General features: G+C 38.1%; 5 protein-coding genes and 1 pseudogene across 5 annotated transcripts; 3 read left to right on the top strand and 3 right to left on the bottom strand.

Annotated features, from left to right (window-relative positions):
* Positions 1–4372: 4372 nt before the first annotated feature.
* Positions 4373–5323, bottom strand: LOC106831598 (olfactory receptor 51F2-like). Its single transcript, XM_014841904.3, has one exon. The coding sequence runs from the start codon at positions 5321–5323 to the stop codon at positions 4373–4375; it is 951 nt and encodes a 316-aa protein (XP_014697390.3).
* Positions 5324–23160: 17837 nt separating this feature from the next.
* LOC106831599 (olfactory receptor 52R1-like) lies at positions 23161–24105 on the top strand. Its single transcript, XM_014841905.3, has one exon. It carries the CDS (start codon positions 23161–23163, stop codon positions 24103–24105), a length of 945 nt encoding a protein of 314 aa, XP_014697391.3.
* A 4772-nt stretch (positions 24106–28877) lies between these two features.
* Positions 28878–29828, bottom strand: LOC106831699 (olfactory receptor 51F2). The gene has a single exon (XM_014842109.3). The coding sequence runs from the start codon at positions 29826–29828 to the stop codon at positions 28878–28880; it is 951 nt and encodes a 316-aa protein (XP_014697595.2).
* Positions 29829–46800: 16972 nt separating this feature from the next.
* LOC106831600 (olfactory receptor 52R1-like) lies at positions 46801–47745 on the top strand. The gene has a single exon (XM_014841906.3). The coding sequence runs from the start codon at positions 46801–46803 to the stop codon at positions 47743–47745; it is 945 nt and encodes a 314-aa protein (XP_014697392.2).
* A 4582-nt stretch (positions 47746–52327) lies between these two features.
* Positions 52328–53244, bottom strand: LOC106831700 (olfactory receptor 51F2-like; annotated as a pseudogene).
* A 15030-nt stretch (positions 53245–68274) lies between these two features.
* On the top strand, positions 68275–69222 carry LOC106831601 (olfactory receptor 52R1-like). The gene has a single exon (XM_014841907.3). It carries the CDS (start codon positions 68275–68277, stop codon positions 69220–69222), a length of 948 nt encoding a protein of 315 aa, XP_014697393.1.
* Positions 69223–72089: the final 2867 nt, after the last annotated feature.

Here is a 72089-nt window from a genome sequence, read left to right as displayed (position 1 = left end):
ACAACTCATAGGGTCAATTTTGACCAATGGGAAATAGGATCCAATGAAGAAATGTTTATTTTTATTTTCCTGGATGGACCATCATGAGACATATTTAACGGATGGATTTCTCTTCCTGGTTTCTGCATGGTTCGCTGGCCAGATTCTCACAGAACATGCTGTTTCTCCATTGCTTGGCACTGTGTGATTTCTTCAGTGCTCGGTTCCAGAAGTGCACAGCTTCCTTCAGCAATCAGACACTGAGCTTATTTTCCAGCTCTCCACTGGGACAACAGTGACATAACCAGGGGCCCAGAACTCCAACTGACGCAGTTTCTCCTACATCTTCTCCTTATTGTCCATATGTATGTACATCGGGGCAACACGGGGCTAGCTGTCTAGCAAGCTGGCCACCCAACCTTCATCCCCAAAGGGCAGCCTAGAGCTACGCCAGCCTGAGCCTCACATGGAAATGTATTATAATTCTGCAAAGGGCCACCTTTCCATATTCCTGTTCCATCAGTGACCAGCAGTCATACGCTTCCCTTCCACCTAGAGTTCAGAGAGTTGGCTCTTTCCTGTGGAAGCCCTTCCTTGGGGCAAATTTCTGACAAGGCTTATCAGTAAGCACCTTAGTAACTTCATGGGCTTAGAGGAAGGAGAGGAGGGCTCTTCCTCGGGTACTCCATTTCTGATCTAGGAGTAGTGGGTATAGTAGAATATATAGGTCCTTTATAATTCTCTTATAACCCTAACTAGCCAATTTACCCACTAGTCTATCTCCCTGTTACTATAAGTCTTTATATTAAATTTTTCCATTTCAAATCATTGTGTTGTTTCTGTCTCCTATTTGGATCCTAAATAACACAGTATCCAAATCAATAAGAAATTTTGTATCATCTTACTGTCCTTCCATCTTCAACTTTAGCTATCCCTCAATCATGTTCCCTGGAATCACATTATCAATAATATGGTCAGTTGACAACTAAGACCCTATTGCAAGTGGTCAGTGGGCTGACCAGGATTCCTGAAATGCGATGGCATCACAGTTACTAAGACTCTTACTTGTCGTTGGTAGGATGAGATTCAGGTGAAAAGTGAGATGTTAGGTTACATGGTGACTGTGGTTCCTGAGTCTAGTCTCCCATTTATAACTAAAAACATTAGCTATCAAGATTATGGGTGGGCTAACTGTTGGTATCTGCGTTGGAAACTTCAAATAGAAAATGATAAGATTAGGGCAGCCAACTGACAACTCAGGGCATGCAGTGAAAGTCAGAGGGCTCCCACAGGAACATTTAAGGAAAGCTTTATTTCTTCAGCCAAAGATCATAGAGTTCTAATGATCCAGAAGATAATTTACTTGAACGAGTAACAGAGCTGCAAGACCAACCAAATCTTAGTTTTGACAAATTTTCGTTTATAAAGTCAGAACACTGAAAAATATTAGGAATTAAAAAAAAACAGGGATTTACCACAAAAATCACTCCTGGAATGTTGACATTTGAGTAAATGAGACTAAAAATCTTGAAACATTTGAATATCCCCTGCCAACCAAAGGAACTCTCTTCTCATTTTACAAAAGCTATTTATTTTATCTTGTCTGGAGACCTTACAAAATCCAAACCTGAGGACAAGGCCTTACAAGATGATGCTTTTCCTATGCAAGATCTGCCCCATCTCTTCTCATTGTATCCAAGCCAATGAGCAGTCAGATCTCAGCAAAGCCCAAGCAAGGAAATGTTATTAACACTTTGGGAGAAAATAGCTTCTCCACTGAAGTCATTGCAGAGTTTAATTGGACTAACTAGAATCAAATAAACACTTATATGAGTAGATCTTGGAAGTGTTAGATCTTGACAGCAGAGGAAGTGGCTGGTAGTAGAAACATAAACTGACATAGAGAAGAATTTACTGACATAAGGACACTCATCCATGATTGGTAGTTTGCCATCATATCAAGAATACCTGGAAACTATGATAATGCACTGCTGAGATGGTTGCTTGAAGCTTGAACATGATGATTACCTATAGCAAATTAGGAGGAGATGCTAGATTTGCTTGGCATAATATAAACTTTAGAAATCTCAAAGAGGTTGGCATGTTAGAGTAAATTTATCATGTAGGATCAGAGAATTTATCACAGGATTACTTTTTCTGGAAGTAAAGAGAAGACACTCCTTCACTGAGGCTATAAAGAATGCACTCGTAAGAGGATAGCTGATATCTATGAAATAAATAGTTCAGTAGTTGCTGTGTTCTGTAAGCTGGACTTGGCAAAGAAAGCTGCTTCTATGGAACTGGACTCCCTACTAACAGTGAGGATGAAGGGATCCTGAGACCACATGGCAGTACTTAACAATCAGAAGTAAGATAAATGTAATTTCTGTAGAAAGTAGTAAGGCTAGAATGGCAATCAGGGTGACAGGACTCAGAGTGATCTGATGCAATTGGCAACGGTGTTCTTGGGAAAAGTGAAGTGTACAGAGACTAGGGTGTTACTTGAAATACATTTTAAATAGAGAACTTCTGAGCATCAGACTGACATGAAACCCCTAAAGGGAATTTAGGGTCACTCAGTCTATTTAAAGATTTAAATCACTTCCCATATTCAGAGTCCACTAATTGAACATGTCTTGGTTCCCTTGATGGAATAACCTGCAATGCCACTGTAAGTATGCAATAAAAATTATCCAGATCTTTCCCAAAGTAGACCTGTCCATTTGCAAATGTACCTATTCATTGGGGAAAAGAGAAGACCCAGGCTCTTTGAGGACTATTGGATATAGCATACAATCTGTCACTGAAAATAGGCAAAGAAACACACCATTATGCTATTTTGGGGATGGTTAAAGTATGAGATTATTGAGACAAGATGATTAATGGAATTCTGGACAAAGTTTATTCCATAGCGAACCCAATAATTTTCAGATCTACCTGTAGCTATTCCCCAGACACCTAAGTATATGGTTGGTAATATCACACGTAGTAGCTAGAATAATTCTCATATTGTTATTACATCCATGAACTTTGAGCAATTATAGTAGTAAGGACAAAATTCAAGGTCAAAAGGAGCACAAATAACCTGTGTGAATAGTTGTCCCAGATTCCCATGACTCTTATCACTGTTATATAGATACCTCCCAATTAATTCATATCCGTGGTCTCACTGGAGGTTCCTGATAAGTTTCTGGAAGAGGAAGAAAATATTCAGGCTTTGTTCATGGATGGGCTGGTGAACAAGTCAGTGCTAATCAAAAATATAATTCAGTGGCACAACAACTCCATACATGTGGCCATGAGAAAGAGTGATGAAGGAAAATTCTCATAATGAGCAGTGCCCTTGGTTGTTAACTTTGTGCAGGAGAGGTTGTATGAGGCACATGGATATGCATGAACTTCTGTACTTTGCTGCAAGGCTTGCATAGTTGGTCAGGGGACAGAACAGACAAGCTTGGAAGAAGAGACATAAGGATGTCTGCGGAAAATGTATGTGAAATACATATTGAAGCAGACACAAAGGATGAAAATCTTTGCACCTCATGCTAAAACCTGCCAAATAGTATTCACCTCAGAGGAGGAACTCAACAACTAGGTAGAAAGAAGCTACATGTAAATGTCAGCCAGCCTTGACTCCACACTGCTGATCCAGTGCACCCATAGACAAAGTCATAACAGCAGAGACAAAGATTAAGTATGAGCCAAAAGTATGAGTTCCCTTTTACCAAAGCTAATCTTGGGGATAATATTGGGAAAACTGCGTGACCCTCTTTTCTAGATTGTTAGTAATGTTATTACCATCTTTTAATATTCAGCTAACAGCAACAGTAACTGCTCCTGAACACTTGATACGGCATTTTGTGTTTTCATTGGATATGACCTTACACATAATAAACAGGAAAATAACTCTATCTATATATGATCCAATAATGAATGACATTGATGTGTATTTTAGGATTCACTTTATGTTATGACTATTTTGGAAGTATGCAGAGAATTGAGACTTTAAGGGAAAAAAAATCAACTAATCACAGTACTTTTTGAATATCATTCAGAAAAGAACTGGCTTATTAACAAAATTTCTTACATTAAATTTGGACTTCTGGAATTGTATGAAGTGTCTGAATGAATATCTTGTTCAGGTCTTGCACTACTTGCAAATGTAAATAGCTGTTTGCATATATTATCTCACTTTATCTTGAAAACAACATCATAATTCAGGTGGTGTTAATAAGGACTTCCTGACAAGGAAACTAACTAAGCAAATATAAAACTTATGAGTTGCACAAGCTGGACTGTTGGAGACATATACAGGCACTTTGGGGACAATTACCACATTCTACCCAAGCGTTCATTAGAAAGTGGCTTTACTACTACTCTGAAATAAGAATGATTACATTTGGAGCCACTTCTGAATTAAGACTTTGACAATAGCCTTTCGAATTTGCTTAGTCTTCACACTGTAGATGATAGGGTTGAGTACAGGAGGGATGAGCAGGAAGACATTGGCCATGATGGTGTGGACAAATGGAGGTGCTGAATGGCCGTAGCAATGGACAAGAGACAAGCTGATGAGAGGGATGTAGAAGATGGCAACAGCACTGATGTGAGATATGCAAGTGTTGAAGGCCTTCTGCTGCCCCTCTGAAGAAGCAATGCTGAGCACAGAGCGGATGATCAGGACATAGGAGAGCAAGATGCAAGGGCAGTCAAACCCTGTCGTGGAGAAGAGTGCAATCAGACCAATGATGCTGTTGATTCTGTTGTCTGTGCATGAGAGTTGAATTAGGTCAACGTGGTAGCAGTAAGAAAGTGAAAGGACTGTAGAACTACAGAAAGATAGCCTCTTGACTAAGAGTACAACTGGTAACATGACAGCAAAATTCCTTATCAACATCCCCCCGCCAATCTGGGCAATCCTGGTATTGGTGAGGATAGTGGAGTATCTCAGTGGGTCACAGATAGCCACAAAACGATCGAAGGCCATGGCCAGAAGAACCCCAGACTCCATGAACATAAACCCATGGAGAAAGAACATTTGGGCAATGCAGGCATTTAAGGTGATCTCTCGGGCTTCAAACCAGAAGACCCCAAGGGTAGTGGAAAGTGTACACAGGGACAAAGTCAGGTCTGTGGTTGAAAGAATAGAAAGGAAATAATACATGGGCTCATGGAGGCTCTGCTCACGGAGAATCACAAACAGGATCATGCTGTTCCCAGAGAGGGCGATAATATACAGGAGACAAAAAGGGATAGAGATCCAGACTAAGGCTGCTCTCAGGCCTGGGATCCCCGTCAAGAAGAAGGTCAGGGGCTGAGCATTGGTGTTGTTGAGGACCAACATAATGAGGGACTGAGAAGAAAAGGATATTCGAATAATTACACATGTCAGATACTGAATATATATACAGCTTATCACTGAGAATATCTTTCTGGCACCCTGAGATTCACTGTATTACTATTGCTGAATCTCTAAGAACTTTAGTATTTTCTAAACTTTCTAGAGCTGCAAGCTTCTTTTCCCTGCCTCTGAATATTTCTCATTTGTTGAGAAGAGAGTATTCCCTGATTAATTCCACATCAAATTTGCTTACATCTCTACTATCTTTGGTGACAACAAACATCACAATTAAATCATCTTTGACTATAGGGTCTCCAGTATACTACCTAAACAATGTGATGAGAAATCTGATCTCCAGTAATTTTGGAAATAAATTATGGATCCAGAATAAACCCTTGAAAAATCAAGTCACGTTTGAAGTATAGATATCATTGGATTTTCCCAGGATATATCTAGTACGATACCAAAGACATCCTCAAGACACACGTGTCTTGTTTGTATAGGTGATGACAAGGTTGTCCAAAGAACAACCCTACAAAACCAAGTATAGCTCCCATTTGTTGAGAGTTGCCTGTGTTATTGGCATTTATATACATTATGTAATTGTTTCCATACACCAATGCTAGGAGGTACGTAGGTTTCTATGCATTTTGCATATGAGAAAACTAAGCCTCAGCAACTAAATGATAACCCAAACTTGTCTTTATAAAGGACTGTCTAATTGTTGAGAGAAACCATATATTATATAACAAAGATGGAGAAAAGAAATAAAGAGAGAAATTGAGAGAGAGAGAAGAGGGAGGGAGGGAGAGATGGAAGGAGGGAGTAAGGAAGGAAGGAAGGAAGGAGAGAAAGAAGGAAGGAAGGAAGAACAGAGAAAGGAAGGAAGGGAGAAAGGAGGGAAGGAAGAACAGAAGGAAGGATGGAAGGAAGGAAGGAGGGAAGGAGGGAAGGAAGGGAGAGAGAAGGCAGACAGAAAGGCAAATCTTGCCATTATTGTAACACAGAGCAGTAAGAATTACATTTTGATAAATAGTCACACAGGCTACTGGTAAAACACAAGGAACTATACCAGTCAACATTTCGTGAACGCATACCGTGTGCCAGGTGCAATGATCTTCATACTCATAATCTTATCCAATAACCATGACTCTCCAATCAAGTATAAAAAATTGTTATTCCTAATATATTCATGTGGAAACATGTTTAAAGTGATTAAGTAATTTACCCCAAATTATGCAATGAGGCAGTAAAAGAGCTAGAGTTGAAACCTGTGTATATGACCCCAATATCTTCATTCAATAAGGCTGAGGAATGCATAGAATGACTCTCTAAACAAGCCTGATGAACATCCTGGCAAACGTTTTTCAGATGTGTGCTTTCAGAGATGCATTATGGTCAATGTGGCATCTTCGGAGTAGAGTCCTAAGTTTCAGATATGAATTCCATATAAATTCTGCAGATATGAAGCTCTTTAGGCTTCTCAGAAAAGGAATCTATCTCATCATTAATAGTCTCTGTGTACAAAGGGTCCAGAATATCAGATGTCAAGGATACACCTACCATGGAAAACAACACCAAAATGGAACTGTCAAATTCAGTTCACTCGTTTAGTAACATCTTATTTGTACACCACTTACATATTATGCTGATGATACTTTCTTCCTTGAAATTTTCTCTCCCCATGTATTGGATGGCATTAGGCTCTAATATTTTCCTCCCACCACTGAGCAAATTTTTTTCCTGACTTTTTTTTGCACCAAGAACCTTAGCTATGGTATCCTTCACAGATCCACGCTTTGCCCATTCTCAAGTCATTAAAAAAATTATTGTGTCCATTTTTACAGCTTCATCTTTCACCTATTTAAACAGAAATTTCAAATGAATATCTGAAAGCCAGTTCTGGTTTCCACATTCCTGAAGATAGAACTTCCTGCTGGACGTTGCCATTTGGATTTCTAATCAGTATATCAAATTTTATATGTTCAAAACCAAGTTGATCATTTTTCCCTATAATTGTTCTTACACCTAAATATTCTGTATAAAGCTTATAATTTTCACAAAAAATTAACCAATTATCTAAATCAGAACTCTGGGAGTTATCCCGTACTCTTTTATCTTTCAAATAATCACCACTCCCAATTACCAAGTGTTTGCTCTTCAGCCTCTATTATCTCTCTTTTTTCTTCCACCTCTTCTTTATTTAAACAATATAATAATCTCTTTCAGATCTTCATAGTGCACATTCTGGACTATTAAATTAACCTACAGATAATAATACTTTACTATAGATATCAAATAACAATGGTCCAAAGCAATAGCCACATCCATTTATTAAGCATCTTCTCTGTCATAAAAATATAAATGAGAAAAAGAATCTTTTGAAGTGAATAAATTGAGAAACACACACACCAAAACCTGCGGGGCAAGACATTGGCGTGCAATGTACAGGCTGAAGAACATACATTTATTAGAAAACAAGGAGGTGGAATATTATTATGTTTTCAATATAAGATGCTACGAAAATATTTGAATAAATGTCAAAAAAAGCAATTAACACAGACAAAAAGCAGAAATGAATGAGTTAACAATAAACCCAAACCTAATTATTTAAAAAGAAAATATGTGAACTTTTTTCAAAAGTGGCCAAGAAAATTTTAGAAAAAGCATGATTAATTGCACGAGAAATAAGAAAGAAAACAAGAATATAGGTAAAGAAATAAAACTTTAGAATGGAATAGTATGTATAACACTATATTAGGCAACAGATATAAAATGGATAATTTTGTAGGATAATATCAGTCACCATACTAGCCCAAAAATCAAATCCAGCAGAGAAGAAATGGCAGTGACAGGAAAAACTCCACCAACGACCAAACTTAAAGTGAAAAAAAAGTAGAGTATTTTCACATGTTTCAAATTTTAGTCGAGCAGATGGGAGGGAATTTTGCCCCCCAGGGACATTTGGCAATGCCTGGAGGCAGTTGCAGTGTCACAGTTGGGGAGGGAGTGCTATTGGCATCTAGCGGGTGGGTGCCAAAAGGCATAAGTCCAAAAATGCAAAAGACAACAAAGAATTATCCAGCCCAAAATGTCAGGAGGGCTGAGGTTGAGCAGTCCTGTTCTAGAGCATATAAAAAGACGGAAGGTACACCTAAAACTTCTACAGTGATGGATGTCAATTAAACAAGTAAAACTGGAAAAAAATTTCAGAGAGTACATGTGTCTCTCAAACAAATGAGCATAGGTTTTGTAACCAGAGGAAAAACAAAAGATGAAAAGCTATTCATCTATTTATGATGAGATATACAAACATTATAAATAATTTTTAGAAAGCCAGATTCAATTGCTCTCTTAAAGAATATTGTATTTTGACACAGTAGACTGTGTCTTACAAATGAAAAAATTATTCAGCATAAGAAATCTATCAACAGTATGAATATACTAACAGTTTAAAGGAGGCAAAACATGATTTTTTCAAGCAATGAGGAAAAGAATCACAAAATTCAATGGCAATTCATCCTAAAATTCTTAAAATATGGAAAGAAAATAAATTTCCAAATGAAAGGTATCTTTCAGAAACCTGGAGCAAACATATTCACTGGTGACCTATTAAAAGCATTTCTACTGAAATTGTTGATGAAATAAGGACATCTGCTAACACAACTGCCATTCAACATTTCACAGAACAGTCTTAGAAAATGAAAAAAGACATGGAAATAAAAGCAGATACTGTTACCTATGAAAAGAAATAAAAAGGTCTTCATTTAGGATTTAGTTGATTTTTTAACTGAAAAATCCGAAAGAATGGACAGGAAACTCTATTAATAGAGTCTACCAAAGTGACCAAATAAAAGACCAATATTACAAATTAATGGCTTTTCCTGTTCACAAAAAATAACCACTGAAGAAATTTTATAAAAATAAGTGTTTTTTACAGTAGGCACAAAACTATACAATGTATTAATATTGTGTTTGGCAGGTTAGGGATGGTCTGTAAAAATTTACTGAAGAACATAGACAAAGTCCTTTAATCCTTTCCTGAAGACAGGAATGAATATCCAATAGTGAAAAGATGTGAATTCTCCCATTAATGCTCCTAAATTCAAAGCTTATCAATCAATAACACACACGAGTTTTTAATGGATAGTGACAGATGGACCCTAAAATGTATTAGGTGCTAAAACTGTGCAAATTTATTTCCTATAATATTGAAAATGACAAAGTGATTTGTCAAAGTCAAATGTCAAAATGTAATATAAAGCTACTGTAGTTAATAAAATATAATAGGTAAACGCTTAAAAAATACATCCCTAGAAAAGAATACTATTTCAAGAAAAAAAAAGTATAAATGAGGATAAAGAATATGATGGCAATGGCATCTTATATCGCTAGAAAAAGAACTGATATGTGATAAATGATGTTTGGTCAATTGACGATTTGTAAAAATATAAAGAGATCCCTATTTTACACATCTCTGTATTTGGATTAAGAATTTCAAGGCAAAGAAAGCTATACTAATATTAGAATAAATAAGTGAAATGCATTTGTGACTTTTTTAGGGAGTCCTTTCTTAAATAAGATGAAATTAAAGCCATTAAGTAAAATATTGATACAGAACACTGCATCAAACTTAACTACAACTGATTGCAAAAGACATGTGTAAACTACAAAGGGCAGCACTGTGTATATGCATTAGAAGGCCAAGACCAAAGAATGATGCTGCATCTGCCTTAAGCTAGATTACCTGCCTCTTGCTTGTTTGGTGATGGTCTGTAGTGTGATAGACGGTGAGGGAGTTGGGAAGAGGAGCAATAACACGAAATAGATTTCTCTGTCCGGAGGTTTTGGTCATGAAGGAAATGGTGGACATTGCAATGTATTCCTCTGGCCCAGGAGAAAAAAAAAAAAAGATGAAAGTAGAAGTCCCTGCTCCAGCATTGGCAGGAAGTGGGACCTTGATAAATCATTCCTATCTCAGATTCCTCATCTGTAAACCTTGGACTTTAAAACTATCCCTGGTCTGTCTCTTTCTGCAGTTTCTGTAATGGTCAAGTGCCAAGATGTGTTTGTTGAAGCACTTCTTTCTAAAGACAAATGATTTCTACTGAGAGCTATTGGAAAGCTCAGACTACCAAGGATCCTATAAAAAGGTTGATCTGATGCCAAGTGAAGGTACTCAAAGATATGAATTTCTAGCAAATAGGGATAGAGAAATCTGTCAAATTTAAAGGCTGAGTGAAGCAACAATAAAATATACAATCATTGTCAAATTTGAGCCACACAGAATTACAAAAATTCACTCCATTTCCTTGACATGGCTGATTTTACTATTTTCTTCTGGAAAGAAGTGTTTCTTTGCAAACTTCTTCATGCTGTCTCACAATTCCCACAACCTTCAACTTCAGCCTGTCACTCTGAACCCCTCTTCCCAATATCTCTACTCTTTCTCCTCTGATTTGCAGTCTTTTGCCTCTAAGTACCTGCCTCCCCATCCCTTATCCTTCCCAGGCTCTATCCTTTGCCCTCCAGGTTGGCTCTCAACAGTCCCTGTTCTTGGTCTGCTCTTTCTGGTCCTAGCCTCTTACCTGGCTCCCTACAGAGGGAGAGCTGCTCTTTCCACTCTCTGTCCAGCCAAGTGTATATGTAGGTGGCTCTCGGACCTTGCCTTCTATAAGGAGCCCAGCATGTAACCCAGCCCTGCTGCCAAGAGACCTCTAGGGCTTGGAGACAATATAATCAGATGAGCAGTGTGATCCAAGGTGGGAGGACTAGAAATTCCCAGCAGACTCACTACACTAGAATAAAGCAGGTCTAAGAGGTATTTTTACCATCTCCCTTTCAATTATTTTATTTCCTTTGTAATATTTTTCAATAAATATAAACATTCTTTTTTTCTCAGTTAATTTTACATGCTATTCACTGCTAAATAGGGTGCAGGCAAGAAATGACCTTATACTTCCCTTCTCTTCTTTCTCCATCCTCAACAATAGTCACCTAGAGCATAATATTTCCCTGAATAACATATATAAATGTACACATTACCTTGTAGCTATGATTAAATATTACATATTCATGTTTCCATTGTTTGAACTTTAAAGCAAATAAAGTTTGATGGAAATATGATTAAATAAAAATTACTCGACACAGAATCTTGAACACATGGTGTGACCAGAAAAAGGAATCACATATTCTATATCACTAAACACATATCTCTATAAAAGGAGGCATTCATTCCTTAAAATAACATTAATTGTTTCTATTTACACTGATTCAGTTGCCCATATTTATGTCAAATTTCTGTTTAATGTGTACTGGACCATGATTTTCTGGGACAACTTCCTATTTTCTCTGGAATTCAAATTTTCTTTCATTTTGCATGCTAGCAGGACAAAGACAAGCTTTCTTCGTCATCTCACTAATGATTTATTGCTATTTATTCATAATGGTAATTAAATGTTTGCAAAGTTTGAGTATACAAATATCCTCAAGGTCTTGTAAAAGTGAAAATTCTGATTCATTAGGTCTGAGCTGGGGCCTAAATTCTGAGTTTCTGACACCATTTCTGCTCTGAGGACAAATTTTGTGCAAGGCTTTGATACATTTTGCATTTTCGGGGCATGTTGAATGATTGTTTTCCTGAAATTACTTTACCTGGTGCCCCTGAGGAATGTCCATTCACACTTGGTTAGTAATTGTTGAACTTTATTGAATATTTGCGTCATTTTGCTCAAGCACATAATCCTGTTTTATTCAGAAAAAGAATAGATATGTGGCACAAATAAATATTCTGTGTTTCGACCTGTCTAAAATCTCTTTTATTTTCTTAAAATTTATTGATAGATATATAGAATTGTTAGGCTTTAAATCACCTTCTCTGAACAGTTTAGGGTTTAGTTCAATACAGTGAATAAGAGAACAAATTCTGGTTCTATATGTCTACACTGTAAAACCTTAACCTCTCTGTGCCTTTGGTTCTCCTACCCGTAAAATGAGGTGATTGATACCTGTTTCACTGGGTTTGTAGAGAATATGTAACTATATAGTTTTAAAACCTTCTGAGTAGAACTTGGCTTGTTGAAACTTTTAAACAAATCTCACCTAGTCATTACTAGACCTGTGTAGATGAAAACTAAACTAATTGGCTTTCCTTTGCAGGTCATCTTTTCCCTCTTTTAAAGCATCAGGCCCTACTCTTTATCCTAGGTCTTAAAGATCCGTAATATTTATGTATATACATATATATATATATACTTATACATATATACTTTGCAATTATTATATACATAATTTTTATATAAATACATATACACTCATATACTTTTTCCAGTTATTTATTCTTTTTCCTTCTTTGCTAAGACGTTTTTTATTGGATAAGTGTTGCAAAATTTGTTTAACTAATCTCTGTTTGACGTCTACTTGGGTTGTTTCCACATTTTACCTGTTTTGTCTATGGCTACTATAACCATCCCTTGACGTTTATGTTGTAAATATAAATCATTTCTTTGGAGTATGTATCTTATAGTGGACCTGCTTCGTCCAAAAGGTGCTTAACTTTATTAGAAAATTGCTAAAAAGATGCCTGATGTGGCTGTACTCTGTGCATGAGTGCTCTAATTGACCCACCCTTTGGCTGATAATTAGTATAATCAACGTTTTCGATTTTAGTTATTGTAATGAATTTGCCTTGGTATCATAATGTGGTTTGAATTTTCACTTCTCTAATGAATAATAATGTTAAGCACCTTCTCATATGTGTTTTAGCCATTCATTTACCTCCATTTGTGAAGCACCTCTTTAAATTATATGCTTTAAATTTTAATGACTTGTTTGTCTTCCTATTAATTAATGGACCTTGCTTTTCAGATATACGCACTGGGAATATTTTCTCCATCTGTGGCTTACCTTTTCACTTTTATAATGGTATCTTTTGTAATAGATTGTTATTTTGTTTTGATAAGTTTAGTTGTTGAATGTTTTTTCCTTTATGACTAATGCTTTTTGTGTCCTGTCTAAGAAATCTTTGCTTTCCTCAAGTTTAGGACGATATTATCGTATTTTTTCCTTTAGAATCTTTATAATTTTAACTTTCAAATTTAGGTTCATGCTACATCTCAAATAAAGATTTTTTATATTGAGGTAGGAGTTGAGGTTCATTTTGCTTTTCATACAGATATCCAATTCTTCTAGCACCATAAAGGCATTTTAGTATTACTGAAGTGCTTTGATTTCTCTGTTTAATCAATTAATTATGGTTGGCGCTTTTCTGCTTTCTTTATAATTTGCTCAACATGTACAAGGCCACCACTAGGGTATTTAGAACGTGAGGCAAATATGTTCTGCAGGGTCTCTGTCTAGAAAAATAATTTCACTATAACTATTTTTAAAAACTCACTAGCTCACATGAAGTGTAATTTTTTACAGAGGGACATTTAGAATAAAGACTAGAAATGTGCTTATCGTTGTATTAGTTTGCTAAGGCTGCCATAACGAAGTACCACAAAATGAGTGGCTTAAGCAACAGAAATTCATTGTGCCGTAGTTCGGGAGCTTAGAAGGCTGAGATTAAGTAATCATGGAGTTAGTTCCTTCTGTTGGCTGTGAAGAAGCTTCTGTTCCTTGCTTCTTTCCTAGCTTCTGGCAGTTTGCTGGAAACCTTGGGTTGTGGAAACATTACCGTGATATCTGCCTTCGTGTCCACATGGCATTCTCCTTGTGTGCATATCTGTGTGTCCAAATTTCCCCTTTAATATGGACACCAGTTAAATTAGACTAGGGACCCACTCTACTTCAGTACGACCTCATCTTAACTAATTATATCTGCCATGACTCTGTTTCCAAATGATGCCACATTCTGAAGTACTAGGGGCTTAGAACTTTAACATGTGAATTTTGGGGGAGTTGGAATGCTGTGATTTCTCACATATATTTGGTCTTTGTCCACAGCTCCTGGCTCATAGCTACTGTCAAATTGATAAACAGAACCCTCATTAAATTGGAGTTGGGCAGCCAAAAGGGGAGCTCTCATGCCCTCTGATGATTGCAGATCCCAACAGGAAAAAGAGAGACTTCCTCTTCTTGACAGGCAAGAAGCTCACCAATGACAGACTGTCACAACTGAGCTAATGAAACACTACAACACCTCGAACTCTTTGTTTACAATAGCCCTCCAACTTCCTCTTCCCCTCTATAAAAGTTTCTCCTCTCTTCCTAGTGGGGGACTAGCACGTGGCTGGCCATGGTTATAGACCTCGAATTGCAATGCTTTGTAGATCCTGAATAAGCCCATTATTTTTGGGGGGGGAAGATTGACCCTGGGCTTACATGTGTTGCCAATCTTCCTCTTTTTCTTTTTTCTCCCCAAAACCCCAGTGCGTAGTTGTAGTTGTACATCCTAGTTGTAAGTCCTTCTAATTATTCTATGTGAGCTGCTACCACATTAGGCAACTGACAGAGGTGTGCTGTGTTTCCGTGACTGAGACATGAACCCTGGGCCACCAAAGCAGTGAGAGCCCTGAACTTTAAGCCCCAGACTATCAAGGCTGGCTTAGAATAAACCCATTTTTGTTGGAAAAGTAATTGGATTTGTTTAAGGACAACACTTCCAACACCCTTGGAATTTCCTGAGTGATAAGAGCAATGGCAACATCATTTTTGTAATATTTGATCTCTTCCTCAGTTCCTGAAATTGCTTCAGAGCCAGAAAAGTGAAATGTGTGTCTTGTTATTCAAACAAGCCCCTTTCTACCACCACTGGGTTTATGTTAATAAGGTGAATTTGGAAAGCACTTAAGGATGGAGGCTGGTTGTCAGGGAAACCAAACATGAATAGAGGGTTGGAAATTTCAGTCCTGCTCCCTGATTTTCTGAGAAGGAGAGATGCTGGAGGTTGAATCAATCACCAATAGTCCATGATTTAATCCATCATACCTACATAAAGCATCCATTAAAACACAAAAGGAGAAGGTGTGGATAACTTCCTGGTTGGGGAACTGGAATGCTTCCACATGCGAGGACAAAGCTCTTTTGTTTGGGATCTCACCCTGTGTATGTCTTTATTTGTACCATTTCTAATAAACTGATAATCTAGAAAGTAAACTGCTTTCCTGAGCTTTCTGACCTGCTCTTGCAAAATAACTAATCCAATGAGAGGGTATTGGGAACCTTTGATTTACAGCCAGTCAATCAGAAGTATAGGTAATGAATGACCTGGACTTGTGAGACTTTGCCTCTGAAGTGTGTGTGAGAGGAGACAGTCTTTAGGACTGAGTCTTAAACCTGTTGAATCTGATGTGATCTCCATATATATAGTGTTAGGATTGTGTTGAACAGTAGGACACCCAGCTGGTGTCTAAGAATCACTTGATAGTGTGGGGAAACCCCCTTCGACAATTGTGATTTATGATAAGAACTATACATTTGGTTTTTCACCCCATTCCTGACACTAAGCTCCTAAAAATTCCTGAAACCCTTGGAATTTCTTGTGATAAGAGTGATAAAGTTGTCTTTTGGAAAGCCTTTAGAAAACCTAAGGATGGGATCTGGCTGCCAAGGGAACTAACCTTTAGATTAGGCCATTGGAACTTTCAGTCCCACCTCCAACAACCTACAGGAAGAAGAGAGGGGCCAGAAGCTGAATCAATTGCCAAAGGCTGATGATTTAATCAATCATGACTATGCAATGAAGCCTCCATAAAACCCGAAAAGGACAGGGTTCAGAGAGTTTCTGGGTTGGGGAAGACTTGGAGGTTCTGGGAGCATGAAGTGCCTAGAGAGAGCATGGAAGCTCCAGGCCCTTCCCCCATCCCTTGCCCAACGCATTTCTTCCATCTGGATGTTCCTGAATTGCATCCATTTATAATACACTGGTAATCTAGTAAGTAAATGTTTCTCTGAATTCTGTGCATCTCTCTAGTAAATTAATCAAACCCAAAGAGGGATCATAGGAACCTCTGATTTATAGCCAGTCAGTAGAATTACAAGTAACAACCTGGACTTGTGATTGGCATGCTGAGTTGGAGGAAGTCACTGGATCCTCCAATTTGTAGCCACTTGGCCAAAAGCATAGATACTAGGCTTGCAAATGCTGTCTGAAGTGCATGTGAAGGAGGAGGGGTGCAGTCTTGTAGGACTGAGCTCTCAACCTGTGGAATCTGACAATATCTCCAGGTAGTTAGTATCAGAATTGAGTTGAATTCTCATATACCCTGGTGTTGAAGAATTGCTTGGTATGGTATGGGAATTCCTACCCCAACATATGCATTGGAATTGGGTCCAGGACCCGAAAAATACCTCCAAACATATATTGGCGTTAGATTCAGATCTTTAGGGGGGACACAATTCAACCCACAACAATTTTCCAGTCAATGAACATACATTTTCTTGTCTTTTTGCAGTGTCTAGGACCTTCACTACAATATTGACATCAGCAAGTTTCTCCCTGAAGTTTGAGGAAGGCAGAGCATAGACCTAGATATTTCCCCTGTAACCGGATTTTATTTCTTTATTTAAATGTAGTAATGAGCTCTGGATTGTGGAGAGAATTGCAGTGATAGAACCTTACATAAGTGAATAAAAGGAAATGAGACAGGAAAAAGCCATTCCAAATTACTCTTTCACAGGTCTGAAGAAGGAGGTTTAATCTTCAACATCATGGCTTGAAGTTCTGCTTCTTGAGGTGATACACAGAGTAACAGAAGATCTTTACTCTAACTTAGAGGACAGAGACCAAACAATATAGTTAGCCAGAGAAGTGAGTTATTATAGTTTGTTAACATCATGTCCCTGCACAATTAAAGAGAGAGAAGTGTAAAAATATTTTGGATTGTTTTGAAAGCCCAGGTAAGTTTGGACTTGCAATGGCACCGATCTGATCATTGTGTTATTGTGTTTTAGGTTATAGTTTCTAGCTGCTGCTCAGTGGTACAGGGATAGGAGAAGACAATGACTTTACGGAAGGTAGCTGTGATGGATAAATTGTAGTTGAGATTATTTACATGAGTATGATTAAAATGATGGACTATGAGGACTAGGGTTTTTAAAAAGAACTTTCAAAGAAAGATGGTTGAAGGATTGGAAAAAATGTAGAGAGGTTATAGGAATTGATGATGTAGACAAGGAATGAATGAAAGAAATAAAAAGATAAGATGCTGTAGTTAAAGTGGAAACCTCCGAATTCAGAGATTGAGTAACTCTGGATGGTGACAAGGTCTGGCAATGTCCATACATTATTGACTGAGGTACCTGGAGACAAAGGTCAACAGAAGTGAGGATATAAGGAGTATAAGGCTATGGATGTGGATGAGATTTCTACACAGGATTCTTATGGCAATACCCTCAAACAAACTTTTCTTTCATCAAAAACTTCCTTTGCAGGCATCTTTCTCTACCTCTGCCCTGGCAACCCTACTAAACATTACTCACAGATTGGTGCTGTAGAAGTTTATGGTAAGCAACCTCAACTGGGCTCTGGATACTGTCCAGAAATATTTGCACATTCTAACAGAAACAGGTTCAGAGCAGGGCTATGAGCCAGGTGTCTAAGTCCTGAATGCGTCCTGCAAAGTACCAGCTTTTGAAAGACACAAACCATGAGGCACTTGTAGGAGAGTCAATTAAGGAAAGTCTGATCATTCTAGTATACATTCATTTCAGCAAGCCATGCCCATCCAACTTGAAAAATAACGTGGTCAGCCTAACAAGTAACTTCTGCCAGAGGCTGTGTATCATGTCTTCTTGAAGCCGCCATGGTATTTGCTACTGTGGAAAACTCAAAAAATGAGGAAACTCAGCTCGTGTCCTTAGATGTCACTATCTGTTTAGGGGACAAAAGTCCTTCCAGGGGAAAAAAAAGAGGAACCTGACACTTTCTTCGACATTCATTATACTGAGTGCTTCATGTACTCCAATTAAAAGAAGCAGATGAAAAAAAATAAAATGGACCTGAGATAAACCCAAAATTACAAAGTTAGCCTGATCACCAAAATAATAAAAAGTTGAATATTTGCTATAAACCTGGACACCCAAACAAAAACGGAAGTATCCCTAATTTTCTTATGCTCATATCTTAAAATAAATCATGACCTTTGTTGACATGGTGATCTCAATCCTCTATAAACAGATTAATGTAAACCTGATAACCTAGGAAACTTTTTGTGTTGTTTCCCTGTAAATGTATGTTGGGTTTTGGATTTTATGGGGATAACTTCTGAAATCTGACTGCTTTACACTCCTTCCAAATACATCTTTACTTTCTGTTTTGAAATACTTCCTCCTCAAATCTCCCTTCGACAATCCATACATCAGGAAATGATGAGAAAAAGTAAATAAGAGAATACCTGCTGGGCCCTATATAGGGATTGAGAGAGAAGAAGCTCAGCATAGGCTTTAACTGTGCAGGTTGAGTGAGGAGGGCCATCCAGTCTCACAAAGTTTCAGAAATATCTATGGCAAGACCTCTATCTGGAAGTCCTTTTGCGTCTCCAGATAACCACCTACTCAGAAGCGGGAGAGCCTCAGAACCATCGCTACCTTGCTACATCTGAAAGCACCAATAGATTATCAACGTGCTCATCAAACTCACACATCTTGCACACGCGCATGCACACTGATATGTAATCTCACACTATCAGGTTTGGAGCTCAGCCTCTGCCTTTGCAAAATGTGTGTATCAAGTGTCCTTGCACTCTCAGAGCCATGCTACCACACTAAATATGTGTATTTAATGCAAATTATTATTCATACTTGCACATATACACAAGATTATACACACTCGCATTCACATGCAAATCCAGCTCCTTACATGCATATTTATTAACATAGCTTTCAGATACACACGTTAACATACATGGTCTATCAACATACATTCTCATTGCAAAAAATATCCATTCAATTATAAATTTACACCCTCTGACTAATAAAAATAACATTGCATACTGATAAACTCAAACTCATGTAACCTCAGCAGCACACATTTTTGAGAAATCCCTGTCTTTGCATTTGTGTATACAGGGGAGAGAGGAAAAGTAGGGGTTAATGCTTCCAGCTCTAGTCTCTAGTCTCAGAGAAAGCTAGTGTGTGTGTGAGGCAGTGAGGTTTAGGAGGAGGGAGAGAATTAATGCTTTGGGGAAGGGAAGGGATAGACCTTAGGAGGTGTTTAAATAGGACCTAATCCATGGTGTCTGCTAAAGGCTGAATCCCAGGAGCCAGGCAGAGCTGCTTATGGTCATGTGCAGGCTCGGTCAGAGATACAGCAGAGACCATGGTGAGTGGTTCCCTTTGTACCAGACATCTCTGCCCTTTCCAGAGAGGGGTAGGACTCACAGAGGTTCTAAGAAGCTGGAAGCCAAGGCAACACACTGTGAGGAATGACTGGACTCACCGGGGGCTCCAGGTCCAGAGATCCATGATTGCTGAGCTTCCTTCTGACATGTAGAGAAGACTCACTACTTGCATTGTGCCCTCCAGGGAAACTGTAGAAAGAAGGAAGACTGCCTCCATACACAATCCCTCCATAAAGGAAGTTGAATTTGCCCACCCTGTCCCAGCAATATTGCTCTATGCCTTATGTTTTAGTTGCTCCAAAGTTAGAAAACAGTCTAAATTTCCCCAAAACCACTCCTTAGCAAGATTTCAACCCATTTGATTCTTATCCCTTCAGGCTTGAGCAACACTGTTGAGTTGAGAGACATAACTATTTCCTTATTAGTGAAATAATGGAGCCACAACAAAGTTAGTGGGTACCATTGCTAGATTCAAGCCCATACACACAGATGAAAGCTGAGCTCCATCAGTGTCAGAACATAGTTCTTGTTGCCATATTTCCTGAACCAAAAGCTGCACTGAGTTCTCACAAGTTAGTTGTATTTTGGGAAACAGAAAAATTGAATCTGAAGTTTAATATGTGATCACCCTAGCTATCATGCTTGAAAAAGATGTCTTCATTTCACCTTTCAGTATGCACTCTGCTCACAAGAGTTCTAGCCGGTGGGGGTTAGGGGACATATTTGATAGGAGGGAAAAGACGAAGGAATATTAGGCAAGAAGGGAAATTAATGCTGCTCTTCCTTTTCTTACTCTTTAGGGAATGCACATTTCCATCCCTCAAACAAGCAGCAAGCTGGCAATCTGTGCTTCCCCTCAGACATGCTATTGAAACCTCACACACTGGACAGAAATGAGTGAGGATTGGTTAACTCCCTGTCCACTCTCATGACTTGCAGTCTTAACTCCGTACATGTTGAGGTCATAAAGCTGTGAATGAAAAAGAGACAAGGGAATTGCAGGTAGTGAAAGCACCAGATTCCAGGGGACAACAGCAGAAAGCGCAGAGAAGAAAGAGGCACCGATCAGTGGCCCTCATCTCCCACTTCAGACTTGCATCCCAGGGCAGCTCTACTTCTCCCCTGTCCACCCAAGAAAGAAAATCTGAGAGCAGAAAATCAGAGCTAGCAGAATGGAATGAGGAAGCTGAGAAGTGTCTCTTAGGAGGGAGCTCTGCTCTGTGAAAGACCGTTGGAGAGTCTGGAATATAGACGAAGCAGAGGAGAGAAACTGGCATTTGACTGAGGCTGCAGAATATTGGAGTAGTTGAAATCTGGTTGAGAAGAGTCACCACTCCAAAAAGAGTATGCAGAAGAGGTGAGCTCTCCATTAAGGCTCATAGGCAGAAACTAATAAAGATGTCATCCTAGAGAAAACAGCCTATACTCAGAGATTAAAGAACAACCTGGAGCTTATTCTAGAGCCAGTCCAGTGAAGTGGCAGGGGTCCTGGGTTCAAGTGCAGTTCTCTTTGTAATTTGGTATAAAATTTTGCAAGTCCCCTTTGTATCTGCTTTTGCCATGATAGGGCAACAATCGCTGTTTTACTCAACCAAGTCAGGCTTCCCAGTCAATCATCTGGCACAGGCAGTGTCATGTACCACCAGGAGTACTGTGTGAGGAGATGTCCACTTGGCGCTCATTTATTATGTGATCTTGGGAAAATCATATAGCTACTCTGAGCACTATTTTTCTCACTGCAAAATAAGGATGCAGAGGCTTTGTCAGAGTTAGAAACTATAAAATTTAAAAGCTTATAGTATTATTCTATAAACACAGCAAAGCCTTACACAATTAATCAAAGAGATTATTATGCACTTTGAGAAATTGTGTCTTTAGCCAGCATCTGCACCAGTACCCATGGAGGAATGAGAATGATCTAAGGATGCTTTTACACATGTCGCTGAAGCTCCATGACTATATCCTCACAAGTGGAGGGTAACATACAGGGGGCAAAAGGGAAGGAGAGAAGAAGATTCTGACTCAAAGAGAATATATAACTGTTTGGGAAGACTAGGCCAGGCAGAAGGGGATAAACAGAGCCCTAGACCTGGATAAAATGTGTGTCTTTGAATTTTCATCATACCCTAGATAGGAGTATTTGTTTTCAGGAAATGTATAGTTATCATCTAGGTAGAATGGTAAAGTTTACAATTAGCAGCAAGACTTAAAATGTTTGAGCCTCATTTCTCTCCTAATACTACAAATCTAAGGAAAATCAGAAAGAGATTATATATATTTGGGTTCTCGGAGAAATCCTTTTAGGAACCATTGGGTCTGAGGGGATGAAACATCTGTTAGTCCTCGGAAGTGATTTGTTAAGAGGGATTTGAAAAGATATTCTTCCTAACTAGGTGTCTCTGTTATGGAGGAGGTAAAAACTAATGATTTCAAACAAAGGCTCAGGTCAATTGAGACTGGATAGTGAAAAGATGTGGGGTAAGAACCAGGTGAGTTTTTGGGCCATTGGCTCTGAGAAAGGTAGTGGTCACCAGAGACATGAGGCAGTAGGATCAACCCATGTAATACAAGCATGGGCTGAGGATGACATTCCAAAGTCAGCAGAGCAATCTCTCATATGAGGACAGGACATATCTCTCTTGTGGGCATGGTGTCAAAGTAGTATTTAGAAAATTCTATCAGAACATTTTAAGATATGGTTAATCAGTTAACAAGTCCATTGCCACTGAATATCGGCAATTATTTCTTTCATTTATTTGTTAGTTGTTCCAGCAAAGTTTTATTGGAATATAGCCACACGTGCAGATTTATATATTGACTGTAGGTGCTTCCATGCTATGATGGCTAAGCTGACCAGATACATCAGAGACTGTATGGCCCACAAAGCCTAAAATATTTATGATCTGACCTCTACAGAAACAAGTTTGCTGAATCCTAATCGAGGAGGAGTCATGCATTAAAGATAACCAGTTTAATCACAGGTGCACAGTCGGTCAGTCAGTAATCTCCCAGCCCAAATCCTCATGGTGACTGTTCTAGAGTCAAAGGTCACTCAAACTCACTACATACACTGCTTGAGCCTTTAGGTCAAAGTGTTTTCCAAACTGGTTTCCTACCCTGAGAAGTTCCCCAAGTGGCTTAAACAGAAGGAGGAAAAAGACCCTTGGGAAAGTTAAACAGATCACTTCTTAGATCTAAAGAATAGAAAGACAAGAATCACTATTACATTGTATGTCAAGGTGATTTTCCCTTAGCAGATTCTACTTAGAAGAAAAATATTGATTCTTACAAGAAAATTACACTTGGAGCTACTATATTCTGATCCCCTTTTGAATGACATAAATGCGAGTAAAGAATAAAGAGTAGCATCACTTTATGTTGCAAAATTTCATTTATTAAAACAGTTGAAATTATTGCAGTCTACCATTAAGCTCAAATGCTCTATCATTCAATTGCTTCTTCCAAAAGATTATACATAATAACAATGATTTATTTGATTGTTATCACCTGCAGAAAGTAGATTGTCTTGCAAATGGAAGACAAATTAATGAGCCTGTGATGTTGGCTTCAGGGAAGAACTCTTCTCATCCTGTTTTCTTCATTCTGCTTGGGATCCCAGGACTCGAGCATTCCCAATTTTGGATTGCCTTTCCACTAGGTGCCATGTATGTTGTGGCTATAGTTGGCAATATCACTATCCTTCATATAATCCGAACTGACCACACGCTGCATGAGCCCATGTACCTGTTTCTGGCCATGCTGGCTATCACTGACCTGGTCCTCTCCTCTTCCACTCAACCTAAAATGTTGGCTATACTCTGGTTTCATGCTCATGAGATTGAATACCATGCCTGCCTCATCCAGGTCTTCTTCATTCATGCCTTTTCTTCTGTGGAGTCTGGGGTGCTCATGGCTATGGCCTTGGATCGTTATGTGGCTATCTGTTTCCCGCTCCACCACCCTAGTATCCTCACCCCATCTGTGGTGGGTAAACTGGGGGCAGTAGTGATGATGAGAGGGCTGCTGTGGGTGAGCCCCTTCTGCTTCATGGTCTCCAGGATGCCTTTCTGTCCCAACCAGGTCATTCCCCAGTCATACTGTGAGCACATGGCTGTGCTGAAGCTGGTGTGTGCTGACACTACCATAAATCGTGCATATGGGCTCTTTGTGGCCTTCTCTGTGGTTGGCTTTGATATGAGTGTCATCAGTATATCCTATGTGATGATTTTGAGAACTGTGCTGGGGTTGCCCTCTGGTGAAGCCCGGCTCAAGGCTTTTGGCACATGTGCTTCCCATATCTGTGTCATCTTGGCTTTTTATATCCCAGCCCTCTTTACTTTCCTCACCCACCGCTTTGGACATCATGTGCCCCGAGTGGTACACATCATGTTCGCTAATCTCTATTTACTGGTCCCTCCCATGCTCAACCCCATCATCTACGGAGTTAGAACCAAACAGGTCAGGGACAGGGTTATTCAAGGATGTTGTGGGAAAGACCCCTGAGCCAAGAGGCACGACATCATGACCACCCTAATCACCCCACTGATATGGGGACCTAAATGCAGAAAGTTTTCCAGGCCATCATGTATCATCACAAAGTCACGTCAGAACAACTGGCTCAGTAGTCAGCCACCATCCAGAAGCAAAAGAAACAATTTTCAGGACGCCCAGAACAAGAACTCTCCGAGAGATGGGATTGATAATAAATGCTGAATTGACCTAGGATTATCATCACACGCAAACAATAAAAAATATGTTCACCTATCAAATTAGTGAAGACTTGAAAAAAGTGTCACTTTTCATAGACTCCTAAAGTGAAAATTATTTTTACACCATTGGTAGAAGTATAAGTTGGTATACCTTGTTCAGAAGGAGTTTAGAAATTTCCATCAAAACAGTTAAAAAGTACATACATTTTGCCCAACTTGGAATCTCTTTATAGAATTAGAATTTTAGAAAACAACAAAAAGCATTCATAGATTCATTATTCATTTCAAAAAAACAGAAAAACATTCAAATATTGAACTATAAGAAATCAGATGAAGCAACGAGCAATTGCATATCATGTATCATTGAACTACTGTATTTGCTAAGAGTATCTATGGATTTGAAAAATGTTCAAGATATAATATTAAATAAAAAAGAAAAAACAATTGTACATAAGGCTGACACCGATTCTAAAAACGACTGCATATGTATAGAAAAATATTTGGGAAATATATTGCTAATAATAGGTACTGAGAATAGGGAGATTTGTGGTATTTTAGTTTTATTTTTCGTACATTTATGTATTTTTAAAAATTATTCTCAATTAAGGAAGTTTAATTTTGGTATGAGAAAAAAGTAATTGAAACAACAAGAAAAGTGTACAGTAAAGGAATTTTCAGTGCCGAAACCTAGGGGAGTGCAGTTGGCAGTCTGAAAGGATGAGGGACTCTGGAATAAAGTAAATTCCAGAAAAGCTTGAGAATCTAGATGTAAAATTTCAGCCAGAATCACAGCTTTTCAAGACTAACAATGAGGATTATGTTCGCTGAGTGTGGGTCTCTCTTTAAAAACTTTGCTGATTCCCTGATGACAATGGATTTCAGAATGAAGAAGTTTTGGAAAAGAATGAGGAAGAAAATTTTCTTCTGAAGATAGATTATGCACAGTTAAAGGCAGTGAGAAAGTCACTAGAAATTTTAATCATATTTCTTAATATTCAATTTCCTTCTAAAGTAAAAAATTGTTAATTTCATAAAACTACATTTCCTTTATTTTTTCTTATTTTTCAACTTTATCAAGGTCTTCTTAGCACAGAGAATGTTGCACATATTTAGTGCATAATTTTGATGAGTTTGGACAGATGCATACACCCGTGATACCGTCACCACAAACAAGGCAACAAACATATCCATCACAATCACTGCATTTGTATTTTTATCCTCATTCACCAGCTTCCTTGCAAAGTCAACCAATAGTGAAGAAGGTTCTACAATTCAAGCACTGAGTTAATAAAACTAACATTGGATGAAGGTGCTTTAAGAGAAATCAAGAACATGTTTGCTTCCCCAAGAAAGAACTAGCCATTGGATTCTAAAAGTGCCCCCAAAATGATATTCTGAAGGAGCATTTTCATAATTCCAAAATTTTATAATTATAAGGGACCATGATCTCTGTATCAGCAAATCAGTTAAGGATTGTACATCTCTCTCTCTCTTTTTTTTTTTTTTTGTTTTTTCCTTGAGGAAGATTAACCCAGAGCTCCCATCCATGCCAATCTTCCTCTATTTTGTATGTGGGATGCCTGCACAGCATGGATGGTGAGTGATGCAGGTCCACGCCAAGAATCCAAACCTGCGAACCTGGGCTGCCAAAGCAGAGCACACGGAGATTTAACCACTTGGCAACAGGGCTGGCCCCTCTTTTTTTCTTCTTAAAATTAGCTTCATTGCTGTATAACTTGTGACCATAAAGTGCAAATATTTTAATATCTAGCTTGATGAGTTCTGACATATGTAAATGCCTGTGTAGCTACCACCCAATTAAGATATAGAACATTTCCATCACTTTATAAAGACTTCTCCTGCCTCTTTGTTGTCAATCACTACCTTTCTACCCCAACCAGGCAAACCCTGACCTGATTTCTTTCACTATAGATTAATTTCTCTCACAGTAGAGCTTTATATAGGTAAAAGAATAAATGATGTATTCTTTTGAGTCTGGTGTCTTTCACTCAGTATAAGGTTTTGCAGATTCATCCACACTGTTGCAGCTGTGAGTAATTCATTTCCTATTATTGCTGAGTAGTATAGGATGCTTCTTCAACATGCATCAATTGGTCCATTGTCAGCTTTCTCCTCTGCTTCAGCCTTTCTAGCCTTCTTTTACTTCCAGACACATCAAGCTCTTTTCTGTCTTAGGGCTTTGCTCTTATCATCCCACTTCGCCTCATTGTCATTTTCTAGGATATCCTGTCTCCCTCTTATCCTTCAAATCTCAACTAATACCACATTATCAACGAGATGCTTCTTAACCTACGTACCTCAACCATATTCTGCCTCCTAAAATTTTCTTTTAGCAAAAAGATTTAATCTCCTCCATATCTCAACACAACCTGTAACTATTTAAATTACTTATTTATCATCTGATCCTCTTACTTGAATATAAATTCCATAAACTATAGCATAAGTGTTCACTATTCTATCCCCAAACCTAGTTCGCTATGAAAAAAAATTTGTACCTGTGCCCCATACCATTGTCCCAACAATTCCTCTACTGACCACAAGATGGCATTTGGAGGATCATTTCTGCCTCCTTCCTCCAAAATTGGATTCCAGACTCCTCAGTTAGAAGGGCTCCTTTCATTATTGCCCCAGAAATTAAGAAGGATGTTGTTCGACGAATAAGGTAAATTTGTTATATAAGTAAAATGTTTCCCTCACTCACTTCTTTTTACTAAGAAACATAAAGTATTCAGAACATTTAAAATTTCTATTCAAGAAATATCTATTGAGCAATCACCTTGCACGAAACATTCTGTAAGATGATGGAATAGAGAGGAAAACAAGAGAAATTGGCAATGAGAGAATCTAATTAGTACGAGATGAACGAAATAAGCACACTGATTATCTACAACCCCAGCACCAATATAAAAACTAATACTTAGGCTATGCAGCTCTATCATGGTTACAGGCATCCTAAAGGATTCTGAATCAATGAAAATAGATGATTGCCTTCATTATAACCTAAAAAACCAGTAGATCCAGAACATCAACTTTGTAACTAAACTCAAGCATGTCTATGGTCATTTACAAAAGCTATCAAGTGAGCATTTGGAGTGAGGGACTCAATTTCCCATTTGTAATATGGACAGAGTCATTATAGTGGCTCTCTCCTCTCAAGTAATGCACACCTCTAATGTGACATAGTGACTAAGAGAGGCCAGAAAGAACTTAACAAAGTAGTCCCTTGCCGGTCAGCTTCTCCTGGTTTTTAAATGTTACTCAGAGTCAAATCATGCTCTTAGGGCTCAGTTGTAGAGTAATTCAAAAGGGGAATGCTTTGTCAGTATTGTCTACTCGGCACAGGGCCAAACACAGTGTCATTAGTATGAAGGCATTTTCCACTCACATTCAACAAGCATTTCTTCATCAATTACTATGTGCCAGTACTGTGTTTGATGTTGGCTTATAGAGGTAAAAATTTCATACTGCATCCCCGAAACCCCTCCTCTGTACTCTCACATCACCTGAAACAATCTGCTGTCATCACAGTTGCTCCTTTATACCCTAAGGATCTGATTGTGTGTTTTAATGTTGATTCTCAGGCTGCTAATCCTGGAGTCACTGACTACCCTATCCTATCTTCTGAGCCTCGAACTCCCAGGGCTAGAGGAGGTAGAAGAGAAAGTCTCAAGGAGGTACAATTCCTGACATTGCAGAACACAGCCTTCACCTCATCTCCATCCCAAATAAACCTGGAGTCAGTCTTTAGGTTCCGATTCTCAATGTGTCTGTCTTAAGTAGGGACCATCATGGAAAAGATTTGTGATTTTCTAGTTTCTGGAAGCCCTCAAGATACCAACACTGAGATTTTGTACAGGCCTTTGCACCACTGCAGGTGCATATGTACAAGTAGCTGTAATTGTCCAGTGACATTCTGTAGAGGAAGAAACAGAAAAAGAATAATCTAAATTATATCCTTGAGTTTATTTCTGAGCCAGAACGTACAACAAAGCCAGAAAGTGGTGCTGGGGGACAAATAAATTTAAAAAACGCAGAGCTCCTTGTAGGAATTGACCCTTCCCAAATTACTTAAGTGAGATCCAATATTGTATTACTGATGTGTACTTTAGGATTTACTCTATAGTACGGCTATTTTGGAAGTATGAAGAGAATTGAGATTTTAAGGGGAAAAAATCAACTAATTATAGTGCTTTTTGCATATCATTCAGAAAATAACAACTGGCTTAGTAACAAAATTTCTTACATTAAATCTCGACTTTTAGAATTGTATAAAGTTTCAATGAATATTTTGTTCAGGTCTTGGACTACTTTCAAATATAAATAGCTGTTTACATATATTATCTAACTTTATCTTGAAAACAGCATCATGATTTAGTTGGTATTAATAAGGAATTCCTGACAGGAAAACTAATGAAGCAAATATAAAACTTATAAGTTGATAGTTTGGACTGTTGGAGACATATCTATTCACTGTGGGGACAATCACCACATTCTACAAAACATTCATTCATAAGTGGCTTTATCACTACACTGAGATAACAGTGATTAGATTTGGAGACGCTTCTGAATTAGGACCTTGACAATAGCCTTTCGAATTTGCTTAGTCTTCACACTGTAGATGATAGGGTTGAGTACAGGAGGGATGAGCAGGAAGACGTTGGCCATGATGGTGTGGACAAATGGAGGTGCTGAACGGCCGTAGCGATGGACAAGAGACAAGCTGATGAGAGGGATGTAGAAGATGGCAACAGCACTGATGTGAGATATGCAAGTGTTGAAGGCCTTCTGCTGCCCCTCTGAAGAAGCAATGCTGAGCACAGAGCGGATGATCAGGACATAGGAGAGCAAGATGCAAGGACAGTCAAACCCTGTCGTGGAGAAGAGTGCAATCAGACCAAGGATGCTGTTGATTCTGTTGTCTGTGCATGAGAGTTGAATTAGGTCAACGTAGTAGCAGTAAGAATGTGAAAGGACCATAGACCTGCAGAAGGATAGCCTCTTGACAAAGAGCACAACTGGTAACATCACAGCAACATCCCTTATCAACATGCTCACCCCAATCTGGGCGATCCTGGCACTGGTGAGGATGGTGGTGTATCTCAGTGGGTCACAAATAGCCACAAAACGATCAAAGGCCATGGCCAGGAGAACCCCAGACTCCATGAAAGTAAATCCATGGAGAAAGAACATTTGGGCAATGCAGGCATTTAAGGTGATCTCTCGGGCTTCAAACCAGAAGACCCCAAGGGTAGTGGAAAGTGTGCACAGAGACAAGCTCAGATCTGTGGCTGAAAGCATAGAAAGAAAATAATACATGGGCTCATGGAGGCTCTGCTCACGGAGAATCACAAACAGGATCATGCTGTTCCCAGAGAGTGCGATAATATACAGAAGACATAAAGGGATAGAGATCCAGACCAAGGCTTCTTTCAGGCCTGGGATACCCATCAAGAGGAAGGTCAGAGGCTGGGCATTGGTGTTATTGAGGACCAACATAATGAGGGACTGAGAAGAAAGAGATATGTGAATAATTAAATACGACAGACACTGAATACATAGCTTATCACTGAGAATATCTTTCTGGCACCCTGAGATACACTGTATTACTATTGCTGAATCTCCAAGAACTTTAGTATTTTCTGAATTTTCTAGAGCTGCAAGCTTCTTTTCTCCACCTCTCAACATTTCTCATTTCTTGAGAAGAGAGAATTCCCTGATTAATTCCACGTTAAATTTTTCCTAGATCTGTAATATCTTTGGTGACGACAAACATCACAATTAAATCATCTTTGACTATAGAGTCCCCAATATAATACCTAAACAATATGATGAGAAATCTGGATTTTACTAATTTTGGAAATAAATTTTTGATCCCAGAATAAAGCCCTGAAAAATCAAGTCACATTTGAAATATGGACATTATTAGGTTTTCCCGGGATATATCCAGGATACCAAAGACATCCTCAAGACACACAAGTTTACTGTTTATATATGTGATGACAAGGTGGTCTAAAGAACCACCCTACAAGAAATAGGTATCACTCCCATTTGTTGAGAGTTGCCTGTCTTATTGACATTTATAGCATTATGTAATTGTTTCCATACACCAATGCTAGGAGGTACATAGGTTTCTATGTGTTTTGCATTTGAGGAAACTAAGACTCAAAATTAAATAATCACGCAAGATTGTCTTTATAAAGGACTGTCTAATTGTTGAGGGAAACCATATATTATGTAACAAAGATGGAGAAAAGAAATAAAGAGAGAAATTGGGAGAGAGTGAAGAGGGAGGGAGGGAGGGAAGGAGGGAGTGAGGAAGGAAGGAAGGAAGGAAAGAAGGTAGGAAGGAAGGAAGAAAAGAAAGACAGCAGGAAGGGAGAAAGGAGGGAAAAAAGGAAGGACAGAAGGAAGGATGAAAGGAAGCAAGGAAGGAAGGAAGGGAGGGAGGGAGGGAGAAGGCAGGCAGAAAGACAAATCTTGCCATTATTGTAACACAGAGCAGTAAGCATTACATTTTGATAAATTGTCACAGAGGCTACTGCTAAAACACAAGGAACCGTAACAGCCAACATTTCTTGAACACATACCATGTGCCAGATGCAATGATCTTCATACTCATAATCTCATCCATTAATCATGACTATCCAATCAAGAATAAAAAATTGTTATTCCTAATATATTCATGTGGAAACGTTTAAAGTGATTAAGCAATTTGCCCCAAATTATACAGTGAGGCAGTAGAAGAGCTAGAGTTGAAACCTGCAAATATGACCCCGATATCTTCATTCGATAAGGCTGAGGAATGCATAGAACAAATCTCCAAACAAGTCTGATGAACATCCCTGACAAAAGTTTCTCAGATGTGTGCTTACAGAGACACATTATGGTCAATGTGGCATCTTTGGAGTGGAGTCCTAAGTTTCAGATGTGAATTCCATATAAATTCTGCAGATATGAAGTTCTTTAGGCTTCTCAGGAAAGGAATCTATCTCATCATTAATAGTCTCTGTGTACAAAGGATCCAGAAAATCAGATGTTAAGGATACACCTACTATGGAAAATAGCACCAAAATAGAACTGCCAAATTCAATTGACTCCTTTAGTAACATCTTATTTATCCACCACTTACGTATTCTGCTGATGATACTTTCTTCCTGGAAATCTTCTCTCCCCATGTATTGGATGGCATTAGGCTCTAATATTTTTCTCCCACCACTGAGCAATTTTTTTCTCTGACTTTTTTTTGCACCGAGAACCTTAGCTATGGTATCCTTCACGAATCCGCTCTTTGCCCATTCTCATGTCTAAAAGATTATTGTACCAATTTTTGCAGCTTCATCTTTCACTTATTTAAACAGAAATTTTAAATAAATATCTGAAACTCTAGTTTCCTGGTTCCCAAAGATAGAACTTCCTGCTGGACATTGCCATTTGGATTTCTAATCAGTATATCAAATTTAGCATGTTCAAAATCAAATTGATCTTTTTTCTCTATAATTGTTCTTACTCCTAAATATTCTGTATAAATCTTATAATTTTCACAAAAAAAAATTAACCAGTTATCTAAATCAGAACTCTGAGAGTTACACTGTAGTCTTTTATCTTTCAAATAACTACCACTCCCAATTACCAAGTGTTTTCTCTTCAGCCTCTACTATATCTCTTTTTACTTCCACCACCTCTTTATTTAAACAACAAAATAATCTCTTTCAGATATTCATAGTGCATAATCTGGACTATTAAATTAACCTAAAAATAGTAATCATTTATTATAGATATATAATAACAAAGGTCCAAAGCAATAGCCCCATCCATTTATTAAGCATCTTCTCTATGTCATAAAAATATAATTGAGAAAAAGAATCTTTTGAAGTGAATAAATTGAGAAATGCATGTACCAAAACCTGTGGGGCAAGACATTGGAGTGCAATGTACAGCCTGAAGAATATGCATTTATTAGAAAACAAGGAGCTAGAATATTTTATGTTTCTAATATAAGATACTATGAAAATATTTGAATAAATTTCAAAAAAGCAATTAACACAGACAAAAAGCGGAAATGAATGAGTTAACAATACACCCAAACCTAATTATTTAAAAAGAAAATATGTAAACTTTTTTCAAAAGTGGCCAAGAAAATCATAGACAAAGCATGATTAATTGCATGAGAAGTAAGAAAGAAAACAAAAATATAGCTAGATAAATAAAACTTTAAATAGATTGGAATAGTATGTACAACACTATATTTGGCAACAGATATAAAATGAATAATTTTTTAGGATAGCGCCAGTCACCAAACTAGCCCAACAAATCAAATCCAGCAGAGAAGAAATGTCAGTGACAGGAAAAACTCCACCAAGAATCAAAAAAAGTGAAAAAAACTGAAGTATTTTTACATTTTATGAATTTTAATAGAGCAGAAGAGAGGGAATTTTGCCCCCCAGGGACAATTGGCAATGCCTGGAGGCAGTTGTGGTGTCACAATTGGGGAGCGAGTACTATTGGCATCTAGTAGGTGGATGCCAGAAGGCATAAGTCCAAAAATGCAAAAGACAAAAAAGAATTATCCAGCCCAAAATGTCAGGAGAACTGATGTTGAGCAGTCCTATTCTAGAGCATATAAAAAGACAGAAGGTACACCTAAAACTTCCACAGTGATGCATGTCAGTTAAATCTCAGTAAGACTGGGAAAAGATTTCAGAGAGTACATATGTCTCTCAAACAAATGAGCATGAGTTTTGTAACCAGAGGAAAAAAGAAGATGAAAAGTTATTCATCCAATAATTTATGATGAGATAAACAAACATTATAAATAACTTTTAGCAAGCCAGATGCAACTGTGCTCTTAAAGAATATTGTATTTTGATACAGTAGACCGTGTCTTATAAATGAAAAAGTCATTCAGCATAAGAAATCTATCAATGGTATGAATACAGTAACAGATTAAAGGAGGCAAAGCATGATTTTTTTCAAGCAATGAGGAAAAAATCAGAAAATTGAATGGCAATTCATGACAAAATTTTTAAAATTTAGGAAGAAAATAAATTCCCAAATGAAAGGTATCTTTCAGAAACCTGGAGCAAACATATTCACTGGTGACCTATTAAAAGCATTTCTATTGAAATTGTTGATGAAATAAGGACATCTGCTAACACAACTACTATTCAACATTTCATAGAACAGAGTCTTAGAAAATGAAAAAAGACAAGGAAATAAAAGCAGATACTGTTACCTTTGGAAAGAAATAACACTGTCTTCATTTAGGATTTAGTTGGTTTTTTAACCTAAAAATCCAAAAGAACAGACTGGAAACTCTATTAATACAATCTACCAAAGTGACCAAATAAAAGACCAAGATCACAAATTAATGGCTTTTCCTGTTCACAGAAAATAACCACTGAAGAAATTTTATAAAAATAAGGACTTATTTACAATAGACACAAAACTATACAATATATTAATATAATAAAAGTTTGCATTTGGCAAGTTAGGGATGGTCTGTGAAAATTTACTGAAGAACATATAGAAAGTCCTTTAATCCTTTCCTGAAGATAGGAATGAATATTCAATAGTGAAAAGATGTGAATTCTCCCGTTAACACTCCTAAATTCAAAGCCTTATCAATCAATAACACACATTAGTTTTTAATGGATAGTGACAGATGGATCCTAAAATGTATTAGGTACTATAAATGTGCAAATCTGTTTACTATAATATTGAAAATGACAAAGTGATTAGTCAAAGTGATATGTCAAAATGTAATATAAAGCTATTGTAATTAACAAAATGTAATAGATAATGTTTAAAAATATATATCCTGAGAAGATAATACTATTTTTAAAAAATGTATAAATGATGTTAAAGAATATGATGGCAACGGAATCTTATATCACTAGAAAAAGAACTGATATGTGATAAATGATGTTTGGTCAGTTGACTGATGATTTGTAAAAATATAAAAAGGACCCTATTTTACACATCTCTGTATTTGCATTAAGAATTTCAAGGCAAAAAAAGCTATAGTAATATTAGAATAAATAAGTGAAATACATTTGTGACTTTTTTAGGGAGTGCTTTCTTAAATAAGATGAAATTAAAGCCATTAAGTAAAATATTGATACAGAACACTGCCTGCATCAAACTTAAATACAACTGATTGCAAAAGACATGTGTAAACTACAAAGGGCAGCACTGTATATATACATTAGAAGGCCAAGACCAAAGAATGCTGCTGCAACGGCCCTAAACTAGATTATGTGCCTGCTGCTTCTTTGGTGATGGTCTGTAGTGTGATAGAGGGAGAGGGAGTTGGGAAAGGGGCAATAACACTAAATAGATTTCTGTGTCCCGGGGTTTGGGTCATGAAGGAAATGGTGGACATTGGAATGCAATTCTCTGGCCCAGGAAAATAATAAAGATGAAAGTAGAAGTCCCTGCTCCAACATTGGCAGGAGGCAGGACGTTGATAAATCTTTCCTAAGATTCTTCATTTGTAAACCTTGGACTTTAAAAATATACCTGGTCTGTCTCTTTCCAGCTGGTTCTGTAATGGTCAAGTGCCAAGATGTGTTTGTTGAAGCACTTCTTTCTAAAGACAAATGATCTCTATTGAGAGCTATTAGAAAGCTCAGACTACCAAGGATCCTATAAAAAGGTTGATCTGATGCCAAGTGAAGAAACTCAAAGATCTGAATTTCTAGCAAATGGGGATACAGAAATCTGTCAAATTTAAAAGCTGACTGAAGCAACAGTAAAATATACAATCAGTGTCAAATTTGAGCCACACAGAATCACAACAATTTGTTCCATTTCCTTGACATGACTGATTTTAATATCTTCTCCTGGAAAGAAACGTTTCTTTACAAACTTCTCGACGATTTCTCACAATTCCCACCACCTTCAGCTTCAGCCTGTCACTCTGAACCCCTCTTCCCAATATCTCTACTCTTTCCCCTCTGATTTACTGTCCTTTGCCTCTAAGTACCTGCCTCCCCACCCCTTGTCCTCCCAGGCTCTATCACTTGGCATCCAGGTTAGCTCTCAACAGTCCCTGTTCTTGGTCTGCTCTTTCTGGTCCTAGCCTCTTACCTGGCTCCCTACAGAGGGAGAGCTGCTCTATCCACTCTCTGCCCAGCCAAGTGTATATGTAGGTGGCTCCCGGACCTTGCCTTCTATAAGGAGCCCAGCATGTAACTCAGCCCTGCTGCCAGAGACCCTTAGGGCTTGGACATAGTACAATCACATGAGCAGTGTGATCCAAGGTGGGAGGACTAGAAATTCCCAGGAGACTTACCACACTAGAATAAATCAGGTCTAAATGATATGTTTACCATCTCCCTTTTAATTATTTTATTATCTTTATAATATTTTTCAATAAATATAAACATTCTCTTTTTTTTCTTGATTAATTTTATATTCTATTCAATGCTAAATAGGGTGCAGGCAAGAAATGTCCTTATACTTCCCTTCTCTTCTTTTTCTACCCTCAACAATAGTCACCTAGAGCATAATATTACCCTGAATAAGATAAATAAATGTACATATGGCCTTGCAGCTATGATTAAGTATTACATATTCATGTTTCCGTTGTTTGAACTTTAAAGCAAATAAAGTTTGATGGAAATATGATTAAATAAAAATTATTCTACACAGAATCTTGAACACATGGTGTGACCAGGAAAAGGAATCACCTATTCTATATCACTAAATGCATATCTCTATAAAAGGAGGCATTCATTCCTTAAAGTAAAATTGACTGCTTCCTTTTACACTGATTCAATTGCCCATATGTGTGTCAAATTTCTGTTTAATTTATATTGGACCATGATTTTCTGGGACAACTTCCTATTTTCTCTGGAATTCAAATTTTCTTTCATTTTGCCTGCTAGCAGGACAAAGACAAGGTTTCTTCATCATCTCACTCATGACATACTGCTATGTATTCATAACAGTAATTAAATGTTTGCAGAGTTTAATGAGTATACAAATATCCTTAAGATCTTGTTAAAATGAAAATTCTGATTCATTAAGTCTGAGCTGGAGCCTGAGTTCTGAATTTCTGAAACTACTTCTGCTTTGAGGCCATATTTTGTGCAAGCCTTTCATATATTTTGCATTTTGGGGGCATGTTGAATGATCATTTTCCTGAAATTACATTACCTAGTGCTCCTGAGTAATGTCCGTTCCTACTTGGTTAATAATTGTTGAACTTTGCTGAATATTTGTTTCATTTTGCTCTAGCACATAATCTAGTTTTATTCAGAAAAAAATGGATGTGAGGTATAAATAATAAATTTTCCTTGTTTCTACCTGTCTAAAATCTCCTTTCTATTCTTAAAATGTATTGTTAATTGGCTGTATATAGAATTGTTAGGCTTTAAATAACCTTCTCTGAACAGTTTAGGGTTTAGTTTAATACAGTGAATAAGAGATCAAATTCTGGTTCTATATGTCTACACTGTAAAACCTTAACCTCTCTGTGCCTTTGGTTCTCCTACCTGCAAAATGAGGTGATTGATACCTGTTTCACTGGGTTTGTAGAGAATATGTAACTATATAGTTTTAAAACCTTTTGAGTAGAACTTGGCTTGTTGAAACTATTAAACAAATCTCACCTGTCATTGCTAGGCCTGTGTAGACGAAAACTAAACTAATTGGCTTTCCTTTGCAGGTCATCTTTTCCCTCTTTTAAAGCATCAGGCCCTACTCTTTATCCTTGGTGCTAAAAGTTCTACAATATTTATATAGAGAGATATATGATATATATCTATATATATACTTATTATATACGTAACTTTTATATAAATACATGTATTCTCATATAAGTACTTTTTTCGAGTTCTTTATTCTTTTTCCTTCTTTGCTAAGAATTTTTTTATTGCATAGGTGTTGCAAAATTTAACTAATCTCTGACTGACATATACTTGAGTTGTTTCCACATTTTAGCTGTTTTGTCTCTGGGTACTATAAACCTCCCTTGACATTTATATTGTAAATATAAATCATTTTTTTGAAGTATGTATCTTGAAGTGGACCTGCTTGGTCCAAAAAATGCTTCACTGTACTAGAAGTTGCTAAAAAGATTCCTGATGTGCATGAGTGCTCTAATTGACCCACATTTTTGCCGATACTTAGTATAGTCAATGTATTCAATTTTAGTTATTCTAATGAGTTTGCCTTGGCATCATAATGTGGTTTGAATTTTCATTTCCCTACTGAATAATAATGTTAGGCACCTTCTCATATGTGTATTAGCCATTCATTTACCTCCATTTGTGAAGTGCCTCTTTAAATCACTTGCTTAACATTTTAATGACCTGTTTGTCTTCCTATCAATTGATGGACCTTGCTTTTCAGATATATGCATTGGGAATATTTTCTTCATCTGTGGCTTGCCTTTTCACTTTTATAATGGTATCTTTTGTAGTAGATTATTTTGTTTTGATAAGTTGTTGAATTTTTTTCTTCTATGACTAATGCTTTTTGTGTCCTGTCTAAGAAACCTTTGCTTTCCTCAAGTTCAGGATGATATTATCCCATTTTTTCCTTTGGTATCTTTAAAATTTTAACTTTCAAATTTAGGTTCATGTTACATCTGAAACAAAGATTTTTTATATTGAGGTAGGAGCTGAGGATCATTTTGCTTTTCATACAGATATCCATTTGTTCTTGCACCATAAAGGCGTTTTTCTGTCTTTGAAGGGCACTCATTTCTCTGTTTAAAATCAATTAATTATGGTTTGGGCTTTTCTTCTCTATAGTTTTTTCAATAACATACAAGGCCACCGCTAGGGTATTTGGAACATGAGGCAAATATGTTCCGCAGGGGCTCTGTCTAACTAAATAATTTCACTAGAACTATTTTTAAAAATTCACTGGCTTATGTGAAGCGTAATGTTTTAAAGATGAACACTTAGAATAAGGAATAGAAATGTATTTATTGTGTATTAGTTTGTTAAGGCTGTCATAAGAAAGTACCACAAATGAGTAGCATAACCGGAAATTTGTTGTCATAACTCTGGAGCTTAGAAGTCAGAGATGAAGGCATCTCAGGGTTGGTTCCTTCCATTGTCTATGAATGAGCTTCTGTTCCTCGCCTCTCTCTTAGCTTCGGCAGTTTGCTGGAAACCTCGTCTTGTAGACACATTACCTTGACCTCTGCCTTCATGCCCACATGACGTTCTCCCTGTGTGCATATGTCTGTATCCAAATTTCCCCTTTTTATAAAGACACCAGTCATATTAGACTAGGGACCCACGCGACTTCATTACAACCTCATCTTAACTAATTACATCTGCAATGACCCTGTTTCAAATGAGGTGACATTCTAAAGTACTAGGGGGTTAGAAATTTAACATATGAGTTTGAGGGAAGTTGCAATATTGTGATTTCTCACATATGTTTTGTCTTTGTCCACAGCTCCTGGCTCATAGCTCCTGTCAAACTGATAAACACAAACCTCATTAAATTGGAATTGGGAGGCCAAAAAGAGGAGCTCTCATGTCCTCTGATGATTGCAGAACCCCACAGGAAGAAGAAAGACTTCCTGTTGTAGACAAACAAGAAGCTCACCAATGAGAGACCATCACAACTGAGCCAATGAAACACCACTACACCTCGAATAGCCATCCAGCTTCTTTTTCCCCCCTCTATAAAAGTTTCTCCTCTCTTGCTATTTGGGGTCTAGCATGTGATAGACCTTGAATTGCAGTGCTTTGCAGATCCTGAATAAACCCATTGTTTTTTTCAGGCAAAGATTGACCCTGGGCTTATATCTGTTGCCAATCTTCCTCTTTTTGTTTTCTCTTCCCATCACCCCAGTGCATAGTTCTATATCCTAGTTGTAAGTCCTTCTAGTTCTTCTATGTGAGGCGCCAACACAGCATGGTAACTGACAGATGGGTGGTGTAGTTACATGACCGGGAAATCAACCCTGGCCACTGAAGCAGTCAGAGCACTGAACTTTAACCCTTAGGCCATCCTGACTGACTCAGAATAAATCCATTTTTGTTGGAGAAGTAACTGGATTTGTTTAAGAACAACACTTCCAAAACCCTTGGAATTTCCTGAACAATAAGAGCAATGGAAACATCATTTTATAAAAATATTATAAAAAATTTGATCTTTTGTCTTCAGTTCCTGAAATTGCTTCAGAGCCAGAAAAGTGAAATGTGGGTCTTATTGTTCAGACAAGCCCCTTTCTACCACTATTGGGTTTATGTTAATGAGGTGACTTGTGGAAAGCACTTAAGGATAGGGGCTGCTTGTCAGAGAAACCAACCATGAATAGAGGGCTGGAAATTTCAGTCCTGCCCTCTGATTTTCTGAGAGAGAAAGGTACTGGAGGCTGAATCAATCACCAATGGTGAATGATTTAATCAATCATACGTATGTAATGAAGCCTGCATAAAAACCCAAAAGGAGAGGGTGTGGATAGCTTCCAGGTTGGGGAAGTGGAATGCTTCCAGGGGCCACCATGGTGAGGTCCAAAACTTTATGAGGACAGAAACTTTTTTCTTTTGGACCTCACCCTCTGTAACTCTTCATTTGGCTATTGATATGTACCATTTCTAAGAAACTGATAATCTAGAGAGTAAACTGTTTTCTACTGAGTCCTCTGAGCCACTCTTGCAAAATAATAAAATCCAAGGAGAGAGTATTGGGAACCTTTGATTTATAGCCAGTCAATCATAAGTACAGGTAACCACCTGGACTTTTGTTTGGCCTCTGAAGTGTGTGTGAGAGGGGACAGAGTTGTGGGACTGAGTCTTCACCCTGTGGAATCTGATGTTATCTCTAGATAGATAGTGTCAGAATTGACTTGAATGGTGGAACACCCAGCTGGTGTCCAAGAATCACTTGGTAGTGTGAGGAAACCCCATGTGATGCTGTGATTTATAATAAGAAATATACTTTTGGTTTTCCACCCCATTCCTGACACAGAGCTCCTAAAACCTTTGGGATTTCTCCTTACAAGAGTGATAAAGCTGTCTTTTGGAAGGCCCTTAGAAAACTTAAGGATGGGGGCTGGTTGCCAAGGGAAGGAATCATGAGATTAGAGGGTTGGAACTTTCAGTCCCACCCCCAACAACCTCTGTGGAGGGTACAGCGACAGGAGGTTGAATCCATTGCCATCAGCTGATGATTTAATCAATCATGAGTGTAATGAAGCCTCCATAAAAACTAAAAAGGATAGAGTTCAGAGAGCTTCTGGGTTGGTGAACAAGTGGAGGGGCTCAGAGAGTCGGGCACCTGAAGAGAGCATGGAAGTTCTGGGCCCATCCTCCGTAGCTTGCCCTATGCATCTCTTCCAACTGGATTATCCTGAGTTATATCTACTTCAAATAAACTGGTAATCTAGTAAGTAAATGTTTCTCTGACAATTATGTTATAGAAGATAGGTATGATGGATAAATAGTTTTTCAGATTATTCACGTGACTATGATTAAAATGATGGACTATGAGGACTAAATCTTATAGAAAAGAACATTCAAAGAAAAGAGAGTTTAAAGGATTGGAAAAATATAGAGAAGTAAAAGGAATTGATGATGTAGAAAACACGGAATGAATAAAAGACTTAAAAAGATAAGATGATGTAGTTAGAGTGGCATGCTCCAGAATTCACAGATTAACTCTGGGCAGTGATGAGGTCCTGGTGTTGTCCATACATGATTGACTGAGGTACTGTGGAGACAAAGGTCAATAGAAATGAGGTTATAAGGACTGTGAGGCTATGGATGTGGATGAGCTTTCTAGATAGATAAACTGAAGTGTCCCAGGATTCTCATGTCCATATGCTCAACAAACTTTTCCTTCATCAAAACTTCCTTCCCAAGCATCCTTCTCTGCCTCTGCCCTGGCAACCCTACGGAATGTAACTGGCAGATTGATGTAGCTAGAAGTTTATGGTAACAAACCTAAACTGGGCTCTCGATACTGTCCAGAAATATTTGCACATTCTACTGGAAAATGAGGTTCAGAGAAGGGCTGTGAGCCAGGTGTCTAAATTCTCAATGCATCCTGCAGAGGTACCAGCTTTTGAAAGAACTAAACCAGGAGGGGCTTGTAGGAGGACCAATTAGGGGAAGACTGATCTGTCTGCTATACACTCATTTCAGCAAGCCATGCCCATCTAACTTGAAAAATAGTGTATGAGTCAAACAAGGAACTCCCACAAGAGGCCATGCATATGTCTTCTTGGAGCCACCATGGCTTTTGGCACTGCAGAAGACTCAAGAGATGAGGAAACTCAGTTCCTATCCTTAGACATCACATTCTGTTTGAGGACAAAAGTTCCTCTATGGAAATAAAAAGAAGAAATTCATGCTTATCCTACATTCATTATACTGAGTGCTTCATGCACTCCAGTTAAAAGAAGCAAGTAAAGAAAAATGATAGGCAACCTGAGATAAACGCAAAATTACAAAGTCAGCCTTATCACCAAAATAATAAAATGTTAACTATTTCTTCTAAACCTGGACTCCCTAAAAAAATCAGATATATCCCTGAATTTTGTTATGATGATACCTTAAACTAGATCACGAAATTTGTGAATACGATGATCTCACTACACCATAAACAGCTTGATGCAAACCTAATAATGTTCGTCACTTTTTGTGTTCTTTCCCTGTGACTGTATGTTGGGTTTTGGATTTTGTGAGGCATAATTTCTGAAATCTGACTGCTTTATACTCCTTCCAAATAAATCTTTCCTTTCTGTTTTTAAATACCTCTTCCTTATATCTTCCTTTGACAACCCATACATCGGGGAATGATGAGAAAAAATAAATAAGAGAATATCAGCTGGGCCCTATATAGGGATTGATAGATAAGAAGCTCTGCATAGGCATTAACTGTTCAGGTTGAGAGGGAAGGGCTGTCCAGTCTCACAAAGTTTCAGAAATATCTATGGCAAGATCTCCATCTGGAAGTCCTTTTGCCCCTCTAGATAATCACCCACTCAAAAGTGGGAGAGCCTCAGAACCATAGCTACCTTGGTACCTCCTAAACCACCAATAGATTATCAATTTGCTCATCCTTTCCACACACTTTGCACATATATACTCATATATATGCACACTGATATGTAATCTCACACTATCAGGTTTGGAGCTCAGCATATGCCTTTGCAAAGCATGTGTATCAAGGGGCTTTGCACTCACAGAGCCATGCTACCACACTAAATATGTGTATTTAATGCAAATGTTTATTGATACTTGCACATACACACAAGATTATACACACTCACATTCACAAGCAAATCCAGCCCTTTACACACATATTTATTAACATATCTCTCAGATACACACATTAACATGCATGACCTATCAACAACTTTCACATTGCACAAAATATCCCTTCAAATAGAAATTAACGCATCCTGATGAACAAAAAATACATGCATACAGATAAACTCACACTCATGCCATCTCAATAACACATATTCTTCAGAAATGATTCAAATTCCCTGCTGCTGCATTTGTGTATACAGAGGAGAGAGGAAAGTTAGGGGTTAATGCTTCCAGCTCTAGTCTCCAATCTCAGAGGAAGCTAGTGTGTGTATGAGACAGTGATGTTTAGGAGGAGGGAGAGAATTAATGCTTGGGGGAAGGGAAGGGATAGACCTTAAGAGGTGTTTAAATAGGCTAATCTGTGGTGTCTGCTGAAGGCTGAATCCCAGGAGCCAGGCAGAGCTGCTTATGGTCATGTGCAGGCTCGGTCAGAGATACAGCAGAGACCCTGGTGAGTGGTTCCCTTTGTACCAGACATCTCTGCCCTTTCCAGAGAGGGGTAGGACTCACAGAGGTTCTAAGAAGCTGGAAGCCAAGGCAACACACTGTGAGGAATGGCTGGACTCACTGGGGGCTCCAGGTCCAGAGATCCATAATTGCTGAGCTTCCTTCTGACATGGGGAGAAGACTCACTACTTGCATTGTGCCCTCCAGGTAAACTGTAGAAAGAAGGAAGACTGCCTCCATACACAATCCCTCCATAAAGGAAGTTGGACCCCCGACATTGGTCCAGCAATATTGCTCTATGCCTTATATTTAGATACCCCAAAGTTAGAAAACAGTCGAAATTTCCCTGAGACTATTCCTTAGTAAGATCTCACCCCATTTTATTCTTATCCCTTCGGGCTTGAGCAACATGGTTACATTGAGTGGCATAAGTATTTCCCAATAAGGAGTGGAGTAATTGAGGCCCAACAGAGCATTGGGTACCATTGATGTATTCAAACCCATACTTGTAGTTGAAGGTAGGGCTCCATCAGTGTGAAAACATAGTTCTTGTTGCCGTATTTCCTGGCCCAAAAGCTATACAGAGTTCTCACAAGTCAGATTATGTTTCGGGAAACAGAAAAATCGAATCTGAAGTTCAATATGTGCTCACCCTAGCTATCAGGCTTGAAAAAGATGACTTAATTTCACCTTTCAGTATGCACTATGCACACAAGAGTTCTAGCCCATGGGGGTTAAGGGACATATTTGATAGCATGGAAGTCAGGAAGGAATGTTGGGCAAGAAGGGAAATTAATATTTCTCTTCCTTTTCCTACCCTTTAGGGAATGCATATTTCCATCCCTCAACCAAGCAGCAAGCTGACAATCTGTGCTTCCCCTCAGAAATACTATTGAAAACTCACACACTGGACAGAAATGAGTGAGGATTGGTTAACTCCCTGTCCACTCCACATGATTTGCAGTCTTAACTCTGTTCTTTTCGAGCTCATAAAGCTCTGAATGAAAAAGAGACAAGGGAATTGCAGGTAGTGAAAGCAGAAGATTCCCTGGGAAAGCAGCAGAAAGTGAAAAGAGGAAAGAAGAACCAATCAGGGCCCTCATCTCCCACTTCAGACTTGGGCCCCAAGGCAGCTCTACTCCTCCACTGTCAACCCACGAAAGAAAATCCGAGAGCAGAAATATGAGATCCAGGAGAATGGAATGAGGAAGCTGAGAGGTATCTCTTAGGAGGGAACTCTGCTCTGTGAAAGACCACTGGGGAATCTTGGATATAGCTGAAGCAGAGGAGAGAAACTGGCTTTTGAAAGGGGCTGCAGAATATGAGTAGCTGAAATCTGGTTGAAAAGAGTCACCACCCCCAAAAGAGTATGCAGAACAGGTGAGTTCTCCATTAAGGCCCAAGGGCAGAAACTAATAAAGATGTCATCTTAGAGAAAACAGCCTATACTGAGAGATACCAGAAAACCAACATGGAGCTTAATCTAGTGCTGTAGCTTATTCTAGTCAGTCTGGTGAAGTGGCAGGGCTTCTGGGTTCAAATGCAGATCTGTCCGTAAGTTAGTATATAATTTGCAAGTCCCCTTCATATCTCCCTTTGTTATCACATGGCAACAATCTCTGTTTAATCCAAAAAAGTTGGGCATCCCAATCAATCACTATCTGGCAGAGACAGTGGTATATACCACCAAGAGCACTGGGTCTGGAGTGGTGCACTTGACACTCATTTATTATGTGATCTTGGTCAAACCATGTAACTACTCTGAGCTCTATTTTTCTCATTGTAAAATAAGGATGCAGGGGCTTTATGAGAGTTAGAAATGAAAGTTAAAAGCTTATGGAATTATATCTGCAAAAATAGAAACGCCCACCACAATCAATCAATGAGATTATTTTACACTTTGAGAGATTGTATCTTTAGCCAGCATCTTCACCAGAACTCAGTGTAGGAACAAAAGTGGTCTAAGTATGCTTTTCCAGGTGTCCCTCAACCTCAGTGACTATGTCCTCACAAGCGTTGGGTAATAGACAGTGGGAAAAAGGGAGGGAGAGAGGAAGACTCAAACAGAATATGTAACTGTTTGGGAAGACCACACCAGGCAGAAGAAGACAAAACAGAGCCTAGACCCTGGATAATGTGTGTGTTTCTGAATTTTCACCATACCCTAGATAGGAGTATTTGTTTTGAGCAAATTTATAGCTATTATCTCGGTAGGATGGTTAAGTTAGCAATTTGGAGCAAGATCCAAAAAGTCTGAGTCCCATGTCTCTCATGTTATAAATCTAGGGAAAATCAGAATGAGGTTAGGTCCATTTGGGATCTTGAAGAAACCTTTTCAGGAACCATTGGGTCTGGGTGAATGAAACATTTGTTAGTCCCCAGAGGTGATTTGTTAAGGGGGATTTTAAAAGATATTCTTCATGCTTAGGTGTTTCTATTATGGAAGAGGTAAAAACTACAGCTTTCAAACAAAGGCACAAGTCTACTGAGATTAAATAGTGAAAAAGTGTTGGATAAGAACCATGTGAGATTTTGGTCATTGGCTCTGAGTTAAGTAGTGGTCACCAGAGGTCACACAGTAGGATTGACCCATGTAATGCATGTACGGGCTGAGGATGACATTCACAAAGTCGTTTACTGGCCCGCAGAGCAACCTCTAGTATGAGAAATGAACATAACTCTCTTGGGGGAATGGTGTCAAAGTAGTGTTTACAGGGTACTGTCAGAACATTTTAAGATATTGTTAATCAGTTAGTAAATTAACTGCTACTGAATAATGGCATTTATCTATTATTTGCTTCAGCAAATGTTTATTAAATTCTTATTCTGTACCAAAAACAGAGGTGCTATGGATAGTGCATGTTTCAGGACTGACTTCATGAAAATTTATCATCTAGGACAAGAGTTAGAAAATGATAGCCTGCAGATCAAATCCGGCTTGCAGTCTGTTTTTATAAACAAAGTTTTATTGGAATATAGACACACACACATTTATATATTAACCATAACTGCTATCATGCTACAATGGCTACGCTGACTAGTTGCAATAGAGACCGTGTGGTCCACAAAGCCTAAAGTATTTATGATCTGACTTTTTACAGAAAAAGAGTTTGCTGAATCCTAATTCTAGGATGAGCCATACGTTAAAGATAATAGGCTTAATTACTGGTGAAAATTGTTAAATCAATTATCTTCCAGCTCAGATCTTCATGGCAACTGTCTTAGAGTCAAAGCTCACTCAACATCACTACATACACTGCTATGGGCATTAGGTAAAAGTGTTTTCCAAACTGGTTTTCCACCTGAAGAGTTACCCAAGTAGCCAAAACAGATTGATGAAAAAGACCTATGGGAAAGATCAGTTGTTTGTTCTAAATAGAAGAGCAAGAATTACTATGACATTATTTGTCAGATAATTTTCCCTTAGGAGATTCTACTTAAAAGAAAAACATTGATTGTTAGAAAAAAACATTACACTTGCAGCTAGTACATTCTGACCCTGTTTCGAATGACATAAATATGAGTAAAGGATAAAGAGTAGCATCACTTTATGGTGCAAAACTCATTTATTAAAACAGTTGAAATTATTCTAGTTTACCATTAAACGCAAATGCCCTATTATTCAATTGCTCCTTCTAGAAGATTGTAAATAATAATAATGGTTTATTGACTGTTATCACCAGCAGAGAGTAGATTACGTTCCCAAAAGAGGACAAATTAACGATCCTGTGATGTTGGCTTCAGAGAACAGCTCTTCTCATCCTGTTTTCTTCATTCTTCTTGGAATCCCAGGACTCAAGAATGCCCAATTTTGGATTGCTTTTCCATTAGGTGTCATGTATGTTGTGGCTACAGTTGGCAATATCACTATCCTTCATATAATCCGAACTGACCACACGCTGCATGAGCCCATGTATCTTTTTCTGGCTATGCTGGCTATCACTGACCTGGTCCTCTCCTCTTCCACTCAACCTAAAATGCTGGCTATACTCTGGTTTCATGCTCATGAGATTGAATACCATGCCTGCCTCATCCAGGTCTTCTTCATTCATGCCTTTTCTTCTGTGGAGTCTGGGGTGCTCATGACTATGGCCTTGGATCGTTATGTGGCTATCTGCTTCCCACTCCGCCACCCTAGCATCCTCACCCCATCTCTAGTGGGTAAACTGGGGGCAGTAGTGATGGTGAGAGGGCTGCTGTGGGTGAGCCCCTTCTGCTTCATGGTCTCCAGGATGCCTTTCTGTCCCAACCAGGTCATTCCCCAGTCATACTGTGAGCACATGGCTGTGCTGAAGCTGGTGTGTGCTGACACTACCATAAATCGTGCATATGGGCTCTTTGTGGCCTTCTCTGTGGCTGGCTTTGATATGAGTGTCATCAGTATATCCTATGTGATGATTTTGAGAACTGTGCTGGGGTTGCCCTCTGGTGAAGCCCGGCTCAAGGCTTTTGGCACATGTGCTTCCCATATCTGTGTCATCTTGGCTCTTTACATCCCAGCCCTCTTTACTTTCCTCACCCACCGCTTTGGACATCATGTGCCCCGAGTGGTACACATCATGTTGGCTAATCTTTATCTACTGGTCCCTCCCATGCTCAACCCCATCATCTACGGAGTTAGAACCAAACAGATTAGGGATAGGGTCGTTCAAGGATGTTGTGGGAAAGACCCCTGAATGAAGATGTACAGCATCATAATCACCCTAATTGCCCCAATGATCTGGAGATATAAATGCAGAAAGTTTGCCAGGCCATCACATATTGTCACAAAGTCTTCTCTGAAGAAGTGGCTCAGAGGTCGTCAATCATCCAAAAACAAAAGAAACAATTTTCAGGATTCCACAACTAGTACTCTCTGAGAGATGGGATTGACAATAAATGCTGAGTTGACCTAGGTTTATCATCACAAGAAAACATTAAAAATGCATTTACCTATCAAATTAGTAAGACGAAAAAAATGTTATCTTCCACAGATCACTAAGTGAAACTTATTTTTACACCATCAGCAGAAGTATAAGTTGGTATACCTTGTTAAGAAGGAATTTAGAAATTTCCATCAAAACAGTTAAAAAGTACATATATTTTCCCCATCCTGGAATCACTTTACAGAAATAGAATTTTAGACAAAAACTACAAAGACATGTATAGATTCATTATTTGTAAAAACAAAAACAGAAAAACATTCAAATATTGACCTATAAGAAACTGGGTGATGCAATGCGCAGTTCAATATCATGTTATCATGTAACTAATGCATTTGTGAAGAGTACGTAAGGATTTGAAAAATGATTCAAATATAATATTAAATTAAAAAGTAAACAATTCTAGAAAGAATGAAATATGCATAGAAAAAGATTCTGGAAACACATCTAATTACTAATAATAGCTACTGAGAATAATGAGATTTGTGGTATCTTAATTTTCTTTTTACACCTTTATGTATTTTTAAAAATTATTCTCGATTGATGAATTTTAATTTTAATATGAGAAAAAAGTAATTGAAACAACAGCAGAAGTGTCCAGAAAAGGTTTTTTCAGTGCCAAAGCCTAGGGGAGTGGAGTTGGCAATCTGAGAGGATGGGGGACTCTGGAATAAAGTAAGTTCCAGAAAAACTTGAGAATCTAGATGTAAAATTTCAGCCAGACACACGGCGTCTCAGACTGCTAACAACGAGGATTATGTTTGCTGAGTGTGGGTCTCTCTTTCCAAAATTTGGTGATTCCCTGATGACAATGAATTTCAGACTGAAGAAGTTTTGGAAAAGAATGAGGAAGAAAATTTTCTTCTGAAGATAGGTTATGCACAGTTAAAGATAGTGAGAAAGTCACTGGAAATTTTAATAATATTTAATATTCAATTTTCTTTAAAGTAAAAAATTAATTTCATAAAACTACATTTCCTTTTTTATTATTTTTCAACTTCATCGAGGTCTTCTTGGCATACAGAATGTCGCACATATTTAATGCATAATTTTGATGAGGTTGGACATATGCATACACTCATGATACCATCACCACAAGCAAGGTAATAAACATAGCCATCACAATCATTGCATTTGTATTTTTATCCTCATTCACCACCTTCCCTGCAAAGTCAAACAATAGTGAAGAAAGTTTTAGAATCAATCTCTTAAGTTACTGAAAGTAACAGCAGATGAAGGTGCTCTAAGAAGAATCGGGAACATGTTTCCTTCTCTCAGAAACAGCTATTAGATTCTAAAAGAGCCCCTCAGAAACAAATGGGTATTCTGAAGGAGTATTTTCATAATTTCCAATTTTGAGAATTTTATGGGCCTGTGATCCCCATATCAGCATATCAAGTAATATTTGTGGCTGTCTCTTTTTTCTTTTTAAAATTAGCTTTACTGCTGTATAACTTGTGACCATAAAATGCAAGTATTTTAATACACAGTTTAAGGATCTCTGACACGTAAATGCCTGTGTAGCTATCAGGCCAACTAAGGTATAGAACATTTCCATCACTTCATGAAGACTTCTCCTGCCTTTTTATTGTCAACCACATCCTTTCTAATCCAATCAGGCAAACCCTGATCTGATTTCTTTCACTATAGATTAATTTTTCTCTCACTAGAACTTTATATAAACAAAAGAATAAATGGTTCATTCTTTGAGTCTGGTGCGGTTCACTCAGTATAAGGTTTTTCAGATTCATCCATACTGTTACATGTATGAGTAGTTCATTTCCTATTATTGCTGAGTAGTATAGTATGCTTCTTTAACATGCGTCAATTGGTCCATTGTTACCTTTCTCCTTTGCTTCAGCCTTTCTAGCCTTCTTTTGCTTCCAGACACATCAACCTCTTCTCTGTCTTAGGGCTTTGCTCTTATCATCCCAATTCCCCTCACTGTTCTTTTCTAGGACATTCTGTCTCCCTCACATCATCCTTCATGTCTCAACTAATACCACTTTATCGGCAATATGTAACCCAACCTACATATCTCAACCAAATCCTGCCTCCTAAAATTTTATTTCAGCAAAAAGATTTCATTTCCTCCATATCTTAACACAACATGTAATTATTTAAGTTACTTATTATAATCTGTTCCTCTGACCTGAATATAAATTCCATAAAGTATCTCATAATTGTTCATTATTCTATCCCCAAACCTAGTTCACTACAAAAAAAATCTAGTTACATGAATAAATGATTGAATTTATACCTGTCCCTGATACTATTGTCCCAACAATTCCACTACTGAACACAAGGTGGCATTTGTAGGATCATTTTTGCCTCCTTCCTCCAAAACTGGATTCCAGACTGCTCAGTTGTAAGGGTTCCTTTCATTATTTACATGGAAATTTTGAAGGATGTTGTTTCTCAAATAAGCTAAATTTGTTATTATAAGTAAAAATTTTCCATGACTCCTTTTTATTAACAAGTATAAACTATTTGAAACATTTTAAATTTCTATTCAAGAAATATCTATTTAACAATTACTTTGCACCAAGTATTGTGTAAGAAGGAGATAGAGTGGAAAACTAGAGAAGCCGGCAATCAGGGCATCTAATTAGCATGAGATAATAATAATAATTATGAGATAATTAGCATGAGATAATTAGCTATTACCTAGAATTAAAGCTCCAATATAAAAATTAATTACTTAAGCTACGCAGCTCTATCATGATCACAGCCATCCGAAAGTATTCTAAATCAATTAAAATAGATGATTACCTTCATTACAACCTAAAAAACCAGTAGGTCCAGGTCGTCAAATTTGTAACTAAACACAAGCTTGTCTATGGTCATTTGCAAAAGCTATCAAGTGAGCACCTGGAGGGAGGGACTCATTTTCCCACTTGTAAGATGAACAGTCATTACAGTGGCTCTCTCCTCTCAAGTAATGCACATCTCTAATGTGACATAGTGACTAAGAAAGGCCAGAAAGAACTTCACAAAAGCAGCCCCTGGCAGGTCAGCTTCTCCTGGTTTTTAAATGTTACTCAGAGTCAAACCATGTTCTCAGGGCTGAGTTCTAGAGTAATTACAAAAGAGGAATCCTTCGTCAGTATTGTCTACTCAGCACAGGGCCAAACACAGTGTCATTAGTATGATGGCATTTCATGCTCACATTCAACAAGCATTCCTTCATCACTTACTGTGTGCCAGTACTGTGCTTAGTGAGCGTTATAGAGATAAAAAGTTCATACTTCATCCTAAAAACCCCTCCTCTCTATTCTCACACCACCCGAAAAAATCTGCTGCTATCACAGTTGCTCCTCTATACTCTAAGGATCTGATTGTGTGTTTTAATGTTGATTCTCAGGCTGCTAATCCTGGAGTCACTGACTACCCTATTCTATCTTCTGAGCCTCGAACTCCCAGGGCTAGAGGAGGTAAAATAGAAAGTCTCAAGGAGGTACAATTCCTGACATAGAAGAACACAGCCTTCACCTCATCTTCATCCCAAATAAAGCTGGAGTTTCAGTCTTTAGGTTCCGTATCTCAATGTGTCTGTCTTAAGTATGGACCATCATGGAAAAGATTTGTGATTCTCTAGTTTCTGGAAGCCCTCAAGATACCAACCCTGATGTTTTGTACAGGCCTTTGCACCACTGCAGGTGCATATGTACAAGTAGCTGTAATTGTCCAGTGACATCCTGTAGAGGAAGAAACAGAATACAAATAATCTAAATTATATCCTTGGGTTTATTTCTAAGCCAGGATGTACAGCAAAACCAGAAAGTGGGGATGGGGGATGAATAAACTTTTAAAAACCCAGAGCTCCTTGTAGGAATTGACCCTTCCAAAATTACTTACATGAGATCTAATGTGGTATTATTGATGTGTATTTTACCATTCACTCTATAGTATGGCTAGTTAGGAAGCATGCAGAGAATTGACAGTTTTAAAGAAAAAAAATACAACTAATTGAAGTGTTTTTTATGTATCATTCAGAAAAGTACAACTGTCTTATTAACAAAATTTCCTACATTAAATCTGGACTTTCAGAACTGTATGAAATGTCTGAATGAGTATTTTATATAGGTCTTGTACTACTTGCAAATATAAATAGTTGTTTACATATGTTATCTCACTTTATCTTGAAAACAAAACCAAAATTTAAGTGGTATTAATATGGACTCTGACAAGGAAACTAACTAAGCAAATATAAAACCTATAAGTTGCATAGTTTGGACTGTTGGAAGCATATGTAGGCATTTTGGGGACAATTAATACATTCTACCAAACCATTCATTCATAAGTGGCTTTATCTCTACTCTGAGATAACTAATGATTAGATTTGGAGCCACCGCTGACTTAAGTCCTGGACAATAGCCTTCTGAATGTGGTTACTTTTCAAACTGTAGATGATAGGGCTGAGCACAGGAGGCATGAGCGGGAAAACATTGGCCGTGATGGCATGAACAAATGTAGGTGCTGAATGGCCATGGCGATGGACAAGAAGCAAGCTGATAAGAGGGATGTAACAGATGGCAATAGCACTGATCTGAGATATGCAGATGTTGAAGGCTTTCTGCTGCCCCTCTGAAGAAGCAATGCTGAGGACAGATCGGATGGATGATCAGGACATAGGAGAGCAAGTTGCACCGCTGTCATGGAGAATGGTTCAATCAGACCAAGGATGCTGTTGATTCTGTTGTCTGTGCATGAGAGCTGAAGGAGATCAATACGATAGCAGTTATAAGGTGAAAGGACCATAGAAGGATAGCCTCTTGACAAAGAGCACAACTGGTAACATCTCAGCAACATACCCTATCAACATGCTCACCCCAATCTGGGCAATCCTGGCATTGGTGACGATGGCGGTGTATCTCATTGCATCACAGATAGCCACAAAATGATCTAAGACCATGGATAGCAGAACCCCAAACACCATGAAAGTAAATCCATGGAGAAAGAACATCTGGGCAATGCAGGCATTTAAGGAGACTCTTAGGCTTCAAACCAGGAGACGCCAAAGAGTAGTGGAAATTGTGCACAGGGACAAGGTCAGGTCTGTGGCTGAAAGTACAGAGAGGAAATAACACATGGGCTCATGGAGGCTCTGCTCACGGAGGATCACAATCAGGATGGAGCTGTTCCCAGAAAGGACAATAACATACAGGAGACAAAAAAACATGGAGATCCAGACCGAGGCTGCTCTCAGAGGAAGGTCAGTAGCTGAGCATTGGTGTTATTGAGGACCAACATAATGAGGGACTGTGAAGAAAGGGATATTTGAACAATTAAACATGACAAATGCTGAATAAATAGCTTGTCATGTAGAATATGTTTCCAGCACTCTGAGATTTGCTGAATCTCCAAGAACTTTAGAATTTTCTGAGTTTTCGAGAGCTGCAAGCTTCTTTCCCTGCCCCTCAGTATTTTCTTTTGTTGAGACGAGAGGATTCCCTGATTAATTCCAAATCAAAATTTCTTAGATCTGTAATTCTCTTTAGTGGCAACAAACATCAAAATTAAATCACCTTGACTATAGAGTCTCCAGTAGAATATGTAAACAATATGGTAAGAAATCTGGTTTCCAGTAATTTTTGGAAATAAATTATTGAGTCTAGAAAAAAGCCATAAAAATGAAGTCACCTTTAAAATATGGCTATTATTAGGTTTTCCTGAGATATATCCAGAAGAATGACCAAGACATACTCAAGACACAGATGTTTATATACATGATGACAAGGTTGCCCAAACCCTCATATGAAAAATAAGAATAGCTCCCATTTGTTGAGAGTTCCATGTGTTACTGACATTCATATGCATTATGTAATTTTATCCATACAACAACTCTAGAAGGTAGGGAGTCATCTATGCATTTTGCACACAAGGAAACTAAGACTCAACAATTAAATAATCTTCCAAGTTTATCTTTACTAGGAAATGCCCAACTGTTGAGAAAAACCACATATTATATAACAAAGATGGAGAAAAGAAACAAAGAGAGAAGAGGGAGGGAGGGAGGAAGGAAAGAAGGAGGAAAGGAATAAGGAAAGGAAAAAAATAAAGAAGCAAGGAAGGGAGAAAGGCAGGCAGAAAGGCAAACGTTGCCATTATTGTAACAAAGTGCAGCAAGCATTACGTTTCAGTGAATAGTCACACAGGCTACTAACACAAAGAACCATAACAGCCAACATTTCTTGAACATATACCATTTGCCAGATGCAATCAACTTCGTATCCATAATCCCATTCAATACTCATAACTACCCAATGAAGCAGAAAAAAATGTTATTCCTAATATACATATGGGAAAACATGATTAAAGTGATTAAGTAATATGCCCCAAATTTTGCAGTGAGGCAATAGAAGATTGGAGGTTGCAACCTGCATATATGACCCCAATATCTTCATTCCATAAGGCTGAAGAATGCATAGAAGGAAGCTCTAAACCAGTTTGACAAACAACCCTGACACACGTTTTTCAGATGTGTACTTTAGGAGACGCATTATAGTCAAGGGGCCATCTTTGGAGTAGAGTCCTAAGTTTCAGATCTTAATTCCATGTGAATTGTACAGATACAAAGCTCTTTAGGCTTCTCAGGAAAGGAATCTATCTCACCATTAATGGTCTGTGTGCAAAGGGCCCAGAGAATCAGATGTCAAGGATACACCTACCACAGAAAATAGCACCAATTAGAACTGCCAAATTCAATTGACTCATTTAGAGACACTTTATTTATCCATCACTTATGTATTATGCTGATGATACTTTCTTCCTGGAAATGTTTTCTCCCGTGTATTGGACGGCATTAGTCCCTAATATTTTTCTCCCAGCACTCACTAATTTTTTTCTCTGACTTTTTTTCGCCCAAGAACCTTAAATATGGTATCCTTTGGAGATCTACACTTTGCCCATTCTCAGGTCATTAAAAAAATTATCTTGTCCATTTTTACAGCTTCATCTTTCACCTATTTAATGACAAATTTCAAATAAATATCTGAAAGCCAGCTCTGGTTTCCAGGTTCCTGAAGACAGAACTTCCTTCTGGACATTGCCATATGGGTTTCCAACCAGTAAATCAAATTATTATGTGCAAAAGGAAGTTGATCATTTCTCCCTATAATTGTTATTCTTCCTATATATTCAGTATAAAGCTTATGGGTCCTTTTGTCCTCTCCTAAAGATAGGAATAAATATTCAATAGTGAAAAGATGTGAATTCTCCCACTAACACTCCTATATTCAAAGCCTTATCAACCAAAAACACGAAGAGTTTTCAATGGATAGTGACAGACGGATCCTAAAATATATTAGGTACTATAAATGTGCAAATCTGTTTAGTATAATATTGAAAACGACAGAGAGAGAGGATGTCATTTCATCTGACAAAAGTTAATACAAAGCTATTGTAATCAACAAAATGCAATAGTTAAAGGTTTAAAAATATATATCCTCAGAAAGAAATACTATTTAAAAAATGTATAAATAAGGATAAAGAATATGATAACAACGGCATCTTATAACATTAGCAAAAGAACAGATATGTGATAAATGATGTGTGGAGAGTTTACTAATGATTTGTAAAAAATATAAAAAGATCCCTATTTTACGCATCTCAGTATTTGCATTAAGAATTTCAAGACAAGCTATAACAACATTAGAATAAATAAATGAAAATACATTTATGACTTTTTTAGGGAATGCTTTCTTAAGTAAGATGAAATTAAAGCCATTAAGTAAAATATTGATACAGAACAATGCATCAAACTTAAATACAACTAATTGCAAAAGAAATGTATAAACAAAATAAGTGCAGCACGTCATTTATGCATTAGAAGGCCAAGACAAAAGAATGCAGCTGCATCTGCTCTAACCTAGATTACATTTCTGTTTGGTGAAGGTCTGAAATGTGATAGATGGTGAGCTAGTTGGGAAGAGGAGCAATAACAGTAAATAGATGTCTGTGTCCAGAAGTTTTGGTCATGAAGGAAATGGTAGATATAGGAATGTATTATTCTGGCCCAGGAGAATGGTAAAGATGAAAACTTTTTGCTGTTTTCTCACTTAACTACCACAACCTTCAGCTTAAGCCTGTCGCTCTGAGCCCCTCTTCCCAATATCTCTACTCTTTTCTCTCTGATTTGCTGTCCTTTGCCTCTAAGTACCTGCCTCCCCACCCCTTTTCCTTCCCAGCCTCTATCCCTTGGCCTCCAGGTTGGCTCTCAACAGTCCCTCTTCTTGGCTCTAGCTGGTCCTAGCCTCTTTCCGGACTCCCAACAGAGGGAGAGCTGTTCTTTCTACTCTCTGCCCAGCCAAGTGTATATGTAGGTGGCTCCCGGACCTTGCCTTCTATAAGGAGCCCAGCATGTAACCCAGCCCTGCTGCCAAGAGACCCTTAGGGCTTGGAGATAATATAATCAGATGAGCAGTGTGATTCTAGGTGAGAGGAATAGAAATTCTACACTGTTAGACTGAAAGCAGGTCTAAACGATATGTTTACCATCTCCCTTTTAATTATTTTATTATCTCTATAATATTCTTCAATGAATATAAACATTCTTTTTTTCTCCATTAACTTTATATTCTATTCACTGCTTAATAGGGTGCACACAAGAGATGTCCTTATACTTCACTTCTCTTCTTTCTCCATCTTCATCTTTAGTCACCTAGAGCATATTTCCCTGAATAAGATATATAAACGTACATATGGCCCTGTAGCTATGATTAAATATTACATATTCACGTTTTAGTTGTTTAAACTTTAAAGCAAATACATTTTGATTGAAATATGATTAAATAAAAATTATTTAATCACACAGAATCCTGAATACATGGTGTGACCAGAAAAACAATGACATATCCTATATCACTAAATACATATCTCTAGAAAAGGAGGCATCCAGTCTCCAAAATAAAATTAATTTTTTTCCTTTTACATTGATTCAGTTGCCAGTATTTATGTCAAATTTCTGTTTAATTTATAGTGGACCATGATTTCCTGGGACAAGTTTCTGTTTTCTCTGGAGTTCAAATTATCTTTCATTTTTGCCTGCTAGCAGGACAAGGACAAGCTTTCTTCATCATCTCACGAACGACTTATCACTATTTATTCATAATGGTAATTAAATGTTTGCAGAGTTTAATAAGTATATAAATATCCTCAAGATCTCATTGAAATGAAAATTTTGATTCATTAGGTCTGGGGTGGGGCCTGAGTTCTGAACTTCTGACGCCACTTCTGCTCTGAGGCCATATTTTGTGCAAGGCTTTAATACAGTCTGCATTTTCAGAGCATGTCGAATGTTTTCTTTTCTGAGATTCCTTTATGTGGCTCCCCTGAGGAATTTCCACTCATACTTGGTTATAAATTCTTGAACTATATTGAATATCCATTTCATTTTGCCAAAACACGTAATCCAGTTTTTCTGAAAAAAAGTGGATATGATGCATAAATTATACATTCTCTGTTTGTTCCTACCTGTGTAAAACCACTCTTTTTTTCTCTTAAACTTTATTGATAGATTGACTGTATATAGAATAGTTAGCTTTTAAATAATCGTCTCTAAACACTTGAAGATTTAGTTTAATATAGTGAATAATACTAGGGATAAAACTCTGGTTCTATATGTCTACACTGTAACACCTTAACCTCTCTATGCCTTTGGTTCTTTACCTCTAAAATGAGGATGTTGATATCCATTTCCTGGGTTTGTAGAGACTATGTAACTATGTGGTTTTAAAACATTTAGAGTAGAAGCTGGCTTATAGAACCTATTAAACAAATCTCACCCTTTCATTACTAGACTTGTGTAGACTAAAACTAAACTTATTGGCTTTCCTTTGCAGGTCATCTTTTCCCTATTTTAAAGCATTAGTCCCTACTCTTTATCCTTGGTCATTTGAAATTGCACTATATATATATATATATATATATATATATATATAGTGCAATATATGTTGTGTATATATATACATATTATATATACTTTTTATATAAAAATATATATATAGTTTTATATATACTTTTTTACAGTTCCTTATTCTTTTCCCTTCTTTTGCTTCTTTGCTTTGTAGTTTTTATTGGATGAGTGCTGCAAAATTTAACTTACCTCTATTGACAGATATTGACAGATATTTGGGTTGTTTCCCCACTTTAGCTTTTTTTCCTATAGCTACTATAAAATCTCTTGACATTTTTGGTGTAAATATAGACCACTTCTTTGGAGTATGCAATTTAAAGTGGAACTACTTGGTCCAAAAAGTTGCTTATCTTTATCAAGAATTGCAAAAAAGATCGCTGATGTGGCTGTACTCCGTGTATGAGTGCTCCAATTGACCCACACTTTGGCAGATATTTAGCATAGTTAATGTATTCAATTTTAGTTATTCTAATGAATTTACATTGGCATCATAATGTGGTTTGAATTTTCATTTCCCTAATGAATGATAATGTTAAGCACCTTCTCATATGTGTATTAGCCATTCATTTACCTCCATTTATGAAGTGCCTCTTTAAACCATTTGCTTTAACTTTTAATGAGTTGTCTGTCTTCCTGTTAATGATTGGGGACTTTACTTTTCTGATATTTCCATTGTGAATATGTTCTTCACCTGTGGCTTACCTATTCACTTTAGTAATGGTATCTTTTGTAGTAGATTATTGTTGGGTTTTTTTTTAATAAGTTCAGTTGTTGATATTTTTTTATTCTGTGACTAATGCCTTTTATGTCCTGTCTAACAAAGCTCTGCTTTCCTCAAGTTCATGACAATATTATCTTATTTTTTTAAGAATCTGTATAGTTTTAGCTTTCAAGTTGAGGTTCAGGTTACATCTCAAATAAATAATTTTTATATTCAGGTAGCAGTTCAGGATCATTTTGCTTTACACACAGATATCCAATTGTTCTAGTACCATAAAGGCATTTTTCTGTCACTGAAGTGCATTGATGTCTGTTTAAAATCAATTAATTGTGTTTAGGGATTTTCTGCTCTCTTTATAATTTTTTCAATAATGTACAAGGCCACCTACAGGGTATTTGTAAAATGAGGCAAATATGTTGTATAGGGTCTCTGTCTAGACATATCATTTCATTAGAACTATTATTAACAATTTACTGGCTCATGTGAAGTATAATGATTTGAAGATGAAGATTTAGAATAATGAATAGAAATGCATTTATTGTTGTATTAGTTTGCTGAAGCTGCCATAACAAAGTACCACAAAATGAATGGCTTAAACAACAGAAATATATGCACCATAGTTCTGGAGCTTAGAAGTCTGAGATTGAGGTATCAGCAGGGTTGCTTCCTTCTGTTGGCTGTTAAGGAGTTCGGTTCCTTGCCTCTTTCCTAGCTTCCTGTGGTTTGCTGGAAACCTTGGCTTGTAGACACATTGCCTTGATCTCTGCCTTCATGTCCACATGGCATTCTCTCTGTGTGCATATCTCTGTGTCCAAATTTCCCCTTTTTATAAGGACACCAGTCATATTAGAATAGGGACCCACTCTACTTCAGTACAATCTCATCTTAACTAATTACATCTACAATGACCGTATTTCCAAATGAGGCCACATTCTGAAGTACTAGGGGATTAGAACTTTAACAGATGAATTTGGGGGAAATTGCGATATTGTCATTTCTCACTTATGTTTTGTCTTTGTCCACAGCTCCTGGCTCATAGCTTCTGTCAAATTGATAAACACAAACCTCATTGAATTGGAGTTGGGGAGCCAGAAAGGGGAGCTCTCATGTCTTCTGATGATTGCAGAGCCCAACAGGAAGAAGAAAGACTTCCTCTTCCTGACAGGCAAGAAGCTCACCAATGAGAGACTGTCACAACTGAGCCAATGAAACGCCACTACACCTCGAACTCTTTGTTTACAATAGCCCTCCAACTTCCTCTTCCCCTCTATAAAAGTCTCTCCTCACTTGCTACTGGAGGACTAGTGGCTGGCCATGGTTATAGACCTGGAATCACAATTCATTGCAGATCCTGAATAAACCCTTTTTTTTTTTTTTTTATTTTCAGGGAAAGATTTGCTCTGAGCTTACATCTGTTGCCAATCTTCCTCTTTTTTTCTTTCTCCCCAAAGCCCTGGTGTGTAGTTTTATATCTTAGTTATAGGTCCTTAATATTCTTCTATGTGAGCCACCACCACAGCATGGCAACTGAGAAATGGGTAGTGTGCTTTCCTGACCAGGAAATGAACCCCACGCCACCAAAGGAGTGAGAGCACTGAATTTTAAAAACCAGGCCATCAGGGCTGGCTCAGAATAAACCCATTTTTGTTAGAGAAGTAACTGGATTTGTTAAAGATCAACACTTCTGGGGCTGGCCCCATAGCTGAGTGGTTAAGTTTGCACACTCTGATAAGGCCCAGGGTTTGGCCTGTTCGGATCCTGAGCATGGACATGGCATCATTCATCAGGCTATGCTGAGGCAGCATCCTACATGGCACAACCAGAAGGACTTACAACTAAAATCTATAACTATATACTGGGGGGCTTTGGGGAGAAGAAGGGAAAAAAGTTGACAACAGATGTTAGCTCAGGTGTCAATCTTAAAAAATATATATCAACACTTCCAATACCCTTGTAATTTCCTGAGTCATAAGATCAATGGGAGCCTCATTTTTATAACATTTAATCTCTTGTCCTTAGTTCCTGAAATTGCTTCAGAACCAGAAAAGTCAAATTGTGTGTCTTATTATTCAAAGAAGCCCCTTTCTTCCATGACTTGGTTGTAGTTAATGAGGTGACTTTTGGAAAGCACTTAGGATGGGGGCTAGTGATCAGGGAAACAATCATAAATAGAGGGTTGGAACTTTCAGGTTTTGCTTGAGACCTCACCTTATGTATCCCTTTATCTGGCTGTTGATTTGTACCCTTTCTAATGAACTTATCGTCTAGTGCTTAAATGGGTTTCCTGAGCCCTTTGAGCCACTCTTGCAACATAATCAAATCCAAGGAGAGGGTATTTGGAACTTCTGATTCATAGCCAGTCAATCAGAAGTACATGTAAGGACCTGGACTTATGATAGCCCGCTGAAGTATGTGTGAGAGGGGACAGTTTTGTAAGACTGAGTCTTAAACCTGTGGAATCTGATGTTATCTTGAAATAAATAGTGTCAAATTGAGTTGAAATGTAGGACACCCAGCTGGTGTCCAAGAATTGCTGGGTAGTGTTGGGGAAATCCCTATGACATTGTGATTAATAATAATAAGCATACCTTTGGTTTTTCATCCCATTCCTGACACAGAGCTCCTAAAACCCTTGTAATTTTTTATGAGAAGAGCAAAAAGTGTCTCTTTTGGAAAGCCCTTAGAAAACCTAAGCATGGGGGCTGGTTGCTAGGGGAACCAACCATGTGATTAGAGGATTGGAATTTTCAGTCCTACCCCCACAACCTCTGGGGAGGGGAGAGGGCTGGAAGTTGAATCAATGGCCAATGGCTGACGATTTAATCAGTCATGACTGTATGATGAAGCCTCCATAAAAAACAAAAAGGATAGGGTTCAGAGAGCTTCTGGGTTGATGGACAAATGGAAGTGCTCAGAGAATGGGGTACAGGGGAGACCATGGAAGCTCCAGGTCCTTCCCCCATACTTTGCCCTATGCATTTTCTATCTGGATGTCACTGAGTTACAACAATTTATAATAAACTGGTGATTTAGTACGTAAATTTTTCTCCGAGTTTTGTGATCTGTACTAGTGAATTAATCAACCCCGATGAAGGATCATAGGAACCTCCAGTTTGTAGGTAGTCAGTTAAAAGTACAGGTAACAACCTGGACTTGTGATTGGCATGCTGAGTTAGAGGGGGTCATCGGACCTTCCAATTTGTATCCAATTGATCAAAAGCACAAATGATTGCCTGGGCTTGCAACTGCTGTCTGATGTGTGTGTGTGGAAGGGTGCAGTCTGGTAGGACTGAGTCCTCAAACTGTGGAATCTGACACTATCTTCAGGTAGATAGTGTCAGAATTGAGCTGAATTCTCAGAAACCCTGGTGTCGGAGAATTGCTTGGTATTGTATGGGAAGCCCTACCCCAACACATACATTGGAATTGAACCCAGGAACCCAAAAATAATCCCCTACACACATTGGCAATGGGCACAGAATCTTTAGGGGGACACAATTCAACCCATAACAATTGTCCAATCAATGCACATACATTTTCTTGTCTTTTTGCAGTGTATAGACCCTTCACTACAATATTGACATCAGCAAGCATAGACCTAGATATTTCCCAACTAACCAGATTTGATTTCTTTATTTAAATGTGGTAATGAGCCCTGGATGGTGGAAAGAATGATGGCGATAGCAGCTTACTTAAGTGATTAAGAAGAAATGAGATAGGAAAAAGCCATCCCACATTACACTTTTGCAGTTCCAAAGAAGGAGGTTTAATCTTCAACATCGTGGTTGGAAGTTCTGCTTCTGGATGTGATAGAGAAAGCAAGAGGAGATCATTTCTGTAACTTAGAGGACAGAGTCTGAATAATATAGTTAGCTAGAGAGGTGAGTTATTATAATGTTCTAACATCATGTCCGTGCACAATTAAAGGGAGAGAAATGTAAAAATATTTTGGGTTAGTTTGAAAGTCCAGGTAAAGTTGGTTACCATGAACTTGAGGTGGCCCTGATCTAATCACTGTCTTACTGTTTATCGGGATATTGTTTCTAGCAGCTGCTCAGTGGTACAAGGGTAACAGGAGGCAATAACTTTATGGAAGATAGCTGTGAAGGATAAATATTTGTTGAGGTTATTCACATGAGTATGACTAAAATGATGGACTACAAGGACTAGAATTTACAGAAAAGAACTGTCAAAGAAAAGAAAGTTGAAAGAATTTTTTCAAAAATACAGAGAGTTTAAAGGAATTGTGAACGTAGAAAATATTGAATGAATGGAAGAACGAAAAAGATAAGATGCTATGTTAGAGTGGAAATCTCCAGAATTCAGAGGTTGAGTAGCTCTGCGCTTTGACAAGGTCCTAGTGATGTCCACACATGAGTGACTGAGGTACCGTGGGGACAAAGATCAGCATAAGTGCGGGTATAAGGAATATGAGCCTACGGATTTGCATGAGCTTTCTACATAGATAAACTGAAGTGTCTCAGGATTCTCACTTGAATATCCTCAACAAAATATTCTTTCATCAAAACTTCCTTTGCAAGCATCTTTCTCTGGCTCTGCCTTAGCAACCCTACAAAACATAACACACAGATTGGTATAGCTAGAAGTTTATGGTAACCAACCTCAACTGGGCTCTCAACACTTCCAAGAAATATTTACACATTCGAATGGAAACGTAGGTTCAGAGTGGGGCTATAAACCAGATGTCTAAGTCCTCAACGCATCCTGCAGATGTACCAGCTTTTGAAAGACACAAACCATGAGGCCCTTGTAGGTGGCTCAATTAGAGAAGGACTGATCTTTCTACTATACACTCATTTAAGCAAGTCATGCCCACCTAACTTGAAAAATAGTGTGGTTGGCCTAACAAGTAACTTCCACAAGAGCCTGTGTGTCACCTCTGCTTGGAATCACCATGGGATTTGGCACTGTGGAAGACCCAGGAGATGAGGAAACTCAGGTCCTATCCTTAGATGTCGCATTCTGTTTGGGGACAAAAGTTCCTCTATGGGGAAAAAAAAAAAGAAGGACCTGATGCTTTCTTCTACATTCATTACATTGAGTGCTTCATGTACTCCAGCTACAAGAAGCAGAAGAAGAAAAATAATTTGCAACCTGAGATAAACACAAAATTACAAAGTCAGCCTGATCACCAAAATAGTAAAATGTAGAATATCTCTTGTAAACCTGTACTCCCTAACCATAGCATATGTGTCCCTGATTTTTGTTATGGTGATATCTTAAAATAAATAACAAGCTTTGTGAATATGTTGATTTCACTCTACCATAAAGAGATTAATGTAAACCTGATAACCTTGGTCACTTTTTGTGTTGTTTCCCTAAAAATGTATGTTGGGTTTTGGATTTTGTGAGGCATAACTTCTGAAATCTTACTGCTTTGCACTCTTTGCAAATAAATCTTTGCTTTCTGTTTTTAAATACATCTAGCTCAAATCTTCTTTTGACATCTCCTATATCAGGGAATGCTGAGAAAAAATAAATAAAAGTGCCAGCTGGGCCCTATATAGGGATTGAGAGAGTAGAAGCTATGCATAGGCTTTAACTGTTCAGGTTGCACACTGATACGTAATCGCACACTATCAGCTTTGGAGCTCCTTGGAAAGCATGTGTATTTAGTGGCCTTGCACTCACAGAGCCACGCTACCACACTAAATATGTGTATTTAATGCAAATTATTATTCATACTTGCACATACACACAAGATTATACACACTCACATTCACATGCGAATCCAGCCCCCAAAACATGTTTATTAACATATCTCTCAGATAGACACATTAACATACATAACCTATCAACATATTTTCACATTGTACAAAATATCCCTTCAATTGTAAATTGACACATTCTGATGAACAAAAACTACATGCATAGAGATAAACTCACACTCGTGTAATCTCGGCAACACAAATTCTTGAGAAATCATTCAAATTTCCTGCCTTTGCTTTTGTGTATACAGAGGAGAGAGGAAAGTTAGGGGTTAATGCTTCCAGCTCTGGTCTCCAGTCTCAGAGGAAGCTAGTGTGTGTATGAGGCAGTGAGGTTTAAGAGGAGGGAGAGAATTAATGCTTGGGGGAAGGGAAGGGATAGACCTTAGGAGGTGTTTAAATAGGGCCTAATCCATGGTGTCTGCTAAAGGCTGAATCCCAGGAGCCAGGTAGATCTGCTTATGGTCATGTGCAGGCTCGGTCAGAGATACAGCAGAGACCCTGGTGAGTGGTTCCCTTTGTACCAGACATCTCTGCCCTTTCCAGAGAGGGGTAGGACTCACAGAGGTTCTAAGAAGCTGGAAGCCAAGGCAACACACTGTGAGGAATGGCTGGACTCACTGGGGGCTCCAGGTCCAGAGATCCATGATTGCTGAGCTTCCGTCTGAGATGCGGAGAAGACTCACTACTTGCATTGTGCCCTCCAGGGAAACTGTAGAAAGAAGGAAGACTGCCTCCATACACAATCCCTCCATAAAGGAAGTTGGACCCCCCTGACATTGGTCCAGCAATATTGCTCTATGCCTTATATTTAGATACCCCAAAGTTAGAAAATAGTCTAACTGTTTCCCTGAAGGTATTCATTAGCAAGATCTCAGCCCATTTCATTCTTTATCCTTTTGGGCTTGAGCAATGGTTGAGTTGAGAGGCACAACTATTTCCGTATTATAATGAGTGGAGTAACTGAGGCCCAACAGAGCCAGTCAGTACCCTTGATGTATTCAAGCCCACACTCACAGATGAAAGTTGAGCTCCATCAGTGTGAGAACATAGTTCTTGTTGCCATATTTTCTGAACCAAAAGCTACACCGAGTTCTCAAAAGTTAGGTTGTATTCTGGGAAACAGAAAATTGAATCTGAAATTTAACGTGCAATCGCCCCAGCTACTATGCTTCAAAAAGATGACTTAATTTCACCTTTCAGTATGCAGTAGGCTCACAAGAGTTCTAGCCAGTGGCAGTTACAAGGCATATTTGATAGCAGGGAAGAGAGGAAGGAATGTTGCGCAAGAAGGGAAATTAATATTGTTCTTTCTTTTCCTACCCTTTAGAGAATGCACATTTCCATCCCTCAACCAAGCAGCAAGCTGGCAATTTGTGCTTTCTATCAGAAATACTATTGAAAACGTCACACGCTGGACAAAAATGATTGAGGATTGGTTAACTCCCTGTCCACTCTCATGACTTGCAGTCTTAACTCTGTCCATGTTGAGCTCATAAAGCTGTTAGGGAAAAAACACAAGGGAATTGCAGGTAGTGAAGGCACCAGATTTCATGGGACAGCAGCGGAAAGCACAGAGAGGAAAAGGCACTAGTCAAGGGCTCCCATCTCCTACTCCAGATGTGAGTCCTAGATCAACTCTACTCCTCCACTGTCTGCCTAGGAAACAAAATCTGAGAGCAGAATACCAGAGCCAGGAGAATGGAACGAGGAAGCTGAGAAGCATCTCTTATGAGGAAGCTTTGTTCTGGGCAAAGGTCATTGGAGAGTCTGGGATATAGATGAAGCAAAAGAAACTGGCTTATGAAATGGACAGCAGAATATGATTAGCTGAACTCTAGTTGAGAGGAGTAACCATCCCAAAACCAGTATGGAGAAGAGGTGAGTTCCCCATTAAGGCTTACGGGCAGAATCTAAGAAAGATCCTATCCTATAGAAAATAGCCCGTACCCAGAAACACCAGAAGACCAACCTGGCCTCTATTGTAGAGTCAGTCCAGTGAAGTGGCAGGGGTTCTGAGTTCAAATGCAGACCCGTCCATAATTTAGTATATAATTTGCAAGTCCCCTTTGTATCTGCCTTTGTCATGATAGGGCAACAATCTCTGTTTAACCCAAACCAAGTTGAGCTTCCCAATCAATCATTATCTGCCAGAGACAGTGGTGTATACCACCAAGAGCATTGGGTGTGGAGTTGTGCACTTGGCGTTCATTTATTATGTGATCTTGGGTAAATCATATACCTACTCTGAGCTCTATTTTTCTCACTGTAAAATAAGGATGCAGAGGCTTTGCAAGAGTTAGAAACAATAAAATTTAAAAGCTTATAGTTATGTATATAAAATTAGAAAAGTCTTCCATAATTAATCTAAGAGATTATCATGCACTTGGAGAAATCATATCTTTAGCCAGCATCTTCACTAGAACCCAGTGTAGGAATGAGAATGGTCTATGTATACTTTTCCAGGTGTCCCTCAACCTCAGTGACTACGTCCTCACAAGTGGAAGGTGACTTACAGGGGGCAAAAGGGAAGGAGAGAGGAAGACTCTAACCCAAACAGAATATGTAACTGTTTGGGAAGACCAGGCCAGGCAGAAGGGGATAAAACAGAACTTAGATCCTCTAACATAATGCGTGTGGTTCTGAATTTTCACCACACTGTAGATAGGAGTATTTGTTTTGAGGAAATTTATAGCTGTTATCTAGGTAGGATGGTAAAGTTTCCAACTTGGAGCAAGGCTCAAAAAGTCTGAGTCCCATTTCCCTCAAGTTATAAATCTAGAGAAACTCAGAAAGAGGTTAGGTCTATTTGGGATCTTGCAGAAACCTTTGAGAAACCATTGGGTCCAGGTGAATGAAATATTTGTTAGTCCCCAGAGGTGATTTGTTAAGGGGGATTTGAAAAGATATTCTTCCTATTTAGGTGTTTCTATTATGGAGGAGATAAGAACTAACACTTTCAAACAAAGATTCAGGTCATGAGGAGTTTAAATACTGAAAAGGTCTTGGGTAAGAACAAGATGAATTTTTGTACCATTGGCTCGGAGATAGGTAGTGGTCACAAGAGAGGTCAGACAGTACGATCAATCCATGTAATGCAGGTATAGGCTGAGGATGACACTCACAAAATCATTTACTGACCTGCAGAGCAGCCTCTAGTATGAGAAATGGACATAACTCTCATGTGGGAATGTGTCAAAGTAGTGTTTAGAGGGTTATTTCAGAACGTTTTAAGATACAGAAACTCAGGTAATAAATTCATTGCCACTGAATAATGGCATTTATTTGTTATTTGCTTCAGCAAATGCTTATTAAACTCTTACTCTATTCCAAAAACAGAGGCACTGGGGATAGTGCATGGTTTAGGACTGACTTTATGAAAATTTATCATCTAGGACAGGAGTTAGAAAATTATTGCCTGCAGACGATATCTGGCTTGCAGGCTGTTTTTATAAATAAAGGTTATTGAAATATAATCACACTCACACATTTATATATTAACTTCAACTGTTTTCATTCAACAATGGCTAAGCTGAGTAGTTGCAACAGAGATTGCATGGCCCACAGAGCCTAAAATATTTATGATCTGACTTTTTACAGAAAGAAAAATCTCTTAGCAGATTTTACTTATAAGAAAAATATTGATTGTTATTAAAAAATTATACTTGCACTTAGTATGTTCTGACCCCATTTTGAATGACATAAATATGAGTCAAGGATAAAGAGTAGCATCACTTTATGTTGCAAAATTCCATTTATTAAAACAGTTGAAATTATTCCAGTTTACCATTAAACCGAAATGCTCTATTATTCAATTACTCCTTCCAAAAGATTATAAATAAAAATAACAATTAATTTGTTGTTATCACCAGCACAGAGTAGATTACCCTCTCAATAGAGAACAAATTAACAATCTTATGATGCTGGCTTCAGACAACAACTCTTCTCATCCTGTGTCCTTCATCCTGCTTGGGATCCCAGGACTTGAGCATTCCCAATTTTGGATTGCCTTTCCACTAGGTGCCATGTATGTTGTGGCTATAGTTGGCAATATCACTATCCTTCATATAATCCGAACTGACCACACCCTGCATGAACCCATGTACCTCTTTCTGGTTATGCTGGCTACCACTGACCTGGTCCTCTCCTCTTCCACTCAACCTAAAATGCTGGCTATACTCTGGTTTCATGATCATGAGATTGAATACCATGCCTGCCTCATCCAGGTCTTCTTCATTCATGCCTTTTCTTCTGTGGAGTCTGGGGTGCTCATGACTATGGCCTTGGACCGTTATGTGGCTATCTGCTTCCCACTCCGCCACCCTAATATCCTCACTCCATCTGTTGTGGGTAAACTGGGGGCAGTAGTGATGGTGAGAGGGCTGCTGTGGGTAAGCCCCTTCTGCTTCATGGTCTCCAGGATGCCTTTCTGTCCCAACAAGGTCATTCCCCAGTCATACTGTGAGCACATGGCTGTGCTGAAGCTGGTGTGTGCTGACACTACCATAAATCGTGCATATGGGCTCTTTGTGGCCTTCTCTGTGGTTGGCTTTGATACGATTGTCATCAGTATATCCTATGTGATGATTTTGAGAACTGTGCTGGGGTTGCCCTCTGGTGAAGCCCGGCTCAAGGCTTTTGGCACATGTGCTTCCCATATTTGTGTCATCTTGGCTCTTTACGTCCCAGCCCTCTTTACTTTCCTCACCCACCGCTTTGGACATCATGTGCCCCGAGTGGTACACATCATGTTCGCTAATCTCTATTTACTGGTCCCTCCCATGCTCAACCCCATCATTTACGGAGTTAGAACCAAACAGATCAGGGACAGGGTTATTCAAGGATGTTGTGGCAAAGACCCCTGATCCAAGAGGCATGACATCACAACAACCTCAATTGCCCCACTGATCTGGGGACATAAATGCAGAAAGATTGCCAGGCCATCACATATTGTCACAAAGTCTTCTCTGAACAATTGGCTCAAAGGTCGTCAACCTCCAGAAGCTAAAGAAACAATTTTTAGGATTGCCGTAACAAGAGCTCTCTGAGAGACATTATTGAGAATAAATGCTGAATTGACCCTATGTTTATCATCACAAGAAAACATTAAAAGACATGTTCGCCTATCAAATTAGTGAAGATTTGAAAGAAATGCCATCTTCTACAGACCACTAAGGCGAAAATTATTTTTACACCATCGGTAGAAATATAAGTTGGTATACCTTGTTAAGAAGGAGTTTAGAAATTTCCATCAAAACAGTTGAAAAGTGCATATAATTTCCCCATCTTGGGATCTCTTATAGAAATAGAATTTTAGAAAAAAGATACAAAGACATTCATAGATTCATTATTTATCAAAATGAAAACCGGAAAACATTCTAGAAACCAGGTAAAGCAATGAGCAATTGAATGTCATGTATTATTTAAGTACTGCATTTGCAAAGAGTATCTAAGGATTTGAAAAATTATCAAGGCATAATATTAAACAAGAAAAAAAAGTAAAAACAATGGTGCATAACACTGATGCCAATTCTAAAAAGGCCTACATGTGCATAGAAAAGGATTCGGGAAATACATCAGATGGCTAACAATAGCTGCTCAGAATAGTGAGATTTGCGGCATTTTAATGTCTTTTTTTGCACATTTATGTACTTTTAAAAATTATTCTCAATTGTGGAAGTTTAATTTTAGTGTGAGAAAAACGTAGTTGAAACAACAGCAAAAGTGTACAGAAGAGGTTAATTCAGTGCCAAAGCCTAGAGGAGTGGAGTTGGCAATCTGAAAGGATGAGGCACTCCAAAATAAAGTTAGTTCCAGAAAAGCTTGAAAATCTAAGTGTAAAATTGCTGCCAGAATCACAGCTTCTCAAGACTGCTAACAATGAGGATTAGGTTTGCTGAGTGTTGGTCTCTCTTTCCAAAATTTGCTGATTCTCTGATGACAGTGGATTTCAGAATGAAGAAGTTTTGGAAAAGAATGAGGAAGAAAATTCTTCTCTGAACATAGATTATGCACAGTTAAAGGCAGAAAGAGGGGCTGGCCTGGTGGCACAGCGGTTAAGTGCACACATTCCGCTTTGGTGGTCCAGGGTTTGCTGGTTCTGACCCTGGGTGTGGACCTATGCACTTCTTGTCCACCCATGCTATTGTAGGCGTCCCGCATATAAAGTAGAGGAAGATGGGCACAGATGTTAGCTCAAGGCCAGTCTTCCTCAGCAAAAAGAGTAGGATTGGCAGCAGATGTTAGCTCAGGGCTAATCTTCCTCAAAAAAAAAAAAAAAAAACCCAATAAAATAAAATAAAAATAAAGTGTTCTATAAAAAAAAAGGTAGGGAGAAAGCCACTAGAAATTTTAATCATATTTGTTAATATTCAATTTCCTTTAAACAATTTAAGCTTTTTTTAGAGAACTATCTTTCCTTTAGTTTTTTCAAGCTTTTCAACTTTATTGCTGTGTTCTTAGCATACAAAAATATGCACAAAAATATAAATTTACAAAATTAAAGCATAATTTTGATAAGTTGGGATATATGCATACACCCGTGATATCATCACAACAAACAAGGTAATAAACATATCCATCACATTCATTGCATTTGTGTTTCTATCCTCATTCACCAGCTTTCTTGCAAAGTCAACCAGTAGTGAAGAAGGTTCTGGAACTCAAGCTAAGTTACTAAAACTAACATCAGATGAAGGTGCTTTAAGAGGAATCAGGAACATGTTTCCTTCTCTCAGAAAGAAACAGCTATTGGATTCTAAAAGTGCCCCCAGAAACGAATGGCTATTCTGAAGGAGTATTTTCATAATTCCCCATTTTTAGAATTCTATGGGACCATGATCCCCCTATCAGCAAATCAGTTACTTATTGTGAGTCTCTCTTTTTTCTGTTTAAAATTAGCTTTATTGCTGTATAACTTGTGACCATAAAATGCAAATATTTTAATACACAGTTTAATGAGCTCTGACACATGTAAGTGCCTGTGTAGCTACCAGTCCAACTAAGGTATAGAACATTTCCATCACTTCATGAAGACTTCTCCTGCCTCTTTATTGTCAATCCCGTCCTTTCTACCCCAACCAGGCAAATCCTGACCTGATTTCTTTCACTATAGATTAATTTTTCTCTCACTAGAACTTTATGTAAATATAAGAATAAATGGTTCATTCTTTTGAGTCTGGTGTCTTGAGTAAGTGTAAGGTTTTTCAGATTCATCCATACTGTTACATGTATGAGTAGTTCATTTCCTATTATTGGTGAGTAGTAGAGTATGTTTCTTCAATATGCCTCAATTGGTCATTGTTACCTTTCTGCTTTGCTTCAGCCTTTCCAGCTTTCTTTCACTTTCAAACCCGTCAACCTCTTCTCTGTTGCAGGGCTTTGCTCTTATCATCCCACTTCCATTTCCCCTCATTGTTCTTTTCTAGGACATTCGATCTCCCTCTCATCATCCTTCACGTCTTAACTAATATCACTTTATTGGCAAGATATTACTTAACCTATGTATCTCAACCAGAACCTGCCTCCTAAAATTTTCTTTCAACATAAATATTTTATTTCTTTGTATGTTATTTCCTTTATTTCCATATTTTATTTCCTTTATATCTTCACAAAACATGCAATTATTTAAATTACTTGTTTATCATCTGTTACTCTGACTTGAATATAAATTCCATAAAAGCGTAGCATAATTGTTCACTATTCTATCCCCAAATCTAGCGTACTACAAAAA

The sequence above is a fragment of the Equus asinus genome, chromosome 20 (genome assembly GCF_041296235.1).
Source record: "Equus asinus isolate D_3611 breed Donkey chromosome 20, EquAss-T2T_v2, whole genome shotgun sequence".
NCBI lineage: Eukaryota > Metazoa > Chordata > Mammalia > Perissodactyla > Equidae > Equus > Equus asinus.
The sequence above is the reverse complement of the archived record's forward strand: the minus strand, read 5'-3'. Positions and strand labels throughout refer to the sequence as shown.

Coding starts and splice junctions, on each gene's coding strand:
- LOC106831598 (XM_014841904.3), bottom strand. CDS start 5,323: ATGTTGGTCCTCAACAACACCAATGCTCAGCCCCTGACCTTCTTCTTG.
- LOC106831599 (XM_014841905.3), top strand. CDS start 23,161: ATGTTGGCTTCAGGGAAGAACTCTTCTCATCCTGTTTTCTTCATTCTG.
- LOC106831699 (XM_014842109.3), bottom strand. CDS start 29,828: ATGTTGGTCCTCAATAACACCAATGCCCAGCCTCTGACCTTCCTCTTG.
- LOC106831600 (XM_014841906.3), top strand. CDS start 46,801: ATGTTGGCTTCAGAGAACAGCTCTTCTCATCCTGTTTTCTTCATTCTT.
- LOC106831601 (XM_014841907.3), top strand. CDS start 68,275: ATGATGCTGGCTTCAGACAACAACTCTTCTCATCCTGTGTCCTTCATC.